This window comes from Bidens hawaiensis, unplaced genomic scaffold, assembly GCF_021521415.1.
Source record: "Bidens hawaiensis isolate Kalapana, Puna unplaced genomic scaffold, B.hawaiensis_p1.1 tig00013505_1, whole genome shotgun sequence".
Lineage (NCBI taxonomy): Eukaryota > Viridiplantae > Streptophyta > Magnoliopsida > Asterales > Asteraceae > Bidens > Bidens hawaiensis.
The window spans coordinates 69189-141277 of record NW_027492146.1 but is presented as its reverse complement, the minus strand read 5'-3'; the positions used below and the strand labels follow the sequence as shown (position 1 = coordinate 141277).

The 72089-nt window shown below is 36.6% G+C and overlaps 3 protein-coding genes across 3 annotated transcripts; all 3 read left to right on the top strand.

Annotated features, from left to right (window-relative positions):
• Positions 1-15848: 15848 nt before the first annotated feature.
• On the top strand, positions 15849-19405 carry LOC143544253 (uncharacterized). The gene is made up of 8 exons (XM_077036394.1): positions 15849-15950; positions 16063-16146; positions 17640-17720; positions 17848-17987; positions 18062-18149; positions 18241-18316; positions 19067-19129; positions 19221-19405. Exons 1-8 carry the CDS (start codon positions 15889-15891, stop codon positions 19299-19301), a joined length of 675 nt encoding a protein of 224 aa, XP_076892509.1. The 5' UTR covers positions 15849-15888; the 3' UTR covers positions 19302-19405.
• A 6235-nt stretch (positions 19406-25640) lies between these two features.
• LOC143544235 (uncharacterized) lies at positions 25641-26414 on the top strand. The gene has a single exon (XM_077036379.1). It carries the CDS (start codon positions 25641-25643, stop codon positions 26412-26414), a length of 774 nt encoding a protein of 257 aa, XP_076892494.1.
• A 37212-nt stretch (positions 26415-63626) lies between these two features.
• Positions 63627-65931, top strand: LOC143544282 (polygalacturonase 1 beta-like protein 2). Its single transcript, XM_077036418.1, has 2 exons — positions 63627-63816; positions 63917-65931. Exons 1-2 carry the CDS (start codon positions 63745-63747, stop codon positions 65750-65752), a joined length of 1908 nt encoding a protein of 635 aa, XP_076892533.1. The 5' UTR covers positions 63627-63744; the 3' UTR covers positions 65753-65931.
• The last annotated feature ends 6158 nt before the right edge of the window (positions 65932-72089 follow it).

Sequence of the window (72089 nt, the reverse complement as noted above, 5' to 3'; positions counted from 1 at the left end):
TTAAGAAACATACAAAAGACGCGTCTAATATGAAAACAAAATTGGAGAAGTGCAAAGAAATCAGAACGACTGATCAAGTCACAAAATGACCAGTTTATAGAGACCTTAGTTTGAGGGCAAAGTTTGTCTTTGTTTTAATTTTTTTTTTAGAAATGCGGATTCACACACCCAATAATTCTATACATGTGTTATCTGCTATAGAAATACCCCTCAAACTTATAGAAGTGACATCTTGTGATCACACATTAACACTGATAGACTATAATATAATGAATTGTATGAACTGTGTATTTTCTTTATTCACAATCATATGCATATATACAAGAATGACCATACATTAAATAAGGAAAACATATCAAAAGGAATTATCTATAAATATAAACATATCAAATGAAATTATCTATAAATATAGATTATGTTTGAATGTGAGAGCGGGAATGTTTGATATCTCTAATATGCCCCCGCAAGATGGACGATCTTGAAGTGAGACCAATCTTGGACAAGAGAAGATGATGGCGATGCTTGAGTAGAGGCTTTGTAAGGGCATCCGTGAGTTGATCATCACCCGCAATATGAGTAACTCGTAGAGATCCTTGCTGAACTTTTTCACGTACAAAGTGAAAGTCTAAAGCTAGATGTTTCATCCGAGAGTGAAATACCGGGTTGGCGGAATAATGTGTAGCACTTAGGTTATCACAGTAGATAGTGGGTGTGACGACTGATTGATAACCGAGTTCCGTCATTAGAGATATGATCCATTGTAGTTCAGCTGTGGTAGATGCAACTACACGAAATTCAGCTTCAGTGGATGATCGAGTCAAAGTAGGTTGTCTTTTTGAATTCCATGAGACCGGGTTTGAACCTAGGTATACAATATAACCGGAAGTGCTTCGGTACGTTTGTTTGTCACCCGCCCAGTCGGCGTCACTAAAAGCATGCAGGTGTAACGGTGAGTGACGTTTGATAAGTAACCCATGATGAATGGTGTCACACCCCGACCAATGAAGGCGCAAACGTCGAGGCGCGACATGATTGCTCATCGCACAATGACACTATAAAGTTACAATATTTAAACAACTCATTTAAATCCATATCATCATAAATAACATAACAATTGTTCATACAAAATGCCAAATAGATAGATAAACAAATAACTTGTTCTTTTATTTTCTAATATCCTAAAGCCAAGATAATAAGTTTCTTCAAGTAATCCAATCAAGCTAACATCAAACCTGTAACATTGCATAAAATAGAGTTTGTCAACACGAAGGTTGGTGAGCAATTTTCATAGTTTTGGACAATAAGTATATAGTATGAAATCCACAACTAGTATATGAAAACAATAAATAATAGCAACAATTTAGAGAATAAAACCGTCAATAAGAATACATTGACGACAATAATGAAATCGTCAATAAGAATACATTGACGACACCTTTCTATATGGGGATACCATATATACTCGGAATTAACGTATGATCATACTTTGATGAGGCTACCCGCCTTAGCATTCAAGAGGCTACCCGCCTTAGCATTCAAGAATTTGCACATAATCATGTAAAGCATATAACACCAAATCGAGCATTTATTTAAGTAAACATATACAATACGTGTTGTGGTTTAAGACTCAAGTATAAATCATTTGAATTTGAATAAGTATGCAATGCCACCCCCAAAACGAAAGATGGAAAACGGGGGATGAAAAAGTACTCACATTAACAAGTAACTTGAAAGATAGTGTCGTGAATAATCGGAGAGATCAGTTTAACGAGCAAGACCTGTATTAAACGGGTCTTGTGTTAGTAGGTAGTCTTGGAAGGGTTTAAAATAAAATACATGACAAATAAAGTAAATAAATAAAGTTTAGGATTTAAAATGTAAATATTTGAGAAATTAAAGAAACGAGTTTTGTAAAATAAGTTTACTCGAAACCGGGTCTCGGTATTCTATTCATTAGTTTTTTTCTTTTTTTTTACTCAACCTATGTTAAGTAATAATGTGGGTTAAAATGCGATATTGCAAAACCTTTGGTTATAAGAATACCAAAACGAGGTTTAAACGAGTGTTCGGGTTTGTCGGTTCGAGACTTGATAATTGACCAAGCTCACAGTTAACTTCCCAAAATAATAAATGTTATGAGATAGCTCAATAAAATCAAAATAGACTTAACCAAGTATGTAGTTCTATTGTGAAGAACCTTAACGTTCGTTAAGCGAGTATACGACCTTATTGGTTCGAACTTGTTATAAGAGCAAGTTGGTTACCGACATGCCAAGTATGTTTAGAAATTAACTAAAATTGATTTAAAATATAATCTTGAAGAAAAATATGAGTTTTGGTGGCTAAAAACACACTTGTGTGTTTTAAGCGAGTGAACTCGGTTTAGTTCGGTTTTTGGTTCGGTCCTTGACTCGGAATAAGACCGAGGATGGTTACCACATACCCAATTACCATGGAACTTGTAAAATAACTTATAAATAATAATACTCAAGTTTTACAATCAAAAAGTTAACAATAAAGCTTTTAAACAAAAGTTCGGTTTTTGGTTCGGTCCTTGACTCGGAATAAGACCCAGGATGGTTACCACATACCCAATTACCATGGAACTTGTAAAATAACTTATAAATAATAATACTCAAGTTTTACATTCAAAAAGTTAACAATAATGCTTTTAAACAAAAGTTCGGTTTTTGGTTCGGTTCTCAACTCGGGATGAAACCGAGGCTAGTCACCACATACCCAATACCATGGAACTTGACAAATATAAAAAATAAACTAAATATGTAGAATTTAAACAAGTATAACAAGTTATATGGTTAGATTTGTTAAATATATAAACAAGGACTACAAAGTCCTCCATGTAACCTTGCCTTACTAGTCCGACATTTCAACCGGCCGAGACCGGAGAAATGAAAGACCGAAGGTAAACAAGGAGTGTATATTATATATATGTTGTAACATCAAGCTTTAAGTATTGAGAAGTTAGTTAAAATGAAAGATTAGCTTATGAAGAACAACCTTAGAATTCAAGAATTTGAGAGAGAAATGAAGAAATGAGCAAGCACAAATGAAGAAGATGGGTGTATATATATAGGGTAAGTTGAATGGGTCTTTCATAAAGGGTGTTTCATGAAAATGGGTTGGTTATAGACCCAAGAAAGCACAAACTACAAATGGGTCCTTCAAGTCTCCATTTTGGTAGTTTTAGTCCCCGGAGTTCGTTTTGAGCGTTTTCGGGGAATTTTAAGAACCGAAAAGGGTGCTTTTTTACCCAACAACTATAAAACAAATATTTAACATACAATTCATCATTTTGATAATATCGAAAGGTTCGGGATACAAAACGGGTCGGGTTTACATTAAGAATACAAGTATAAATAACCCGAAATTGACAAATGTCACAAATGGTTCCATGTAAATACCTTAGTAAATGTTTAAGGGCAGTCCAATGATTAACGGTCGGGAAGTGCATAAACTGTGACAATTTATTGACTGTGAATGCAACATCTGGTCGGGTGAGAGAAAGGTATTGCAATGCTCCAACAACGGTACGATATTCTGTGGGTGTTGGTATAGGTGCACGGTCTCCATTGGCGAGCGGAACCGAGCAAGCCATTGGTGTGGTGGCTGGTTTACAATCAGCCATATTGGTTCGAGTTAGGAGATCTAGAATGTATTTAGCTTGAGAAAGAAATAGACCATGGGAGTGAGGTAAAACTTCAACTCCAAGAAAGTAGGATAGATTACCAAGATCCTTGAGAGAGAAATGAGAGGAAAGAGTTTGGATAAAGGCGTTAACAAGAGATGAGTTTTGACCGGTGATGATAATATCATCCACGTAGACAAGAACATATATAGGTGAACGGGTAGAACAATTAACAAAAAGGGATGCATCAGAAATTGTTGGTTTAAAATGGAGCGAAATAAGGTATGATTTAAGTTCCTCGTATGATGGCTGTTTTAACGCTTGTGTGATGGTGGAAGGTTCGGGAAATGGTTGAGTGATAGAATGATAAAGAACAAAATCATAATTGTGATACTTTGGATTGGGTTTGCGTTGAGTACGGGTCGATGGATGATTTGTATGAGGAAGAGATTCGGTAACAGGGTTGATAGGTTGGGAGCCTGGAATATTTTGATTTTCTGCTTCAATTTGTGGGTTTGGCTGAATGTTGAGTTCGGTTGGGGAAGGGGTAGGAGTGATTGGAGTGTTGGAGTTGGTGTGATAATTGGGTTGGATGTTTGGTTCGATGACAGAAGGTTGGGGGGTGGTAGAATTAGTATTTTGTGATGTCATAGAGGATGGTGGTGAATAAATAAAGTTTATGGTGAGGGGTAACCAAGAATCCGGATCTGGTGAAGGTGAAGTGGAGCTTTTAGTTAAATCTTCAAAGGGAAAGATATGTTCAACAAAGTGTACGTGTCTTGAAGTGTAAACTTTGTTGGTGAGGGGGTCAAGGAGGTGATATGCACTCTAAGTAGATGAGTAACCTATAAAAATGCATGCCTTGGAACGAGGTTGTAATTTATGGTTCGCGTAGGGACGAAGCCATGGGTAAGATAGACAACCAAAGCTACAAAGTTTTTCATAATTTGGTAGTTTATGAAATAGACGATAAAATGGGGATTCATTTTGAAGCGTGGGGGTGGGAAGGCGGTTAATCAAATATGCGGCGGTGGTAAAAGCAAATGGCCAAAACTTGAGTGGCAGCTTGGCATGAGAGAGAAGAGCAAGACCCGTTTCAACAATGTGCCGGTGACGGCGTTCGGCATAGCCATTGTGTTCGGGTGTGTGAGGTGGAGAAGTAAGGTGAGTGATGCCACAAGAAGCAAAGTGAGAAGCCAATTTTATGTATTCGTCACCATTGTCTGAAAACAATTGTTTGATTTTGGTTTGAAAATAATTTTCAACTAGTTTTTGAAACCGGATGAATGTGTTGAGTGAGTCGGATTTATTTTTAAGTGGGTAAATCCATATGTATTTAGTGAAATGGTCAACAAATATTATGTAATATTTAAATCCATCAAATGAGTGAACAGGAGAAGACCATACATCAGAAAATACTAGTTGTAATGGAGAAGTAGATGAAAGTGTAGACAAGTGAAAAGGAAGTTTATGACTTTTATTTATACAACAAGAATTACATGAATCATGGGAATTCTTAATTGATGAAATAAAAGTAGACAAATGATGCAAAACTTTAAAACAAGGGTGGCCAAGGCGATGGTGTCAAAGAAGAGCCTTATTTGATTGCATGGAAAGAACTTGAGGAGGCTTGATGGGACGGAGTTCATAGATGCCATGACTACTTGTTCCGTGGAGCAAGGGTAGATTGGTTTGGTAATCCTTGATGACAAAATGCATAAAAAAGAATTGCATTAGTACATTGTTTTCAAGACATAATTGGGATATAGAAATTATGTTCTGTGAAAGAGCAGGAACACAAAGAACATTATTTAATTTCAATGAAACCGTAGGAAAGTGTAAAGTAATGGAACCAATATGAGTAATAGTAAGAGACGAACCATTACCAATAACAAGTTCCTTGGTACCGTCATGTGGAGTGTTTAGGGACATTGCATTTAGATCATTTGTAATGTGGTGGGAAGCCCCACTGTCAAATAACCTTGGAGCATTTGAGGTGTTATTATTCACTCCCATCAAATATGCTTGTGGTTGCCCCTACGGAATATTTCTTTGAGAAACCGGTAGCATAACTTGTGGACATAACTTCTTGAAGACATTACAGGAAGTGATGGTGTGGCCTTTGGTGCCACAACATTGGCATTTTCCTAGAAATGGACGCGGCGAAGCAGTGGAATTAGGAGTTGGTAAAAGTTCGGCAATGGTGTTGTTTCGGGGTGGCCATTGTTTTGACGGGTTTTGGTTAGTTGAATGATTTCGAGTATGGGCTGCAAACGCGGTAGCGGGCTGATGTAAATTGACTGTGGGTGTGGTAGTGTCAGTTAGGGATAGTTCTTGAATGATCAATTTTTCATGAAGCTCATGAAAGGAGATGGGTGTATAACGGGCATGAGTAGAATCGATGACTGACTTGTAGGCGGTTGGATCTAGCCCGTCGAGGATAACGTCCATGACGTCCTCAGTGTTGGAATAAAAAGAAATTCAAAAGTATATTTAATATTATTAAATATAAACTTAATATATCTAAGTAATTTTAAAAACCATCATATGGTTTTTTTCTTGTTTACGGTTATTAAAAGAAAATACTTATTCTTTTTCTTTTTTATATATATTTGATTAACCCTAATCAAATTAGATCATCCCCAAAAACACTCTGATCATACGTTCTTCCAATCTTCATCATTGATTTCTTCTTGAGTACACAAGAATAATTCAATTCATCTCTGTGCTAACCTTAGAGAGCGATTGGCAACATCTATTTGTACCCCGGTAGTGCTCAAATCGCTTTTAAGGCAGTGTGATTACACACGACACAAGTTCAATTCTATTATTGCTTTCGTTTATTCAATAGTTTGGCAGATTCCTCCAACAATTTAAAAGCGATTAGTAGAGATTATGAATCTGTCAAAAATTATTCCTGATTTGTCGAAACTTGAACCCACGGAACCAATTACCGTCGTTGGTCTCAAAAGATGTTAATCTTTTTCAAGCATTTGGATATAGATTATGTTTTTCTTGAAGATCCATCCAAATATTATGTTCAATCAACCCCTATTCAGATTATTGCTTCATCTTCATCCATGCCTTCAACAGAAACTGTTAAAAAATATGAGAAGGATAACAAGGCTGTTCATGGTCATTTATTAAATCATATGACCAACAATATATTTGACTTGTTTATTGAATATAAATCTGCAAAGGATATTTGGGATACATTGAATAAAAGATACGGGTCTAATGATGCGGGAAGGAAAAAATATGTGGTAGGGAATTGGTTGCGGTTCCAAATTACTGATGATCGGTCAATAATGGATCAAGTGCACGATTATGAAAATCTTGTGGCTGCTATTTTATCTGAAGGAATGAAGATGTGTGAAGTCTTACAAGCAAATGTTCTGTTAGAGAAATTTCCTCCATCCTAGAGTGATTACAGAAATTATCTCAAACACAAGAAAAAAGACATGTCTTTGCAAGAACTAATTGGTCATATGCGAACTAAAGAGGCTAACCGACTCAAAGATAAGCTTTCCAACATTTCTTTAAATGCTTCTAGTGCTAATCTTATTGAATCCTCAGGAACTGAAAAGGTTAATAAGTATAAGGGTAAAAAGACAAGAAAAATAACAACTTTAAAAATTATGGGAAAGGAAAAGGGAAGCTTGGTGTTTCAAAAAATGATGGAAAGTTCAAGAAAAAACCGTCTCAGTGCTATGTATGTGGGAAAACTGGTCACAAAGCTATCAATGTCATGAAAGGAAAGATCAAGGTGCTCAACTAAATGTTGCTGAAAATGAAGAAATAATTGCTGCTGCGATTGAACTGAATATGGTGGAAAGCAAAACCGAATGGATCTTAGACTCTGGGGCTTCAAGGCACTATTGCAACAACAAGAGTTTAATGTCTGATTTTCAAGAAGTGGTCAATGGTGAACCGGTTTACATGGGAACAAGGGACACGACTGGAGTTCACGGCAAAGGGAAGGTTCTTTTAAAACTTACTTCTGGAAAAACTTTAGCTTTATCTGATGTTTTATATGTTCCTTCTCTTCGTAGGAATATAGTATCTGGGGTAGTTCTCAACAAAGTTGGCCTGAAACAAGTAACAGAATCTGATAAAATTATTATTTCAAAGAATGGCAACTTTGTTGGGAAGGCCTATCTTAGTGGTGGATTATTTGTGATGAACACTGTTAATGTTTCTGATAATGCATCTAGTTCTGCTTATATTGTTGAGTCTGCTGATATGTGGCATGCTAGATTAGGTCATGTTGGATTTTCATCTATTAAAAGACTTAAAAATGCGGGCACGATTCATGTTAGTAATATGCATGAAAAGGTTAAGTGTCATGTATGTGTAGAAGCCAAACATGCTAAAAAATCTTTTAAAAAGGTAACTAGCAGGAGTACTGATTTGCTAGAACTTATTCATTCAGATTTAGCTTATTTTAAAAATACAACTAGTAAAGGAGGTAAACATTATTATATGACGTTTATTGATGATTATTCAAGATATATTAAGTTTATCTCTTAAGGTCTAAAGATGAGGCCGACAAAACTTTTATGATTTATAAATCTGAAGTTGAAAACCAACTTGATAGAAAAATCAAAAGGTTAAGATCTGATAGAGGCGGTGAATATATTACTAACACTTTTAAAGAATTTTGTGAACAAAATGGTATTATACATGAGTTTAGTGCACCTTATGTTCCTGAACACAATGGTATAGCCGAACGAAAAAACAGAACCCTTAAAAATATGATGAATGCTATGCTTTTGAGTTCGGGGTTATCTGATAACATGTGGGGGGAAGCTGTTTTATCTGCTTGTCATGTAATTAATAGAGTTCCACATAAAGGAAAAGAAAAAACACCATATGAACTATGGAAAGGCTATGCTCCTAATTTAAAATTTATTAAAGTGTGGGGATGTTTGGCTAAAGTTGGATTGCCTGATTTTAAAAGAACCAATATTGGATCTAAAACTATAGATTCAGTATTTGTTGGTTATGCTCAAAATAGTGCTGCATATAAATTCATGTTATTAAGTGATAGAACAATTATTGAATCTAGAGATGCTGAATTTTTTGAAAATGAATTTCCCTTGAAAAGATGTAAAGATATTGTGTTATCTAATAGTATGTTGTCTGCTAATGAACCATCTTCTAGTTCAATTAATGAGATTATTGATAATATTGAGCCTAGAAGGAGTAAGAGATGTAGAACTCAGAATAGTTATGGGCCAGATTTTGTTACGACTTTTTTAACTGAAAACTTTCAGATTGATATGCTTAATGAGGAATTTGTTTCTGTATACTTGATTGAAAATGATCCTAAAACTTATCAAGAAGCTGTAACTTCTGTTGATGCTAGTTTGTGGAAAGAGGCAATTAAAGTGAACTAGATTCTATATTATTTAATAATACTTGGGAATTAACTGAATTGCCTAAAGGGACTAAGCCCATTACTAGTAAATGGATTTTTAAGAAAACACTAAGACCTGATGGAACTATTGATAAATACAAGGCTAGACTTGTAATTAGAGGGTTTACTCAAAAAGAAGGAATTGATTATTTTGACACATATTCTCCGGTAACTAAGATCACAACTATTAGGTCACTTATTGCTTTAGCATCTATACATGATCTAGTTGTTCATCAAATGGATGTTAAAACAACATTTTTAAATGGTGATTTAGATGAGGAGATCTATATGTTACAACCTGAGGGATTTATTATTTCAGGTCAAGAGAATAAAGTATGTAAACTTAAAAAATCTTTATACGGATTGAAACAAGCACCTAAAAAATGGTATGAAAAATTAGATAATACCTTAAAAATGGATGGTTATTTAGTGAATAATTCTGATTCGTGCGTATACTCTAAACAATTTGAATCAGGATATGTCATTATATGTTTATATGTGGATGATATGTTGATTTTTGGTGCTAATGTAAATGATGTCAATAAAACCAAATCTTTTTTATCATCTAAATTTGAGATGAAAGACATGGGTGAGGCTGATGTAATTCTAGGAATTAAAATAAAAAGAAATCAATATGGTACTTCTTTAAATCAATCACACTATATTGAACAAGTACTTAAAAAGTTTGGTTATTTTGATGTAAAACCCATAAGAACTCCGTATGATCCTAGTGTACACCTTAAAAAGAATAAAAGTGAAGGTGTATCACAACTTGAATATGCAAGGATCATAGGAAGTGTTATGTTTTTAATGAACCATACTCGACCAGACATAGCTTATACAGTTAGTAGACTCAGTTGTTATACACATAATCCTAGTAAGGAACATTGGGATGCGGTTCATCGATTATTAAGGTATCTTAAGGGTAATATGGACTTAAGTTTGCATTATAATAAATTTCCTGCCGTGTTAGAAGGATATTGTGATGATAATTGGGTCTCTGATAATGATGAAGTAAGTTCTACTAGTGGGTATGTGTTTATGTTAGGAGGTGGTGCAATTTCATGGAAATCTTCTAGACAACATGTATTGCACGCTCCATTATGGAGTCTGAATTTATTGCTCTTGAGTTAGCAGGGCAAGAAGTAGAATGGTTGAAAAGTTTATTAGGTGATATTCCACAGTGGAGAAGGGAGGTAACTCCTATTCCTATTCATTGTGATTCACAGACTGCTATAAGTGTCACCAAGAATGATGTGTATAATGGCAAGAAAAGACACATACGCCTAAGACATGGTTCGGTAAAACATATGTTGAAAGACGGTGTCATGGCTTTAGAATTTGTGAGATCTGAAAGAAATTTGGCAGATCCATTAACTAAAGCATTGACTAAAGCTTTGGTCTTATCAACGTCGAGGGGGATGGGGCTCAAGCCCAATAGTGAGGATCGTATGGTGGGCACCCACAGTGGTCAAACGAAACCATATGAATCCTAATTTACACTACATTCTCATCCCTATGGCGAAAGGTAGTGTTTTAAATAAAGGTTGAGAATCATCTCTTAATGAATTCATAGCCTAATGAGGTGGTTCTTTGAGACGAACTTGATGAATTCACCGAAAATGTGTAGAGGTTGAACATTCTTATGTTCTTAATGATTTCATAACCAAAGTGTAGGTTAGTCTATGTATGAGGTAGGCTTTTAATTGAAATCACCTATGTGAGTGTGAAGGTGAGGCCGCTTTCTATAAGAGATATGGGCTATCTCTTTAGATCATTCATGAATTCCAAGGTTTGTAAATGGCCACATAATTTGTTGTAGTACCGCAATGATTGAATAGAACACTGGGTTTGGTATGTGTTGTGGGGGTCTCATCTGAATTCATTAAGTTCAAGAGCTATTCACTTAATGAAATTCTAATGTTGCCTCACTCCACTACGTGTTAATTCAAATCGTAAGATATTAACACTTATGTACAAAACAAACTCAATATATGATCAGAATATTTTGAACGATTGTGACTATCTTTTTGTGGGGGATTGTTGGAATAAAAAGAAATTCAAAAGTATATTTAATATTATTAAATATAAACTTAATATATCTAATTAGTTTTAAAAACCATCATATGGTTTTTCTCTTGTTTACGGTTATTAAAAGAAAATACTTATTCTTTTTCTATTTTATATATATTTGATTAACCCTAATCAAATTAGATCATCCCCAAAAACACTCTGATCATACGTTCTTCCAATCTTTATCATTGATTTCTTCTTGAGTACACAAGAATAATTCAATTCATCTCTGTGCTAACCTTGGAGAGCGATTGGCAACATCTATTTGTACCCCGGTAGTGCTCAAATCGCTTTTAAGACAGTGTGATTACACACGACACAGGTTCAATTTTATTATTGCTTTCGTTTATTCAATAGTTTGGCAGATTCCTTCAACACTCAGTATCCATATGTTTACCAAGAATAGCAAGCTCATCACCGATGGTTTTAATTGTTTGCATATACTCGGTAATGGTTTGATCCGGTCGCTTGGAACATTGCTTCAATCGTTGCTGAAGTTGTTTTTTTGTGACCACGGGATGAGGAAGCATAGGTTTTGGAGAGAATTTGCCAAGCTTCAAGGGATGATGATGCATTGGTGACAAGAGAAACAATAGGCGCCGATAGAGTACCAACGAGTGCCCCGAAAAGTAGACGATCCTGACGAAACCATGCCGAATAAGCGGCGTGTAGAGTTTTGTCTCCAACTGCGGTAACTGTGTTGGTGGGAGCCGGATGAGATCCATCAATAAACTTGTAAAGATCAAGGCCATGGAGAAGGGCCTCAATCTGAGTTTTCCACCCAAGGTAATTGGTGGAGGTTAGTTTTAGGGTGGAAGGGAAGTTTACAAGTGTGAAGGAAGGTGTGGAAAGAGGTATAGTAGAAACAGAGGAGATGGAGCTTGAATGGCTGCTGTCAGTAGACATCGTTGGTAACGGAATTTTGATTTGGTTGGCGGCGGTAAAGCAAGAAGGATTTTTTTTTAGGGTTTAGTTAGGACCCCTGGATGATACCATATAATGAATTGTATGAACCGTGTATTTTCTTTATTCACAGTCATATGCATATATACAAGAATGACCATACATTAAATAAGGAAAACATATCAAAAGGAATTATCTATAAATATAAACATATCAAATGAAATTATCTATAAATATAGATTATGTTTTAATGTTTGAGCGGGAATGTTTGATATCTCTAATATCTAATAGAAAGCGAGCAACGTGAAAATGGAAACATATGGGCAAGATTGAAAGAATATTAACCATTAGATTTCTTAAAAAAGTGTGTTTATATAAATATCAAAATAACCATAAAATTAAATTTATTTTCATATAAAAACGAGTACGATCCTTCTACATGAGGTTCGGAGTCGATGTCCTTCCATTTCTCTTTGGGTGGATTTTTTATATGGGCAGTCGGCTAGGTTATATGTGGGTGATACTTTCATTAAATCCACCACTGGGGTTCAACAGGGGGACCCTCTTGGGCCTCTCCTTTTTGCCTTAGCTTTGCACCCACTTGTTCACCAAATCAGAGATCGGTGCAAGCTTCTCTTTCATGCTTGGTACTTGGATGATGGCACGATTATAGGGGATACTAGAGAGGTAGCCAAAGCATTAGATATTATCAGGTCTGAGGGGCCTCGTTTGGGTCTTGAATTAAACGTTAAGAAAACAGAGTTATTTTGGCCAACATGCAATGGGGTGAAGGCACAGGAGGGGTTGTTCCCTTGCAGGATTGGAAGGCCGGTGCTTGGCGTGAAACTCCTTGGTGGTGCTGTAAGCCAGGATGCGGGGTTTATTAGCAGTTTGGCTATGAAAAGGGCATCTAGCGCTGTGGAACTGATGAGCTGTCTCCCAAGACTTCGGGATCCTCAATGCGAGCTTCTTTTGCTTCGCTCATGTATGGGAGTCGCCAAGCTTTTGTTCGGTTTGAGAACATGCCAACCTATGTATGTGGGGGAAGCTGTTTCTATATTTGACAATGGTCTTCGGAGGGCGATTGAGGACATCGTGGTTTGTGGAGGTCCGTTCTTTGGGGATCTCCAATGGAGGTTGGCATCACTTCCGATCCGTTATGGGGGGTTGGGTCTCTGTTCGGCCGAGGATGTATCTACATATGCTTTTGTGGCTTCGAGAGCACAGTCGTGGTGTTTGCAAGACCATATTCTTCGGGGTTGTGATATTTATGGGTTGGACTCTGATTATGGGTGTGCGATGGATCGTTTACGTACTTCACTTCCAGATTTTGATCTTAGCGGGTTCTCTAATAAGGACACCGCCCCCCCTAAAGCCCAACATGTTGTGGCGAGTGCCTTATTTAGTGGAATCGTCAAGAGTTTAGAAGTGAAGTTTGATCTATCCCCTCGCCAAAAGGCGGTGTTTGAATGCCTTCGGGCTCCTCGGGCTCAGGATTTTCTAACGGCCATCCCCATTGAAGGATTAGGCCAACGTATGTCGGGTTAGGAGTATCGGGCTATCCTTAAGTACCGGTTAATGATCCCTATGTTCCCGACGGATGAACCTTGCCCAATTTGTCGTAAGGTCTGTTTGGATTCTTTTGGTGACCATGCGGTGCATTGCAAAGAATTGCCTGGCTTTAAATACAGACATGATCTGGTTAGGGATGTTCTGTGTGATGTTCTTAAACGGGCATGGATTTCTGCTAAAAAGGAGGCCCCTGTTAACTTTCTCACGGATCCTATTGAAGGGAGGTCTACTTTACGACCAGCTGATATTCTTGTGTTCGGGTGGGCAGGGGGGAAACACGCCTGTGTGGATCTTACAGGAGTGTCTCCTCTTGTTGGGCTCAGGGACCGTGGGTTTGTTGTGGGTCAGGCTGCGTTGAAGGCTGAATCGGGCAAAGTTGTTAAACACGAGAAAGCTTGTTTAGATAATCAACATGTCTTTCTACCATTTGCCTTTGATACATTTGATTTTCTGGCTCCAGAGGCTGTGAAATTTTTGAGTAGGGTTCAGCGCGTCGTACACGGAACCTCTTCAGCTTCTAGGTCCCAAAGCTTCGTTTTTAGCAGGATTGGCTTTGCTGTTCAAAAGGGGGTTGCGGCGCAGCTTATTGCCCGTTTGCCTGCCACTTTATTGTAATCGTTTTATAGTAAATTATATAAAACTTCGATTTAAAATTAAAAAAAAAAAAACAGACCAAATTCAAGCTTTAATGATGAATCGAGAGTAGCGTCTTCTAGTGACATGTATTTTGGAAGTATTATTTTGAATAAAAGTAGCATTTATTGTAACAATCCAAATATAATATGATTTTATAAATCTATTTGAAACTAACGTTAACTTTTTTTCTAATTAAATTTGTTGCATTTCATTTGTGATTTGACAGGTCGCTACGTGGTGACATTTTCGGTTTGGTAAGAACGAATATTTGGGTTTTTATTTTTATAATTACGATTTTTAATTAACTCTTGCATATATAAATTCGTATTCCGGCAATAGTATACCATCTGTCGATCTAACATAATTTGGTTTTCATTTATTGTAAGTCAATCAAATAAGAGTTTGTAAAATATACAAAATAAATCTAACTTGATTCGCTGATTTCACCGGTCTAAGCACCATTTTACCAATTCCAGTTCACAATACGATTAAGTTGCTCGTTCCGTTTTTATGATCGGTGATCACAATAGATGAATAAATAATGAAGCGTGTTATTATACATTAAGTCCTAAAACATGTGTGTGTAGTATATGCATAATAACGTATAAATGACGTACGTGAATGCTATCATAACTATTGATTGGGCGTTTTAAGTCTAAGTTTATAAAGTAGATGCACGTATCAACCTATACCGGAAGCTAAAAGTTTTCAACTAAAGTGAACCATACACTAGCCTCTTGTTTGGATTGATTTTAGACAAGAGTATAAACAAACTTGGAGCCAACTTCAGGTCTCAAGTAAAGCTCATTTATTAACCTTATAAGTGAAAATTGATTAGATTCACGAGAGTAAACGAGTACGTATAATTTTAAGAACTTAAGCTAGTAAACAAATATGTCTAGCCTAGTTCTATAAACGAAATGAACAAACACAGAAATAGGCATATTCGTGTTGGTCAATTTAACTTTAACTGAAGCACCAACATGAACATATAATGGAACAAATGTTTGTGTCATGTTCGTTCGTTTAAAACCTGAACCATTCACGAATGTAAATGAATAAAAACAAACTTAAACGAGTATAAACAAACAAATACAAATGAACATGAATAAAAATACATAAAATGAACGAACATAAACGGACGTTTATGTTAGTGGCGTGTAAAAAACTGAAAAAACCGAAAACTCCAAACCAAAACAAAAACCAACGGTTTGGTTTGATGCTTTTGTAAAACCCGAAAAAATCGAATCAAACCGAACCGAACCGAATTCCTATTTTTTTTTTAATTTTTAATTTTAACTAATTTATAAAATTTAAATAAATATGTAACTTAAAAATTTTTGATCAAACGGGTAATAGTCTGTCAGTTAACAATTAACAAAGTTATTTATACTTATATTAATTATTTTCGACCTAAAATTTTCAAGCAAAAAATAACAAATGTTGAAACCGAACTGAAACCAAAACGAAAACTAAAAATTAAAAAAACCGAAACCAAACTATTTTAAAAGTTCAAAAACCTAAGTTTTGGTTTTCAGTTATGTTTTAGTTTAAAACCGCACCAAAACAAACCAGCCACACCTAAGGGTTTCCAATTTGGGGGTTTTGATTGGTGACGAAATTGATTCAGTGGGAGAAAATGGCGCGTAACAAAGACGAGACACCTGCGGTACGTGTTTATACCGTTTGCGACGAATCAAAGTTCGTATACCAATCCATTTTCGTTTGTTTGATTGTGCTGAATATCTATCCAATTATGTTATGTTGTTGTATTTGTTATGTGAGCCCTAAATAACTACTCTCTTGTAATTAGGTATTTGATCGTGAGGAATGTTCCGGCTTTAGGTTGCGGTGATGAGTTACGGAAATTGTTCTGTGGATACGGTCAAATTGACGAGTAAGATTAGATGCTAATTCTTATTTTTATTTGATGACTTTAGTTTAATGATTTTGAGCTTAATTTACTGCTGGATAATATCATTTTGTGTTAGTAGTGCTCGTTCGAATTGTGATCTTGTTTAATTGATATGACTGTGCACCGTTCGCTTCGGTATTAGCCTAAACCGAAACAAGTAGGTTTTCGGTTAGTCAGTTCGGTTAATTTTGTTTAATAACCAAAACCAAACTTAGTGAAAGTTTTTCTTTAGAAATACATGAAATGTAGGTATAAAAGCTAGAATTATATGAAAATATGAATGGTTCGGTTCGGTTGATTTCGGTAAAACGAGGATACAAAAAAACTGATAACTAATTTTGGTTAGTGCTCTTGCTCGTTCGAATTGTGATGTTGTTTAACTGATATGACTGTTCATGGTTCGGTTTTGGTTATTAGCCTAAACCGAAACTGGAGTCATCACTTGATCTATTTTGTTAACCAGTAGGTTTTTGGTTAATCAGCTTGGTTTATTCGGTTAGTTTGTTGGTTTTCAGTTCGGTTAATTTTGTTTAATAACCAAAATCGAACTTGGGGTAAAGTTTTCGGTAAAAGCTAGAATTATATGAAAATATGAATAGTTTGGTTCGGTTAATTTCGGTTAAACGAGGGTACAAGAAAACCAATAACTGATTTTGGTTAGTGCTTGTGCTTGTTTGAATTGTGATGTTGTTTAACTGATATGACTGTTCACGGTTCGGTTTCGGTTATTAGCCTAAACCGAGACCGAAGTCATCACTTGATCTATTTTGTTAACCAGTAGGTTTTCGGTTAATCGGTTTGGTTTATTCGGTTAGTTTGTTGGTTTTCTGTTCGGTTAATTTTGTTTAATAACCAAAACCAAACTTGGGGAAAGTTTGTCCTTAGAAATACATCAAATGGAGGTATAAAAGCTAGATTGCTAGAATTATATGAAAATATGAATAGTTCGGTTCGGTTAATTTGGGTAAAACGAGGGTACAAAAAAACCGATAACTGATTTTGGTTAGTGCTCGTGCTCGTTCAAATTGTGATGTTGTTTAACTGATATGACTGTTCACTGTTCGGTTTTGGTTATTAGCCCAAACCGAAACCAAAGTCATCACGTGATCTATTTTGTTAACCAGTAGGTCTTCGGTTAATCGGTTTGGTCTATTCGGTTAGTTTGTTGGTTTTTGGTTTGGTTAATTTTGTTTAGTAGCCAAAACCGAACTTGGGGTAAAGTTTTCCCTTAGAAATACATGAAATGGAGGTATAAAAGCTAGAATTGTATGAAAATATGAATAGTTAGGTTCGGTTAAGCGAGTACAAATAAACGGATAACCGATTTTTGGTTAATTTGGATCGGTTTTGGTTAATGGTTTGGTTATTGCTCTCACCTATATGACTTATGTTTGCATAAGAGGGCTTTTTGAGCATGATACATTTTGTTTATTACTTTTGAGAGCTCGGTTTGATTTTATGTTTCTCTTTTGTAGATTTGTACCACTGGATGATGAAGATTGTGAACCATTCACTGATGTTTATTGGATCAAGTTTCATCACGTTCACAATGCCAGGTGGTTTAAACAAATCATTTGTCATATGGCAATAAAATATATATACATCGTAAATCACGAGTACTCTTATTAGTTGATTAAACTTATGTGCAATGCAAGAGTATTTTCTAAAGCTTCTTTAATGTAGATTTGCCAAAAGGAAGTTGGATGAATCGGTTTTTGTTGGAAATCGGCTTCAAGTTTCATACGCACCACAATACGAGAGCCTTGATGACACCAAGGAGAAGTTGGAAGGAAGAAGAAAAGAAGTTATTGCTAGACTTAATCGTAAGCGATTTAGAAAATAACATCATTCTATATATGTACTGAAAAAAATATGTTTTGCGTGTTTGTTGTTTCAGCTGGAAGATCCAAGGGCCCTTTTTCCAGTGCAGGTTCTATTCAATCCCACAAGAATTTCATATCTGAGCCATTAAATATTCAACAAAGGTCTATAATCTAATTTATATTATTTTATCCTGAGTATTTAAATATAATACTTTGTTATTTTGGAAAATCTGATTATATGTTATTGTTACAGCGCCCCATTAGAGACACAGGCCCAACATACTACTATTCACAGCCGAACTTTTATCTCAACAGTTTCTTCGAATCAGGTGCAACCCGTTATATTATATAACTGACATAGGGATCTATACGGAGCACTATATTTGAGAAGACGCATAACAAAATGAAACATTGAGTTTTTCATTTTTCAAAATCTTATATTTAAAAGAAAATGGCATAAACCTAATGTTTATTGTTTCTCATTCATATCTCATGAAACTCAAAAACAATATAAACAAACTTGTTTGATTGTTAGATAACCTACACATGTGTAGGTAAACGTTACAAAATTTTAAAAATATTTGAACAACTTAGTTTGATGGTTTTTTTATATACATAACCAAGGCATGTGTATAAAGAAGCACAAAATAATTTGGAGTAATGGTATATGAACTATGAGCAACCGATCAAAAACTTAACAATTCAGATTTGTTCTTTTTGTTCTCACAGTAATTTCGTGTTTTGTAATGATTCTTGCCTTACTGACATATCATCAGCAAATATGAAACTCTCAAGTCTCATCTTGAAATCTTTGAATGAACCGTGCCACGATGAATGTATAAGTGCCCCTTGGAATTCATTAAATTATTCTTAATAAATGAAGATGCATAGTATGACAGTATCTGAACCTTCTTACATAATGTCTGTTGTCTAGACCCTAGTCATAAGTGGGAGCCAAATATGCAATGCTAAGAGTTTCTTGAAATTACATTACTTTAAATTTAGTTTTTTTGTTTCTCTTGTATGGCCGGGTTTGTTTACGTGTGCTAACTCAAACATTTGTTTTATTATAATATCAGGATTATTTTCCAGTAGAGTCGATGAATCAGACGGTTCGACTGGTCAGGGAAAAACTCAATAAGGTGTGTGGCACTAATAAACCATTATCATTATCTCCTCTATTTATCAGTGGTTTTTTTATAATCTTTTAACGTTTTGTTTTGTATTTTCTAGATCGAGTCAGATGCAGACACTTTGAAATCAGGTCTAAGAGACCACGAAATGACAATAGACGAAGAATCTGACAGGCATTAGCTTGGTCTTTTAACATTCAAGATGCCAATATAAAGAAATTAGCTGCTTATATTTCTTTTTTATACCTTTTTTTAAAACTTGAATCTGGGCATGCTTTTGGTCAAACTGCATCTAAGCTTCATGTGCTTATGCAGAACATTTTTTTGTTGATAACAGAAAGGCCGTGTTTTTTTTCCTTTTTCAGTTTATTCGAATATCTAAATTCATAATTTGTCATGTTATAACTTATATGGACTTTATTCAAGGTGAAGTTAAAGGAAAAGCAAAGCGGATGCAAACGGGAGTCGGGACGCTCATAGAAAAACCAATTAGCCAATTTAAGTTAGTTGAGGTAAGCCTTTTAAAGTTTTATGGGCAGGTTGGGCTAGGTTTGGCACGGGTCAAATCGGTCCTGATGACTTAAAAATACTCTTTGTCCAAATTTTACGGTTAAACAAATTTCCATGAACCAAACTTTTTATACGTTTAGTTGATATCTTAGAATGCATCTTAATTTGTGAAATCACTTTTTTAGGAACTTCGTCATTAAGGATACCAAGACCGTCACATATGGGCATCAACGGTTTGACTAGCCGCCTCACGAACTATCTGAGTTCTTCTAAGATGGTCGTGATCAAGAAACTCCATCACGCGTATCATGTTAGTTTTTAATGATCTTTCCTTCTTTTTTATGCCTCCATGATTGATTAATCTAATAACCAACGCGTTATATATGTTCAGAAAAATAAGATTTCAAGGACGGCGTTCATAAGAAGCTTAAGGGCGGCGGCGGGGGACGAGGTTCTAAGGAACATAGTTCAAAGCTTGATGAAAAAGTAAGATTTAGTACAACATCTCAAAGGTGCTTGTTTGAATGGAGTTGAAGAACACTTTAGGATGGTAGGATCAAATGACAATGTAGGTTGTGACGGGAGATACGACTTGTGTAATTTTATGTTTTCTTCTTTTATTTATCGTGTATCCCTTGATCGAACGTTATTTGTTTTTAGTATACTGATAGTGAAATTGAATGAATTAGATTTTAGGATTTGAATTATATTTTTTTTGCAAAGTTGGTGTATTATTTGTGGTTACTTGATTACATATCCAAACAATTACATGAATAAAACTAAAACAAACCAAACCAAAATGGGTTGGGTCAAACGAAATTACAGTAAATAAACCACGTATAAAAATGCAAGCAATAAATTTCTCAAAACGCAATAAACAAAATACATATTACAATTAATAAAAACCTTTGCATAATTGTTACGGCACAAAGCTCTTATGTACAAATAAAAAAAATAAAGTTTAATAGTGTAGAATTATAAAAAAGAAATGATACTCTAAATAGTGAATACTATCATATTTTGGTCTAATTTTTTTAATGGCCCGATTAAACTGACAAAATATATCACAATATTAATAACTAATTGATGAAGTGGTTAGACAATTGAACAATCAAGCTTAATTGTTATTTTGTGAAAGAAAAATTAAACTTGTGTTTGAAAAGTTGGCTCGGAAAGTTGGGTTTGGGGCATCAAAAGAAACACGGATGGGGCACTTGGGGTCTTTGGACCTAATATATTAAAAGTTTATAGAAGAAAATACGAATTTGAGGGAATACCTACGCTACCCCTGACTTAATGCTGAATCCGCCCTTGCTTGAGTTCCAGCACTCAACAACACTTTAATTGTTGGTAACTTGATACCAGTACATGGTATCCACATGATGTCATACAAACCACATAACCATTCATTCTCATAACCATATTCTCTCTCTCTCTGGAATGAATATGCATTTATGTTATTTTGTAATGTAGAATTCTTTTCTTCTTAAAATATTTTTATCTATGTAGCGGAAACATGAGAAAGTGCCACATTTGTCTTGACGGGGCAAAAATAACAATAAAGTTTATAATGCTACAGCATCATCATGTATAGTAAGCAAAATCCTACGAAAAGAAAAGGGGGGATACGAAAAAACCATAGCAGATGCATCGGATGGACGCCAAGTGGTTGATATTATCCCTCCAGGGCGAGAACTTCTTGTTTCATAAGGCAAATCTATCAAATTGGATCAACCATCGACAATTAAATCCTAATGTGGGCAGATTTGGACAGGAGCCATAATTATTACGGGAACCCGCATGGCTCAACGATCTTTTATATATTTTTGGGTAGTAATTCTAGGTACTATTGCATAGGGGTGTTCAAGAAATCCGAAATCCGAACGGAAACCGAAACCCAAATAATCCGATCCAAATTCTTATTCGGATATTCAGATCGGATCGATCCGAATCCGGATTAGTTATTCGGATATTATTTTTATTAAAAGCCGGTTTTTAACCGGTTAACCGATCTTTTTAATTATTTATCAAAACCGGTTAGTACCCGACCCGATTAACCGGTTTAACTGGTTATTTTCCGTTAAAAAAAAACAGTTAGAAAATTAACCGGTTATTGGTAGAGGTGCACAAATCAGGTTTTTCAAATACCCGGGTTCGGGTATGACCGGGTATTGAAAATTTGGGTATTGGTAATACCCTGGTTGGGTTCGGGTCCAGGTATTGTCTCTAAAAACATACCCTATGCATTGGGTTCGGGTCGAGTATTGAAAAAACCCTATTTTTGGGTTTTTTGGGGTTTTTTCCGGGTATAGATTGAATTTTTTTAAGGGGTTACAATTTTTAGGGGTATTTTCGGGTATTTTTCAGATATTTTTCGGTTATTTGAAAAACCCGGTTTCGGGTATTGGAAAAACCCGGCTCTGGGTATGTAACCGGTTCCGGGTATTACCAGGTATAAATCGGGTCCAGTTCCGGGTACGGGTTTTGGTACTAAAATGCATACCCTATCCGTACCCTACGGGTAGGGTCGGGTACGGGTTCGGGTATTAAAAACCCGGGTATAAAAAAACCGGTTCCGGGTATTTTTTCGGGTCCGGTTTCGGGTTCGGGTTTTTTGTGCACCTCTAGTTAGAGGTGCACAAATCGGGTTTTTCAAATATCCGGGTTCGGGTCCGAGTATTGTCTCTGAAAACCATACCCTATGCATCGGGTTCGTGTCGGGTATAGAACCGGGTATTCTAAAACCGGGTATTTAAATACCCTATTTCCAGGTATTGAATAAACCCTATTTTCAGGTTTTTTTCGGGTTTTTTCGGGCTTTTTTTTGGGTATTTTTCGGGTATATATTGGATTTTTTAAGAGGTTGCACTTTTTAGGGGTATTTTTGGGTAATTTCGGATATAAATCGGGTATTTTAAAAACCCAGTTTCGGGTACTGGAGAAACCCGGTTCCGGGTATGGAACCGGTACCGGTTTTCGGGTATTACCGGGTATAAATCGGGTCCGGTTCCGGGTACGGGTTTTGGTACTGAAATGCATACCCTATCCGTACCCTACGGGTAGGGTCGGGTACGGGTTCGGGTATCAAAAACCCGGGTATTAAAAAATCGGTTCCGGGTATTTTTTCGGATCCGGTTCCGGGTTCGGGTTTTTTTTGCACCTCTACCTCTAATTATTGGTTAACTGGAATACTGGATAACCTATTTATGCACCTCTAGATCCAAAAGCTGGTCAGGTTCAGGACCACTACGAAGTGGGCCAAGGCCCAATATGATAAGAAAGAATGGCTTACTTTAGTTTGGATAAACGATCCCCAGTCTGGTGCGAAGTTTCGGAAAACATTATTTGGGACTTGAGAGCCAAGTCACCTAGACACAACTAAAGATTTTTTTTTTAATAATTAAAAAGATGTCTAGTCGGTATTTTGTTACGAATTTAAATTTATATTTTCAAACGGTTTCTAAAAATTAAAAAAAATAAATTTTCAGTTTTGAATCTTCTGAGACCAAAATCGACCCTGACAAAATCGTACAGCTAATGGCAGTAGATGTTTCGATAGAGTCGTTGATTGAGTTTTTTGTTTAAAAAGTCGACTTGCGGGTGAGGTTGGTTAATAAAAATGCCGCAAACTCATTTTTCTATAAGCTTAATTTTTTAATTGTTTAAATTGAGCGAGTTAGTTAATGGTGTCGTGGGTTAATTGCTAAAAATGGTTATTGTTTATTTGGATTTCATACCTAGTGAGTTCAGTTAAATATGCGATTATGTTTATTTGTTTAATTGTATAAAATGGGCTCAACTGCTTTGTATTTGGTACTTATTAGATCATATTATGTTTAAATAATTATATTTGTATAATTTTGGATATTAGGTAAATTATTTTCGAGAGTCGGTGTCTATATTTTAGGTCAGTTTCAAAATTACATGTGGTCCATATTAAGATTGGAATTAAAAGAAAATTGTCTTCTTGACCTAGATTCGTCACCGTTCATAATGATATAACTGTTTTCCAAAAAACTTGAATAGGAAATAAATTCCTAGCCTCATACGTGCATCAAGGCTCAAGCTGTCACCAAGGATGATATTGAAGGTGAATGAATGTACGTGGTTTAAAGAGACATGAACATGTGTGTTCTACTAAAGTTTGGAATATCACGTTAGTAATGTGAAATTTCCAACCAACATTGTTGGCCCTTAGTGACAATGTATGGAACAAGACATGTACTGCTGACATCAATTATTATTGTTCATGAGTTGTTGCAACCTTATACTATTAAACAATATAACAATATTATAAGATTGAATCATTGCTATGTATATTTGATTGTTTTATATCATGGCATTATAAACACCAACCGTATTTTTTATTTGAGTCGACTGTAACACCAAACACTTTGCTTTTATGAAAATTTACATTGGATGAAACTCAACACTTTGCTTTTATGAAAATTTACATTGGATGAAATCTAAAGCTATGTGATTTTATATGCGGGGCCTATTTTTTATACTTGTACAAGGCCCTTATGGTCCTCCGCATTCTCAGAGGGCCCTGCTTGATCCTTGATGGGTATACTACACGACATAAAGACCCTAAACAATGGTCATATTTAGTTTGAATGCAGGATGCCTATCGACTAAACTAGTCGAGAGTATTAGCAGAATTGTGTGTATAATTTATTATGTGTTAGGAAGTCGAATTTTATTTTTAAACCCCTGAAATTATTGGGTCTTGTGTGATATATCCTAGCTCGTATATGCTCTGGGCTGGCCCTGCCATCAAACACGCTATTAACCACTTTCAACACCTCCATGACATTATGAAGTGAAATAGAGCCAAATGGTTGTCTTGTAAGACCTTTGTGTGCTTGGAAAAGCACCTTTGAAACCGAATAAAAAACTCAAAAAGAATGCCATTCATAGTTTTAAGTTAACGTAGCTTTAACTTTAGAATTTTTTTAGCCAAACATGTGTAATCATGCCAAAATAAGAAAGTATAATATTAATGGTGATTGTGTATTATTTATTTTAGAATTACAAATTATAAATAGCTGGGATCAATAAAGAAAGAATAAATTGCTTGTCAAACCTACCAGATGATGAGAAATGAAAGGTAAACAAATATATTTTTTTCTTAGATAAGATAGGAAGACCTACCGGAACATATTGGTTACACGTGTGACTTGTTTCCAACCACAATCCCCTTTTATTTGTAAGCCACAAGTCACGACTTCTTACACGTGTGTTTCATGGCCAACAACCTCTCGCCTTTGTCTGCAGGCATGACTTTTGACATCGTCAAACTTTCTCATATAATCAAATTCACCCCTTTAAACAAAATCATTGGTTTATCCTTTTAAAACGTCTTAATAGCTTTTATTAAACGTGTGAGTCACTTGTGATTAAAATAATACTAAGGTGAAATTAGGGTATTACAGCCGAGACAATCCATATATGACGGTTTGCCATATGTTATGGTTCAGACATAAGGTTACCTATCTTTAATAAGCTATGAATTAATAAAATGTAGCCTCTTAACGACTATTAAAATGCTAACAAACAGCCCGTTACACCATCTAGTTCAAACTTTAAACCGTCTTAAGAGGTTCCCTAAATCGCAGGGAATAGTAAAGACGAGTAGATGACCAATGGACCATTCCATCTTTCTTCTAGAACACGCAATATGATCTCTATATTACACTCTTAACCCCTATACTTTAAACATTTACCCAACAACACCCTAGAGATTTTGTTTCCATAAAAAAAGAATTACACCAACAGCAAAGTCAAGTCAATTCAAATATGTGTGCCACGACGTAATGAAAAGAACCCAAATTAGACTACCAAAAGCCTTCTATATAATATTACAATTTTCAATCTTACATCATTTCTCAAACATTTTGTACATCTCAACTTCTCTAACAAACTCTTAACAACTTCAAACAGATTTTGCATCTCGCAGCTGAAACTTTAAACTGAATCAACTAATTTCCAGATCTAGATCTAGACGATTATGGATCAATCAGTTGATTCGATTAGCGTTGGATTCAACACGAAACTTGACCTAAATTCCAACGGTGATGAGTCTACTTCACAGTTATTGCCAGATCTGAAAGCTCATCATGAACATGAACATGAAGATGATGATGATGATTTTACATTTATGTTGATCGGAGACGATGACGCACCGATTCACGAAGATAAACTGCTTCCGTTATTTGACCAGAAGCTGTTACTAGACGACGGTGAGTATGAGCTTGAAGAGATAGATCGGTTGCCGAATATGCCGCCAGTGGATAAGATATTCATCGAATCGCCACGTGGACTTCCGTCGTCGGAATCTGAACAGAACGACGACGATGAGGATATCACCGCCGGAGCGTACTGCTCGTGGTCCGGTGACTCAGCCGCCGCCACGGCGGAGCTTAGTGAGAAGAGCAACTCCACCGGATTCTCGAAGCTATGGAGATTAAAGGAGAAAGTCGGCCGGAGTTACAGCGACGGCCGTGACGCCTTTGTGTTTCTTAAATGTTCTGATAAGTCAGCTGCGGCAACAGCAAACCCGTCTAGTGACGGAACGTTTGTTAAAGTGACCGGAGGAAAGGCTAGAGTGGTTAAGCCAAGTACGAAAGGAAAAAAGGCAACGGGATACGAGGCCTACTTGAGGAGTAGAGGAGAATACACGGAAGAAGAACGCAGACGGTCGTACCTGCCTTACCGGCCCGAAATGTTGGGGTTGTTCACCAATGTGCATGGTGGCTTAACCAAGAATGTTCATCCTTATTAATTGAATTATTATTGAGTTTGTAAAAATATGTGTATTGTTTCATTATTTACCAATGTTTTTGTCATGACGAGTGTATATTAGCATAATATGATTGGGACTCTTATGTGATTTTTTTATAAGTTGGAATTTATTTTGGTTTTAAGCTCTGACCAGTGACCACCTTCTCCAATCCGTTATAGAATACTTGGACCGATTAAATAACCGCAAGAAAGTTATCTCTAATATCATCTACCACTTTGTAGATCGAACTGGCCTTCCCCTAAAAAAGTTTGTCGTTTCTAAAAACCCAAATCCTCCAAAACGTATCGAAACTCTCACCAAATTTGCTTATTTCTTTTCTGGTGTAGAAGACCAATTTAGAGAGGCTTTCAACCAATTTAGAAACCCAGATCCTCCAAATAGCAGTTTTTTTTTTCTGGTAATTCGGGTTAATATTGGAAATTTGAGATATTCTATTTTAACTTAGTAATTATATTATATATTTTTAAGGTGAAATTATTTAGCTTAGACAGATTATTTATGATTTCATTTTGTTTTAAAAAGCGGTATAAGTTGAGTGAGATTATGAGTTGCAAAAACGTATTTATGTGGTTAGACTTGCATATGTTGGTTAACTTGTAATACAAGGATAATAAAGTTGTTTTTGTCGATTTGATTTTAATTTTAGCTAAAATAGCGAATCTAGGGTATCCTATGTTTCAATTAATTTTATAATAAACCACGAAAAGTTGTATGGGACAAGCCATATTGGACAATTTTTATATACTTTTAACTAAATTTAATTACTCAAAAATAGGAGTGGGATTAAACTAATAAAAATACGAATAAATAAAGCAACTATTATGACTTTACCGTTTTGAACTAAACTAGAGAAATCGCGTTCTATCCATCGTTTTTGGTGAGTTGGATTTTTATAATGTAGGGAGTAGTTTAGAATGATATAAGTGGAGAAGATAAAAAAATATAATGATATTTATGTATATTTGAATAGTCACAGTTCACACCCTATAAATTTTTAATATTTTTTTAAAATATATAAAAGAGAAAAGATAATGATAAAGATTTAAAAAAATATTATTTAATTAAAATATAAGAGGAAAAATATAGTGATTTTTACTTTAATTTTAGGTTTAGAGATATAAGTTTAAACTAATATTCCATAATTACTATAGTTATTTGTATGTTTATCACGTTAAAAGTTGTTCGTATTTTATTCAACACTCTCCAAAAATACTTTGTTTAGAGTAAGATATATTTACATTCAAATAAACCGATAACTTTTTTATATAATCAGTTTGGAGTGTCAATGCATTTCGTTGGTTTTTGTTATAAATTTAAATTCATAAAAAAACAAAAAGCGATTTTTGGTTCTTGGTTCATTTTGATTGAAAACCGTTCACACCCCTACAACCGACAACAATATGTGTCTCAACAAAATCGTCAATTGATTTTTTTTTTAAATCAATTGGTGTTGGTTTGGCCCATTTTGGCTTAGTAGCATTTGGGCTACCATATCTCTTCATCAGGAAAATAAATAAACGCTAATGAAGATTAGACACCGTTATACACAGTATCAGACACATATCTATGCATTCTTTAAAAAAAATGTATTTATGTATTATCTGTTATTTTCAAACCAATTGAACATGTTACAAGACGAATCGTATGATATTTAACCGGTTTCATCCTAACATGTACATGAGAGGATCATAAAAAGTAGTTTCAAATCCGAACCGTTTGAATGGGCAACTCTATGAAGTGATTTGATCTTAACAAAAGCAAATTACATAGATACGCAACTTGATTCTGTTGATTACCGCTTATCCATTGAGGGTTCAGCTTGTTGGACTATTTAATTCGGCTAAATGGATGTGCTGCATGATTGGGCTGGTTGAGTTGGGTCCAGTTCATAACACTCTATTTAAGGACAGACGGACTGACGGACTTACTGGGCCTAAATTCAACGCTTCATAGGCTCATATGTAACCATGAAATTTACGCATCCATCATGGGAGGCCCAGGTATCATCAATCCTCAAATAGATAACAATAAAATAATGAGCAATTTTCTATTAAAAATAATAAAATCAAAATTACTTTATTGGATTTATTGAGATAAAAATGGTTAAACTATCTTCTGAACAACAAACGCACAATCATGCTATTATACAAAACAAAAATTACAAAGTACACATCTGTTTGTTAAGGTTATGACAAATTTATATGGGGAAGGTTGTTCCTCTTAACCATCTTGCACTACTACTAATGTCATTTATACTATTTTCACACAACAACAACAAAAAGAAAAAAAAAGAAAGAAAAGAAAAGGAGAAACCTATACCATATGTAACACTCATCTCAACTAGCCTAAAATCTTTTCTTTAAAATAGTAATTAAGAAGATGACGAATGATTGGTTGAGGCCTTAAGGGCCCACTTGCAAAGTCAAACATCCATTAGGCTGAGGGGTGTGGGGGGCTCCAACGGGGGCGCGAGTGGGGGCTCCAGCCAATAATATTGTGACGTGTGGCAGAGAGAGATACTGGATAAGGTGGGTGTTGGAGCCCCCGCTGGAGCCCCTGGCCCTGGTGTGGAGGGGCTCCAGCGGATTTTTTTTTTATTTTTCTATAAATATATTCAAAAAACGTATTATTAAAAAAACTCATAAATTATTAAAAAAAACACACATTAAAAAAAAACACATTAATATCTAAAAATAAAAAAAAAATTAAAGTACTAAAAAAACATTATTCTTATTCTTCGGCTTGGTCTTCTTCGATCAACCTCTTTCGGATACGTTCCTTTTGCTTTTCCATCAGCATTTGATCGACCGGATTTAGGTTACTGAAGTCTCTTGTAAGGAAGTCCAAATCTCTCATTCGACTTTTTTCCTTTTTGTCATTAGAGACCACCTCCATGGTTTTGTTGAATTTATTGAGGGATTCAACAAGATCGACGATGTTTACGGCTCCCCCCTCAGCCGGTTTTTTCCCCTTGGCGTCCCGTCCCAATGGCCGCCTCCTCGGCGGTGAAGACGTTTCCTCCCCCGCAATGTTTAGGTCGAATCCAACGCGGCAATCCGACGCGGCAGAAGTGCTATACGCTCCAGACGAACTAGTTTTAGTCCGTTTCGGCCCTACTTCCGCATCATGGTCCGGCGCCACCAGCTCAACCCACTTGGAACACCTTTTCAACCTCTCCCACAACTTTACATCGTCCCACGTCTTCACCGTCCCATACCTCCGCAAACACTCCTGCTTCCACTCTTCGACAGTGAAATTGTAAACCGCCAAATCATCACTGCCACTTGGTCTCATACGACCGGCGTTCCTGTTGAAAAGATTAGTAAACAAGCCGACAAATTTTCTGATTTCGGACCACCGACCCGAAATCATATCGGCGTTTCGCTCTGTACTCCCAACGAGCGTATAGAACGTCTCCCTAACCTTTGTCCAAAAAACCTTGCTTTTTTGGTAGTCGGCTGCAAAATGAATAATTAAATTAGATTTCCGGTTAACTTTTTTATTTAACTTTTTTATTAAAAATCATTTTTAAAAACGTTAAAACAATTACCGCAACGCCGATCCTCAGAAATGACTATCCAAGCCCGACACAAGGCTTCCTTCTCATCCGATGACCACGGAGTGGTTTTCCGTTTCATCCTCGGAGTCGAAGCCGGTCCCGGCCCGTCCGTTGCAAGTTGTTTTTTCCGGTGGACGCGTCTCCTTGCTCCCGTAGCATCACCGTGTGATTCTTGTGTCTCCGGAACAACAAAGTTAGGAGACGGTTGTATGTTGGATGGTTGAAAGCCGGATGTTTCTTGCGACCCCGAAAAAAACATCGATTGGTCTGGTGACGACCATAAATCGTCGTAACTATAACCTGAATCTAGGTTTGGGTACCAATTTCCAGCCATGTTTTTAAAAAAAGGTTTGGAAGATGGGTTGATTTTGGGTTTTTTTTGAAGTTGTGGTAATTGTTTTATGTGATTTTGGGTGTGGTATGTGATTTTGGGTGTGGTAATTGGTTTAGGTTTATATATAGTAAAAACAGATTTTTTTTTAATAAATTAAAGAGCCCAACGGCTCATTTCTCATCCCAACGGCTCTTTCACGCATTCCCATGTCCCTTTACGCCTCTTCCTTCACGCGAACAGGCTTGCGCCTGCTTTGAAAGCCGTGCTCGCGCCCCTCTCGCGCCTCGGTGGTGTGGTGCTCGCGCCTGGGGGTGCGAGCGGAGGGGCTCTCGCGCCCCCGCTGAAGCCCCACACCCATCAGCCTTACTTGTTACAATTAAAGCTACCCCAAATTACTACCCCAGCAGGTTCGTAGGGGTGCTCCTGCTATTGATAGTTGGGCATCGGTCAAATCACCTAACATCTTGTTGGCTTCGAGAACCATGTTTCCTTGCCCAAGGTGTTGGCGGCGGTGTGCCTAATGAAACCGAGCGCCCCGGATACCCTAATACTTTATTACTTTATTATTATATTTGCCTCTTTATATTGTTTGGAGTACAGCAGTATGCCAGTGTATACTATGTAGTGTTCTGCTGCCTTGTTATCTCAGTGGGCTTATAACCCTTAATGTTTTTCTGTATCGGTAGGCCGTTGTCACATTTTGTATCTCCATGTGGTAATCTTATTCCAATCCGTAAAATCAAAAACACTTTTTAATAATTAAGTCACTTTCTTGATAAATTATATATTTTGAAGCAGTTGATTAGTTGAGCTTGAGGTTTATATAAAGTGATATTTATTAACACGTATGACATAAAAGCTTTGAAATTTATATGTTTGTATTTTATCATGATCTCTATCTTTTTACATCCCTTTCACGTTGTATTCACCAAATGTTGGATAGCCGGCAGCCCTCTAGCCATCATCATCCACCATATCCTATGGGTGATGACTTTGTTCTTCAACTAGCTCTTGCATTGTTTTGTTTTGAGGGCATTGTGTTTGTGTCTTGTGAAAGACGCGGGCTGGCCATGTGGTAGCGATAAGTTTCATATATATGAACCTTTTTAACAAGTATGCTTAAACTAATTATCAAAAACTAGTTTAATTTCACATTAAGAACCCAAAGCTTGGTCCACAATATATATATACAATGTCAAAAGGAATATTTACACTTTGGCATCATAATACTTTCTCACTTTTCACTTTATATTTTAATTATAAGAAATAAGTTTTACAATTAAATATGCAGATAATCAAAATTTTTAAAGGTGTACATCTATCTATCTATATATCTATATCTTAGGATTCCTCGAGGTTTTCATCTTAATAATGAGTTTGAGATTGATTTTTCCATTATGTCGTGATGCAAATGCAATGAATGATGTATTGATGTTATAATTTGTTAGATTCGAAAGTATAAAAATGAATTATCAAAACTTAAATAATGATGTCACATATGCGTATAAATTCTCATAATGACGAAAATCTTTCGTTAGGCCCCACGAGATACTTGGCCCAACTAACATAGTGGACCGTTTGGTGAACTCCATTTACCTAATCTTGTGATTTGCTATGGAGTTTGTACTGCCTGGCATGAAGTGGTCAAAGGTTTTTGAAATGGAGGTTATGAAACTACTTAGCTGTGTTCAACGGATAATGAATAGTAAAGTTATGATCCTAAAATTATGAACGCAACTTTTTAAACGCCTTAGTTTTGCTATATATAAAGGGCTAGCGGTGTATATTGTTGCCCCTTTGTCTTTCATTTGATGTAAACACCACTTTTTAATGAATGGTAGTATAAACAATGACAAAAGAGCTTCCATAGTGGTATTAGTGAGCTACAGACATGGTTGTCGCATCTGAAGGACGGGTTCCCCATAGACAACTCATTGTGCGGCCTCGATTCTGAGATGTTTTTGATGGTTGTGTATGTGGCTACGTAGCACGTACAAGTTGTGTTTGCAAGTTTTTCCTTTTTTTCCTTTTTAATAATGGTAGTGATTCGAAAATTGCAAGGATACTAAGAGGGATGGATATGTAGGATGACTTTGCATGTTTGTGGACGTCAACTCACATATATTCTAAACCTACTTCTAAATTTACACTAATGCCTATCATGAGACTAGAACTCTCAAAATTTTTAGAAGAAACATTTTGATTAGGCATTGAGACAGCAAGAGCTCTTTGGTGGTTTAATATGATAATTTAATTGGTGAATTCGGTTAACATATACATATATAACAATAACTTAACCATAAAAGTTGGTTGTTAAATCATTACTGAACCAATGGTTGCTCAATTGGTGTGATTGTTTATGTTATAATTTCGATTATTCGATTTTATTAATCTTTCATCTAATTAAAGTGTGTTGGTACCTTAGGTTATACATACATACATACACATACACATACACACATATATGTGTGTGCTTGTGTTTCGAACGGCCAACTTTTATTAAGCATTGTGACTAGTAAGTCACTAATCAACAATAATAAGATACACCAAGTTTATGCCTGGATACAAAATCAACACCAAATTACATTAAGATTATTCAAACGGTAAAGGGGCACCACCTCTCCCAATCCAAACCGACCTTTTTTTTACCCATACGAACGAAAGTCGCCTCATGTCTTCTTTGACTATGTTGATCGACACCTTGAGCCATTGAACATAGTTTCATTCCTCGCATTCCATAAACACAAACATGCCGTAAGTATGACTGACAGGATATCAACTACAATTTAAGCTCTCATAATTAGCCGTGATTATGATTGATTAGGTTGGTTATGCATAGTCAACTATAACTTAAGCTCTCATAATTAGACATTTAATATCACTTGAAGATGGTGAGTTCAAAACGAAAACGTCGGTGAGAGTGCCAGCTTGGGAGTGATAGTGCTGCTCGAGTCACGATTATATCACTCATGGTGTTGGATGTTGAGGTGGATAAGTCAAATAAAAAATTATGACAATTTTTTAAGAAAGAAAAGGCAAGAGATAATAAACATATGATTCATGTATAAATAGTAGTTGGTATATATGGTGGGGTTTTGATATCACTACTAAATGTTTAAAACTAATGTGTGTGTTTTTTTAATACGTACTTGATATATAAACTGTATTAATAAATGATCTCAAATACTTTGACATTTTAAGAAGTTAATTTGCAACGATAAAAGTATGTTTTGGCATTGACAAAAAATAATTTGAACATAAAGATAGCCTCTTTTATTTAAGAAAGCAATGCTTATAAGTGCATAGCGGAAAAACGTGTAACCCAAAAACATCTTTAACCCATTTATCTTAACGTGTTAAAATGGCTGGCAGTTAACTAGTAATTAAGCCATGAGTGTGATAATCCGGTTGTTGGGTTATAATAACTGAGCTACTTTTTTAAACGCCTTAGTTTTGCTATTTATAAAGGTTTAGCGGTGTAGATTGTTTTCCCTTTGTCTTTTGTTTTGATGTGAGCACTACTTTTTAATGAATGACGCTATAAACAAAGACAATAGAGATTCCGTAGTGGTATCAGTGAGCTACAGACGTGGCTGTCGCATCTGAAGTATAGGTTCCCCATAAGCAGCCCATTATGCGGCCTCGCTTGTGAGATGTTTTTGATGGTTGTGTAGGTGGCTACGTAGTACGTACAACTTGGGTTGGTAAGTTTTCGCCCCTTTGGTTGTTCTTGTTGTGAATATTGGTGATGTTTTTGAAAATTGCTAAGGATATTTGGTGGATGGATTTGTAAGATGACTTCACATGTTTGTGGGTATTATATTTGCAGTAGAACGATAACTCACATATATTCTAAACGTACTTCCAAATTTACACTAATATCTATGAGACCGGCTGTTTGGTAGTCTCTTAACAGTTATTAAGAGGCTACCTCTTAATGGCTCATAATCTCTTAATAGTTAAAAGGTAAACCATTAAGAGGTAACCTCTTAACCATTTAGACTTAAGGCTACATCTTAACCATTAAGAGGTTATAAGTCATTAAGAGGTAGCCTCTTAATGACTGTTAAGAGGCAACCAAAAACTCTCTCAACTTATTTTAAAATAAGCATTTTTATTACACACATTGAGACTGCAAGAGCACTTTGGATGTTTAATATGATGATTCTAATAGGTGAATTCGGTTATTTTATACATATATAATAATAACTTAACCATAAAAGTTGGCTGTTAAATCATCACCGAACCAATGGTTTCTCAGTTGGACTAATTGTTTTATTTATACTTCGATTACTCTCTCTCTCTCTCCTTTAATTAAATGTGTTGGTACCTTAGGTTATACATATACACATGTATGTGTGTGTTTCGAACAACCAAATTTTATTAAGCATTGAGACTAGTAAGTCACTATTCAACAATAAGATACACCAAGTTTACGTTCGGATACAACATCAACACCAAATTACATCAAGATTCTTCAAAAGGTAAAGGGGCACCACCTCTCCCAATCCAACCCGACAACTTTTTCTGTATTCTTTACCCAAAAGAACCAAGGTTGTAAAAGTCGCTAGGCGGATCCAAGGCGGTCGAATGGGGAGTTGGGTGTACTTGGGAAATGGTAAATATAAAAAAAATAATTTTTGGATATTATATATATGTCAATTATCATTATTTTACTAATATTTATAACAAAATATGTACATATCAATATAAATAGAAGAATAGAAAATAAATTATTCTAATCATTAATTAAAAAAAATGATATTTGTTCTATAATATTTTATAGAAAAAAGAATTATGTGTTAATTTTTAACTCAAAATCGGCTCAAGTCCGCCAACTAAATGTATTTCTGCCGAGGTTGACCTATCTTTGATCGATTCTTAGTAACTAGCTAGGCATAGTTAAGGAAACTCCCTTCGGCGACGTACCTTGTAGCGAGTACTCGGGGAAACCTCGGCCTTGTAAACCTACTTTTACAAAACTGATAAGAACGAATGTCGTCCCATGCCTTCTTGATTATGTTGATCGACACCTTAAGCTGTTGAGCATTGTTTCATTCCGAGCATGGTTTCATTCCTCGCATTCCATAGATACAAACATGCTGTGAGTATAATCGACTGGATATCAGCTATAATTATTACTATATATATTTTGAAACTTTGGTGCCGCAAGACCTTGTTAGGCCACCTTGCGGCACCTTAGCGGTGGAAAAGATTTTGTGTTTTTGTTTTGAGTTTTTTTGTTATTGTTTTGTTTAAGTTCCAGTACCGTAACGAAAACCAACCGAATGTCGATTTTCTTTGTTTTAGTTTCGGTATTGTAAATAACGTGAGGGAAACCGTCCGAATTTACATAGACTGATTGCCTTAACGGTCGGGTTTTACCAACGCTTGGGTTTTACTAACCAACACTGCCTCATTGGTCCACTTTAATTTTTATAACTTTTGTTTTATTTTTGGTTTTTATACCGACACAAAAACGCGCGTAACCAAAACCGACTGAATTCGCATTGACTTACCACCTCAATGCTTAGGGTTTACCACCGCCCGATTTCTACCTACCTCCCGGCGCAACGCGCCGGGTAGAAAACTAGTTTAACTATTGCGCCGGGTGGAAAACTAGTTTAACTATAATTTAAGTTCTCATAATTAGCCATGAGTATGATTGATTAGGTTATACGTAGTCAACTATAATTTAAGTTCTCATTATTAGCCGTGAGTATGATTGATTAGGTTATACGTACATAGTCAACCATAACTTAAGCTCTCATATATAATTATAAGATATTTATTATCACTTGAAGATAGTGAGTTCAAAACGAAATTGTCGGTAACAGTGCCAGCTTGGGAGTGATAGTGCTGCTTGAGTCACGATTATATCACTCATGGTGTTGAATTAAAGGCAAGAGATAACAAGCATATGATTCATTTAATAATATTAATTGGTGTGGTGGGATTTAGATACCACTATTAAATGTTTAAAACTCATGTTTTTTTTAATACATACTTGATATATAAACCGTATTAATAAATAATCTCAAATACTTTGACGTTAATAAAGATTAAGAAGTTAATTTGTACACGATAATGTTTTGACGATGAAAGAAAATAATTTGAATATAAAGATAACCTCTTTAATTTAAGAAAGCAATGCTTATAAGCGCATAGTGAAAAATCGTGTAACCCAAAACCAGCACATTTAACTCATTTATCTAAACATGTCAAACTGGTTGGCAGTTAGTAGTTAAGTCATGAATGTGTTAATCCGGTTGATGGGTTATAATAAATGAGTTAACTAAACTTGATTTTCTTTTTTACGTGTCATGTTTGTATTAGATTTTTGGTCTTGTTGAAAATTACCCCATTTATTTCATTATAGATTTTCAGTTTTCACTTTATAATTTAGCACCCTAATCTCATTATGCATTATAATTAAGGCAACTCTTAGGATTCGTCAAGGTTTTCATCTTGATAATGAGTTACAAACTAATTTTTTATGTCGTAATGCTATGATATTAAACATCTCTGTGTGGGCATCCTTTTGTTGAAAGTTGAAACTTAAAACCCGAAGTATACATATAAGAATGAAATGCACATGTAAACACAAAGAATGATGTCATATAGACGTGTCAACTTAAAGTATTAAAAACAGTTATAAACAAAGTGAATTTTTTAAAGTTTTTTAATACTCTGAATTATTTTATAAACGTTAAGCTCTAATCTATTAAATTAAGTGACCGAATGTTAAAGTTCTTTCTAATGTGAAACTTCTCAATATTAACCTGAAATAAATGGCCGGTAATTAAGAAGAAAACAAAATAATAAATATAATCAAGTTTCATAATTATTATATTTAAGTCAACTTGAACAAAATAAACACTAAACAGTATTAAATTTCATTCATATTCTATGTATTGCTTTAAATTTAAAACTTATGAATATAATAAAAGAATATTTGCAATAACAGACCAAATACAACAAAATAAAACTTGAGTGACTATTATGATTAGAAAATGCGTGTGAATTTATCGGGACATTATTAAAGTTAGAATATATTTCATAATTATGTATAAGTTTTTTTGTAACTTTGTAACATACTAACATACACAATTAATACACGTGTATAAAAGTGTTAATTGTTACTCTCAAAAGAACGGCGAACGAATTGCATACTTTTTAACACTTTTTAAAAATTGGATTACGAATTCTCTTTTTAAAAGAAAAAAACAAGAAGAAGAAGAACAATAGTAATGGAGGTTTACACTTTGCACCCTTTCACTTTTGATTTGATTCTTTCATTGATGTGTATGTTTTGCATGCTTTTTAACACTTTTTAAAAATTGGATTACGAATTCTCTTTTTAAAAGAAAAAAACAAGAAGAAGAAGAACAATAGTAATGGAGGTTTACACTTTGCACCCTTTCACTTTTGATTTGATTCTTTCATTGATGTGTATGTTTTGCCATCAAGTTAGGCAAATATGAGTCATGAATTATATTGATCTGTTATGTGTTTGATGTGATATGTTATATAGTTTGTAATATGATTTTGACATCTCACCTAAAAATCTTGAATGTACTTCTAATATTTGCATTTCTTAAATGCTCCAATTTTGCTTTCGTTAATTTTGTTTTCGATATTGCTTATTTGATCTATATGTAACTAGAAAACATTTGTTTTCAGCAAATAGTAAAATAATGGTATGTACATTCTCTTTATTTGTTTTATTAACCTTCTTTTCTTTGGAATACATATAACTTGACCTCTTTATAAAAGGGTGCTGATTGTACACTGTGTTCTAGGTGTGCAATAAATTTTAGATATTTAATTATACTATATTGTTAGTTAATCGTCTAAATTAAAGAAAGATAGTTCGTTAGAGATCCAAACGGATCTATTTTGGCGGTTTTCACCTTTTCCGATCAATGATTAAGTCAAGCGGCCGAAAACTTTATCAAAATTGATTAAGACGAACCGTAAACGCCCTGCTACACTGTTGAATACTTTGTTTAATGGGTTTTTTTTTTTTTAAATCAAAGTTACAATACTTTTAAAACTTGTTTATACACTCATTCACGTTAAATTTTTGTTGAAGGCTATTGAGTGGGATTGGAGAAATTGGAGGCTACTTTTTGAGAGTTTAAGAAGTAGGGTATGTACAGGAGTCCAATTTGGTCAAGTGGTCTATCATCTTCAATGTTACATTAATTAAGAACCAAATAATGATGTAAAATGTAGATACACATAGTGTTTTAAAAACGGGTACGTATCGGTCGGTTGTATCGACCAGTTCAACAAGTTATACAAGATTTTTGTGAAGCAACCGGTATTTATAACCTGGTATTTTTAGGCGGTTTACTAAAACATCATGCTGTCGTTTTGTTAAAAATACCAGTTTAAACCGGTATTAAACCAAGATATTTTTGATATTTTTATATTTTAAAAAAATGACTTTTAACCTAACGGTAAGATTGAAGCGGGCAATCATAGTAAATGACGAGTCACTAATAAACAAATTTTGAATCCTGCAAATCTAAGGTTGATTTCTTTACATCTTTTTTAATGGATTAAGTTTTTATTTGATTTATCATTGTCCATGTTTGAGGTTTGATTCATGTTTGAGTTTATTAATGTATTTTTAAGTTATTTTTCTAGTTAAAGTTGTATTTATATTGAATTGCAGTGTAAACTATTCAACCTGGTTGAATCTTCCGGTACATCTCGGTTCAACCGGTTATACCATTTCTAAACCAAATCTGGTACTGGTAAATACCTGTTTTTAAAGCATTGGGTACACCTCTTAGAGCATTCTCAACATATCTTTATCCCTCTCTCTATAATTACACTAAAATGCACTATATTTTTCTTGCATGTTCAATTAAATATCTTTTTATTTTTTTATCATTACAGTTTTGTCTTTAATATACTCACAACTAATTCAACAAATATCAAAAAATAGGGGACAAACAAAGTTTCCCAAAATTTACAAAAATAAATAAAAAAAAATCATTACCTTTTCTTTCTCCACTCTATAATTCACATTCACAACCACTCACAACCCCACCATATAATTTGCAAACTCTTCTCACATAATTTTAGAGGATAGGATGAGAATGCTCTTAGACTTTGTTGTGGTTGAACCCCTCTCAAGATTCATCTTTTAATATCGTTGTGTTTGACGTTAACTAGATGCTAATTGTGCACTGAATAAAGCTCATATTGAAACCATCTGGGCATGTTGTGGTTTAGGTGAGCGGGGCTTCACGAATTTCTTTTTATTTTACTTTTTTTTTGTTTCGAAATTGTAATATAACAGTATAAATAAAAAATAAATTTTATAATAAGAAAATTATATACTAGTTTTATATAAAAAATACTCTATATAAATTATATAAAAAAATCCAAATTTTTATACTAGTTTTTATAAAACAACCCAAACAATACAAATTATAATAAACATAAATATATGAAAAAACATTAAATAGAGGGAAAACACACTAATTAATAAAGCCCAAACCTTAAGTCCACTATTCTAAGCCTTCGTAAAAAAAAAAAAAAAAAAAACCCTACCAAACACTTCCTTCTTCTCCACAATCCATCCGAGTTCTTGTTGTTCGAAATTTTTTTTTTTTTGATGCATGGCACAAGATACAGGTACATCCCCAATCCAATGGTCACTCACTGCCGTTAGCCCCCTCGCGCGTCATCGATAGCACCCCGCTAGCTAACACATGTTGCGGTGTACGTGACCAGCATAGCAAGGGCTGACCACCACCCCCCCGGCTGGGTCGCAATACGTAGTCTTATTAAACCGTTAAATTTAACCAAATAGTTATTTCTATTTATGATTGAAATTTACTAATTTAGTGCTATATAATTTTTCTCATTACGTACAATAATTGACATGCTTTAAACAAGAAAGAAACAAAGTCTACTGGGAGTCAGTGAGCAGTTTCTTAATATCGGGCACCCACATACCCACTCACGCACCTAGCCAACCTGGACAGACTGTTTAAAAAACAAGCCCGAATTGGTTCGATGGTCCTTTTAAAAAGTGGTGCACCCACGATTCAAGCCACATGATAATGTTCACAATAATAATCATCACACATTAAGCCATCATCATGATGGTCACATGACATCTGGTGTGGGCTTATCTTTATAACCCGAAAACCCATATTTGGGTCCATAAAAAAACATGCTTTGTTCTCGTGCTTAAAGAACATGTGCTGCTTAGAGATGATAAAAAACTAGTTCCTGGAACCGAACCGGTTCCTACCCGTTTTTTGTAGGAACCGGACCCTATCTGATTCAACCCGATGATCCGTGACCGGTTCTTGCATTTCTGAGTGGGGGCGGGTAGGAACCGGAACCGGTTCCTAACCGTTTTTTTTGGCCGTTTTTTGACCGTTGGGGTCAAAAATAGCCGTTTTTTGACCGGTTACGGTACAGGAACCGGGTTAGGAACCGGTAAAAACCGGTTAGATAGGTTAGGGGTCCGAGGGTGGGAGAACCGGTTCGGTTCCCTAACCGGTTCGAGCCTGGAACCGGTTTAAAAGGTGGTTTTGAATATAGAAACCGGTTAGGAACCGGTTTCGGTTCCTAGTCCCAAACCGTTTTGAACATCTCTAGTGCTGCTTGCACATGTCTCATGATTTTTTAAAAGAAAAAAAGACTAGAAAACCTTGGTATAAAGTAAAATATGAAAGGTGTACAAAACATAACAACGGTTAAATTTTTAGTATTTAATTATTTAAAAGTAGTAAAAAAACAGTTGTAAATTAAATGTCACATATTTTTATATGCATTGATCACATGGGAATCATGGTAACAGAAATAATATGTTGTACAAGAGTGATTAAATAAGATTAATGACAAGCTTTAAGGAGGGTATGGCTTTATGTTTTTATAATATATTTATAAGATGGATGTTTGATTGAGAAAATCACTTGTAAAGTACAGAAGTATGAAATACATTGTACAATTATCTACATTATATGCAATGACACATCTCAAGGTATTTATGTAGGACCTGTGGTTTACTACCTAGCGTTAACAATACATTGTACAGATTTCTATTTTTGTAAGATGTATATAACAATATTATTAAGGAAATGCCCATATCTTGTAGAAAATACTTTTGATATATTGGCTATAAGTTGCCTAAACTACATGTATCGTCTCATTAGTCAGTGACTTTGGACCGTGGAGTGATTGGAAAAAAGAGAATGACAGTAAGCCAACGAGACAGAAGGCGCGCCTTTGCCTAGGGGCGTATCCTTAGAAACTCTCTCTGTGAGAGAGATAGGAGAGACGGTATCTGACGCTTGTGACTTGTGATACAGAGGGTTGACGGGCTTGGTGGCAGGTGATGTGGCAGCAAACATAATAGAAATAATAGAAAGGCAGTCTAAATTAACATTTGCGTCATTATTAATACAGCTGTATTTATTATGTTTGTTTTAAGTACAAGTTTAAGTCAGAAAATATCTTGGTTAGATCTATTCATTAATTGAATGAAGCACAAAGAAAAAAACCATTAAACTATAGAGAGAACATGAGTGATGATCATGTGGTGGGTGAACACTGTACAACATGGAATCATCAAGAAAAACATTTATTTATATAAGTAATTTGTAGTAGAAAGTCCATGCCACATGGAAAATGATTATATACTGTAAAATTTAACAAGTGATATAACTTAAAAAATTGATTTTTATATGTACAAAACTTAATTAAACATCTTAAATTGCAAATTACCTATTGAAAGCAATTGATGCAAAAGATCTCATACATGCTGCATGCATTAATTGACTCAAAACATATTTGATGGATAGAACATATATTTGGTGTATAGTAAGACTATGGACGTGATTTTCAATCTTCACTAATTTTACACTGTTGTATAAACGTCACATTATTTTCTGTTAATCTTATTTTTTAGTCTTCTCATGATCTCTTCTTTATATATAATAAAGTTGTGATGTGAAAAAACTTTAATTATAAAAACTAGTATAAATTATCACATGTGAAAAAACGTTAATTATAAAAACAATTATTATTTCTTTTTTTCTCTAATCACATGTACTTCAATTCAATCATACATGCAAATTTTTTGTTGAGTGCATTTTCTCAAATGTTTGGCATAATTGAAAAATGGCCCAAAAGTACATAAAATAAATTATTAAATATATTTGTTACATGTGACGCGTATATTAAAATAAAATCGTTGAGGAATGAATACAACGTACAAAAATAAAGACGCGCGATGGGAACACACATTAATTGTCCATGAGCCATGTTTCACCTCACATGTTAGGTATATGTATATAAGCACTAGCAAATGCTAGAAATAAGTATCATAAAGCAGTACTATAAGTATTTGGGTAGTAAAGGACGGTATTATTGGAACTTAAGATGAAACATCCGAAATATGTTAGGTAAAAAATGAGGCTACGTGACTATCCCGCTTAACTGGAAAAAAAAAACTAAAATGTGTGTCGTCAAAATATCTCTAAGCATATGGGTTTGTTTCTTTTTTTCTTTTTGTCATTTTCTTAGTTTCACCAATTTATTTGTTTTGTTTAATTTAGTGTATGTTTTCTTATTTCAAAGTCTTTTTATTATTAGGATTCTTTTACATCGTTCTTGACTTCATTCAGTTCAACAAACTCATACTATTAAATGGATTCATGTTTTATAAATTCATAGCATGTGTATACTATGCTCCACAGTCCACACCAAGACCATTAATCCAAATTCACAACCAATATTGGAAACAATGTGAAACACACACAAACCGAAACATAGAAATATAGAACCAAGAACCATAACAAACATAGTTGATATTAGTTTGGGGATTTAGGTGTTGATTATGTCTATAAACATAAAATAAACAAGTGCATAACCCTAATCATGTAAAAACAATCATGGACATGAAATTAGATATCAAATTAGTGATACTTGTAGGAATTGAAACATGATTTGATGAAGAATGATGCCATAATCAATTGATAATGGATCCCGTTATGATTTCTTAATCAATTGAACAATCAAATGAGAGTGTTATAGTGGTGTTAGCGTTTTATCCATCAATCTCAAATCCAGACATCTAAAGGGAACCAGTTATCACTTTGAATACTTTAAATTATATTACATCATATAATAATTTGAAAAGTTAAGGGGCCTTTTATAGCATTTAACGGCAAACATGTACCGATTTTGTTTTATCATAACATACAAACTAGTTTCATTAAGCAAACATTTTATGGCATATCGTGTAGAATAAGATAAATTGGATCGCATTTAAAATTTTTTCTAATTAGATCAACTAATTTTATCATTCTATGCCGAGTTTCTAAAAAAATTAGAAGCTCACTCCAATCGTATCATGGCTTTCACATTGAAAGTAAAATTCTATATCATGTGTTGTTTAGAAAAGAAGTAGTTATAGTATTATCAATAGTGGCGAAGGATAATTGTGGCCACGGCCCCCCTTTTTTTGCTTAGCAATGCAAATTTGCATGTTTTGTTCGAAAATTTTTATACATATTGGAAATTTACCCGTTTTCATTCGAAAATTAAATGCCGGTGTTTTTGTGCAAGCTTCGTCACTAAGGTTGTGTTCCCGAGTTCCATTTAATGAAAGAAAGGGATGGGAAGAAAGAGAAATGTGTGTTCCCCTAGTTTTATTTTGCAAAGAAAGGAAAGGAAAGATAAAACCTTGTGTTCCCAAGTTTCATTTAAGGGAAGAAAGAAAAAAAAATGAAGAGAGAATATGATATTTTAAAGGGTTAATGCTTTCCTTTCAATTTGAAAAATATAAGATGGAAAGGAAAGGTAATTAAATTAAATGAAAGAAATGGAAAGGAGAAGAAAGTTTTCTTTTCCTTTTTTTTCTTTCATTAAGTGAACTCTTGAAACACAACGTAACTATTACAACATGCATTGTAAAGTAAAATTTTCACGGGGTGTTTTGAAGTGAATGGAGACAAAAGGGCAACATCCCACTCAATGCAAACTGACAAACTAATTAACGCGTAACCTTATGTTTATAGAAATATATGTCAACTTGGCTTTCATTTTAGTTAAGTGCCTACAAGACAATGTGATTGATTCTAATATGTTTCACCAACTTCTTATATATCACTTATAAAATAGCGTATAAGGTAACAGGAAATGTAGCATGAGCCTCATTATTTTGGCTTTCCATGTTAATCCTCCACTTTAATGCTTAGTATTATTCAATACTAAGATTAATAATGTACTTAACATATGGAATTAATGTCTGTTAGTGGAATAAGTCAAAACATGCAGCCAATTTAAAACAATTTTTTCTTCTTTTTTCTTGGATATTTCTTAGTTTAAGTACAATTTCTAAAAATTGGTATGTTTAAATAACGAAAAGTCTAATTTACTATGCACTTAGAAACACTTAAAGCGTGTGTTCGAAAAGTTTGTAAAAGGGTTTCAATAACGATCAGTTTGGTATGGGGTAATGGATTAGAGAGAGAGAAAGAGACGAGAAAATTGAGAATGAATAAGTGAATAAAATGATTTATTGCAGTTCTTTTGTCTTGTTTAATTAACTTATAAGAAAAAAATGGAATATTACTTTATATTGTTTTGTAAATTAAAAAAAGCGACAAATGATTATAAATGACAAAAATACCCTACCTTAAAACAAAGAAAATTTACCAACATACAAAAATGGTAATGGTGGCGGTGGTGGTGCGTCTGTGGTGGTAGCGATGGGGTGGTCAAGTGCAGGCGGTGGTGGTGGTGTCGACGATCGTGACGGAGTTGAAGGCGATCAGTTGGTGGTGGCAGCGGCAATGGAAGTGGTGGCAACAACAACGGTGGTGTTGAGAAAATAAAGTGAAAGTGGTGGTGTCGACGATCGTGACGGAGTTGAAGGCGATCAACTGGTGGTGGCGGCGGCGATAGAAGTGTTGACGACAACAACGGTGGTGTCGAAAAAATAAAGTGAAAGAGAAATGAATTGAAAAAAGAAGCGAAAAAATAAAATAAAAAAAAGTAGAAGAGGGTTACGAAATAGTTTTGATAGAATGAAATTCGTTTTGTAATGGTTGATTGTATTTTATTAATCAATCAATCGCCTGTATTTTCATTCAATTCCATCTCTCATCTTACGTACCAAATGGTACGCAATTGGGGAGCTGACTAAACTTGAACCATTTGCTATAGTTAAAATCGACACATTCAATACTACGTAAGTACGTAGTACATATAATCTTGTGTATCAAACGTTACCTAACTATTTGAGTTGACTAAACTTGAAACATTGACAATAAGTTTAAATCGACACATTCAATACTACGTATGCGTATATTTAAATAAAAATCATGACTTCAATGTCATGTTCCTTTCAGAATTCCTCCGTATAACAAATATGTTGATAACATTAATAGTTGGAGGTTCGAAGTTTTGCTCATAAATTTTAGGCTACATAGCCTTTATTGTCGTTTATGACTTTTCAGGACTCTACATTTAATTGTTTTCAAGCTGTTTCTAGTTTATATATTTTTATTTATTCCAGGTTCAAGTTTCACAAAATGATGGGAAGTTTGTATTAGTAGTTAAAAGAAATGAGTTCATAATGAAGTTTATTTGCTATAATATTATTAAATTAATATAAAATATAAACAAATTTAAATAGTTGTATTTTAATATTGAAAACTTCTCCTAGTGAGGGCCACTTCTCGTTTAGGCTAGCCGTCTAGTTCGTTAAGTAATTGTTTTTATTAGTAACACTTAAAAAGACTATTGCCAACGTATTAGGTTGGACTCACCAAATTTAATTTATAGAGTATTTAAAGTGAATGTAAAAAGGTATTTATTGTGATTCCTATATAATGTTGATTATGATAGAATATTATTGTTTTCTTATTGGTTTATACTTAAAATCTCAATCTGTATAGGTTTGAAGCACATAATAAGCCTTATGCGGAATCAACAAATGTAGAAGGTGATGAGCAAGGCTGCATTTCTTGAAAGCTAAGATGCGTCGAAAACCTAAAAACTAGGAACTAGTTTTGATTTTCATTTTGCGAATCGTTAAGGAATGTTTATGTTCATATGTATATATGCACCTATAGAATGTTTGGTTATGTAACTGAAAATTATTGGTTTTTTATTTATTTATACTTCAACTTTAAATAGTATAGGTTTGAAGCGCGTATATGGAGGCTCATGGGATTAAGAGGTGTGGAAGCTAACGAAAGGTTGCATTTATCGGAAGCTAGGATGGTTCGGATTCTCGAAAGCTAGAAGTTGAAGTTTTGATTTCCAATCTACGAATCGTTAGTGGATGTTTATATACATGTGCATATCAGTATATGTGTTTGTATGAGTTTTGTGTTAAACGCCCTAAAACCCAAAAAAAGAACAAGAAAAATGCAATCATATAAATTTCTCTTGGGAAGTTTTTAGAAGAATTGTCCCACATATTATTCCCTATATTTTTATTTTAAATAAATCTTCTTAAAAAATACTAAATAATGAATTTATGTATAAATGTTGTGTGGTTCTACTGTTCTAATCTTTATTTATGAGTGATTATTTATTAGGATGTGGAAGCAGATAAAAACCTCCATTTGGATTTTGGAGAGAGTAGTGACGACAAAGCCCCGTGACCATACCATATCTCTAAATGTTCTTCCATATGCCTACGTTTTCACATAAAATAATACCCAAAATAGCTCTAACTTAATACTACTTCTATAACTTTTGTTACATGTTTTCGTGACTTATAATTATATTTTTGTTACATGTTTACTTGTATTTATTTATCGATATAATATAGATTTCAATGGTAGGTCGTAATTGAAGACTGTGTATCATTTAAGAGTTAAAAATTAAGAAAACGACAACGTTATATTAGTATGTTGGATGTTTGGAGGATTAGCACATGACTCGTGACCGCCTTGCAGTTCGTTGAAGTATTTACCTATGGTAAAAGTGAAATTATAAAAGTAGCGAATGGATAAAGGGAGAAAGAAAGGCTCCAAATTAACAGGGGGGTAAAACTTTGGAAACAAAAACAAAAAGGAGGGATAAGACATGGTGTTTGGTTGCTTTTGGGTTCACATGCATTGTTTTGTGGTTCGTCTTGTGGTTGTGATTTTATGCTTATTATTCCCTCACATTTTCTTTGTCTCAACTCTAAACCTATCCCGATTAATCTTTTATTTCTTATTTATATCGTTTAAATGTATAATAACTTTTAATATGTTACATGACTTTCTACAATGACTTAAACCTTAAAGAGTAGAGAATATAGCATTGGTCCTACCTAAGTGATGTGGATACAACCAACATTCGTATGGGGTCTTAGACATCACAAGACACAGACTATAGGGATTTGGATGCGGTTATGTGCATATTGTATAGATGGAACTCCAATTTATCGAACTATGAATTAAACTGGATTGACAAGTTTGGTTTGATATGGTTTCCAACTTTTGTTTGCATGAAATAAACCGTAAAACTGATTGTTTGGTTTAACATATGAATGTAAGTTCAAATAGATGTTTGATTTAATGTATTTACAAATAAGCTTGTGGTTTCACTTTTCACTATTCATATCAAAGAGATACGACTCCATATCGGTCCATTAGTACCACTTTGGATCATTAATAGGACAACCATCTTATAATAACCGGATAAAAGAGAGAGATGAATAAAATAGAGATTATGTGACTTTACTAATTACATGCAACACATTACAAACCAATTCCATGTCACCAACGAAAGAGGGGATTTCGAATTGAAGTAAAGAGTCATTTGACATAGCTAGCGAAAGGAGGTCGACGGGACATTTTCTACGATGTGTTGTCTACTCCCCTCGTTCCCTCAAAGGGTCTACCATAAAAGAGCTCAACATGCATATATATGATATTTAATGCATTCAATTACTTCACATTAGATAAACTCTCAACCGAAAGATAGTTATCTCATTCCATAGCTTAGTCCCTCTAAATAATCTCATTTCTTCTTTCACAAGTCTTACGATTGTTGCATTGTCATCTTAGATTGGAGACATCCATTCTTCGTTTTATTAGTTCACCTTAATAGATGTAACAACAATCAACTTATACCCTCGTACATGCATTAAACCTTATGATGTTGTAAATTAACAACAATCAACTCATACATGCGTTATTTCTTATGAAGTTGTTTATTGATTTGTAAGAATACCACATGGCTATACGCATAGCACGCATTTGTATGTTTATAGGTGTGTATATGTATACATGAATTATATACGCGATTGCATGCATACGCGATATTAAAGTTTATCAGTAGAACTTTTAGAAATTTTACATCTTTTTCCTTAAATTAATTTGGTCTCTTAGAAACTTTGCAACATCTTTTTCCTAAATTTGAGATAACTGTCGAAAATACATCATTAAAATTAAAGTGAATGTTGTCCTTAAAAATGTTAGTTTCATACAGATACGTATGCAAAAGATTGTCATATCATTAAATATTAGTTATAAATTCATGTGATTGTCCTTTTAATAGAACCAAAATAATATTATTGTTAATTTAGGAAAATGGAAAAAACGCGCTTTCTATTCAACTTGCAACACAATATGTGTGACATTGACCTTGGTTTTAAACGAGAGTTACGCGGATTCTGAAAATTACAGTCGCCAACGAATCGCCTCCTGTGTGCAGGTTTATGTGGGGCCCACATGGTAACTATTTATAAAACTCTTTACAAGTTATCTATATTTGTAGGTAGTATACATACTCTTCTGTTACTATTTATTATGTAGTTTTCTTAAAAGACAATATATAAACTGCATTATCACAAGAATACGTGAAAATCTTATATGTTCATGAATCAGCATACCATAAATAATATTAAATTTCTAACAGCCTTTGCACTATTTAAATATATTATATATTTATTTATTTTTTTTAGGAAAATGACAAGTAACATTTGGTCCATTTATGTTATGGTTACAAAGTTGAAACTTTTATAAATAAATGTATGGCAAGTTATATAATAATATTTATGGCCAAGTTATTTTATAAATTGAGACAAAAATAAGAAGGATGAGAATGATTTATAATAAAAAAAATCATAAGTCAAAATTTCATAAAAAAAACAAAAAAAATAAAAACACAAAAATGTTTCCACCGTCTTTCTCATTTTAAAAAAATAAAACAATGTTGAAGAAAAAAATCATTATGTCTTTTTGTTTATCATGTGTTTATTTTTATCATTGAGTGTGTTTTTTTTCTTAACATTGTGTTTTCTTTTCTTGATATTGTGTTTTATTACTTAAAATTGTGTTTTATTTTTTCGATATTGTGCTATATTTTGCAATCTATTGTGTCTTTTTTTTAATAGCTGCGTCTTTTATTCATTTTCGTTATTGTGCCTTTGACCTCAGCATTGTGTCTTGTTTTTTTCTTTCTTTTTTTGGAACAAGAATTACAGAGGAAAAATTTGAGTTTTTAAAAACTTTTTCTTTTTTTATTTATATTTTGATTATTTTTATTGAGTGATTTTTAATGTGATCATAAATCTTTCTTACACTTCTCACTTTTGTCTTCCTTTATATTAACATTTTCATAATATTTAAACTATGTGATTAACCAATAATAAACTGTATTATTAAATTAAATACTTTCAATATTAATTTTCGCTTTCGTTTACATGGTCAATTTCACTATAGATGCAATAAATAATTTGTTTGCCCTCACTTTAAGTTATTTTGTTTCAAAATCATTTACAACGTTTTGATTAAGATAAAATTGACTTATCTTTGACGGACGAAGTTACTTGTCCGATAGCATAGAATCGGTGTTAGCAACAAAAATACATGTGGCTAGTATCATTAGTCAAATTTGTTGTATTGATTATATCGGTGAGTTATAGTTTAAATTATTAAAATTTAGTTTATCTGAATTTATTATGATTAGAACTGGTATATATCTTTTTTCCTTATTTTAAAAATTCAACTAAAAATTCATTAATAAAATATAAATTCTCAAGAACATAATAAGTGCGTTTTCACAATAAGATCACTAATTGAAAATGGAGCCGATATTTTATTTCTTCTGGAGCCCATGTATCACTTACATCGGAAAGCATTTTGGTGTTAATTTAAAAAAAAATATTATAAAAAAGAAGTAAAAGATTCCTACTTGAAGAAATACTTGTAGAAAGTCTCAAAACAAGACTATAAAAAGATGAGACCGTTTTGCTAGACAATCACGTTGACTACCTCCTTAACTTTAAAAACTATCACTAATTAACTCATTAAAATTACCTTATCCACTCTTGTTTCGGAGTCATCTCAAGAGATACACACCCGCGATGAGAAAAATTAATAATAATTCATGTCGTTGAGTCATTCCAACCTCCGGACATGGGTCCTTCACACATTTGGCACTATAACGACTTGATAGTCACAGACAACTAGTGTTGTACGAGTTCACTCACTTTTTTATCAATTTATAACGGTTGTTGAAAAGGAAATTAAATAAGCAAACTATGGTAGTTCCTCCAATTCGAATTCATATGATGTTGGTATGCGACTTGACAAAATTGATATAGCATATGTTTAAGAGTAAATATACTTTCTTATAAACAAATGGATAAGAAAACTAGAAAGCATATATGTCGCACCAACCACAAGGATATAACAAAACATTTATTTTGGCCAAAATTAATACCAGCTCATCATTATACAAACATTGAGTGCCCTTTAAAATGAAAATGACATGCAATGATAGTGAAATGAAATAAAATAATAGTCCAAAATATTAACTTAAAAGAAAACCCATATTTAATTAACAAATACTCACATCTTTTGATGACCATTGTCTAGAAGGTGGAACTATAATGCTAAAGAGATGATAGTTTGTGATTATTGTATGTGTTTGCATTGCTATCCCGTCAATTTTAACCGTTATGTTACCTAACGGAATTTGATCATTATTTAGGTTATACATAAGCCAACAGCCCTATACTTCATTGGTTAGCTTATAAAATAAGAGTAATTGAAATGTTGATTAGTGTTTGATGTTTACACTCAACAATTTCAAATATGATTATCCAAGAAGCACTAGTTAGTGTTAGATGTTTTCTTTAGTTTGCGCAACACACAAGGATGAAAAGTGTATAATTTCATCAAATAACGGTTTTTTTATTATGACGGTTCTTCTAAAAGCCAAGTTGTTTCTGAATCTTCAAATAAACCTTCAAATGACAAAAAAAATCAACTTGATTAAATCTTTCTTAATTATGAGATTGACCTCTCAACATATCTCATTTAAGACATCATATCAACCACTTCTATCATAGTATCATACTAGTTACCCAATGATGCTTCAGTCAAACTAATTCACATTTAATTTTGTATCTTAATCAAGTACCTTTATGAGAGTGTTGAATATATGATCGTTTATAATTATTGTGTTTGAATTTAGTTTATGCAAACACCAGTCTTTGTAAATGGGACCCGTATATTTAATGTTTTCAATGTACACGTTAGAAACACTTCCACCTGCAATTAAGAACATTTAAAATCAATCTTTCATCCATTCTTTACTTTTCCGGTTAATCAAGTACATATTAAGTCGTCGTTCAAAAAAAAGGGCATATTAAGTCATTCCCAGTTTAATGGGATTGTAAGGTGGTTAAGGTATAAAATAAGAGGTTATGAATTCAAACCCTGCATAACGCAAAAGATTTAATTGTTATCGTTGAAATAAAAATCAAGTACTTATTATGACCAATTTATATATATTAATAAACTATCTGGTTACTCTTACTTATATAACAAAATTATATATATGTACAAGTGTATATATAAGTATATACATATCCTAAAGTTTTATTAAAATGCAATGAATAGAACTACAACTTTATTGTTATTAAATAAAAAACTTAGTTTATAAAAGTTTTATATAATTACAAATATATACCTAAGTATATGAAGTTTTTTTTCTTAAATACAGAAAATAATTAAAGGGACCAAAATTTGACTGTTTGTGAGCTTATCCGTCACCAAGGATTTCCGCTCATTGTTCACACACGGAATGACCCCCGGATTGCAGCTTTCATGGCTTCATCGCCCGTTTCACCAAGGTGGCATCTTTAGTTATTTATAGCCCTTCATAGCATGTGTTTTGGCAGTTACCACCTATGTAGAGTTGTTCATGAGGCAGCTCAAGACGAGTAAATACTAACTCAAACTCGAATATAAAGTTGGATTGACTCAAATTCCTATATCAAGCTAAAAAAAACTCATTTACAAGTTGAGCCAAGTATTGGCTTAATAAATCGACTCATTTATAGATTAGCGATAATAATAGGAGATTATTCGGAGATCAAGTTCTTTCTAGTGATTCATATATGAAGGCTATAGGTCGGTTTCATTCTAGAATTCTAGTGCTATGAGTGTGGAGAGTTAAGAGCTCAATGAACCCATGTGGTTAGGAAGGGGCTTAATATTGGGCTAACATAGCATTTGAGGAACATCTACTTGAAACTATTAAAAAAAAGAAAAAAAGCAAACCCAAACAAAGTTGCCTGCTAAATATTCACATAAAATAGGAATCTCTACTTTTATCTCACTAGACTTTATATTACACCGACCGATTTCGAGCAGCTTCAAGTCACATGAACAACCATAAACTAATGCATGTGAAGAGGTAGGTCCCAGCAAAGCCCAGTTGGACCCGCAAGACTCACCTTGAACAGGGACGTCTGCGCAACAATCAACTGCTCCAGCAGGACCCACCATGCTCAGAGAACCTTACGCGCAGTACGCCAGCTGTACCCGCAGGGAAAGCCTCCCAATGGTGAAGTACCCCGCATGTTCCCGCAGCTGCGGATACAAGCCATCAGGGAAGGCTACCCGCACTAACAGCAAGGCTACACGCACAAGGCATTGGCTACTTCAGTAGTCACATGAAGGAATGAGCAAGGCAGGAATACTCCCGCCTAAATGAGCCAGTCCGTATGCTTCTGGAAGATCTTTCGTACTATACCTACTAAGGTATGGGCAGAACAGACAATTTGACCAGAACAGCCCATGAACCAATCACAGGGTGACAGCTCACCGACAACAATACGAGGAGGAGCACCCTCTAGTACTGTTTGTCACTATTAGCCGCTGCCTACTCACCAACCCTTACGATGGGACGTGCGCAGCCTACAGTTGGTGGAACAGTGCGTAGCCGGCAGTCAAGGAACAGTGTACAGCCGACCTTGTTACTGTTGGCCGTAGCCTATCCACCAACCAGCATGGCCTGTGCGTAGTCCACTGTTGGTGGAACAGGAATACTATTCAGCCGGCTGTACCTTCTAGGAAACCTACCTTCGGCTATAAATACTCCAACACCTTGGAATGGTAAGGACATCATCGGATATCTCTCTTATCTAGCAATCTCTTGATATACACTTATATTCAGAGCAATCTAGTCTGATTCTCACGCCGGAGGGTGGTCACAAGGAGGAACCCCCCCTTCTCAGTGACGAGCTTACGGTGTCTGTTTTGCAGGTCCCCTGAAGAACAACCTTCTCAGCTGGACCTCATCCTCGTGGGAAACATTACTTAACCCCCAGATTATCTATAATCTGCCCAGGGTTCACTTAGTGTTTCTTCATTGGCGCCATCCGTGCATAAAAGCTAGAACTAATTCTTAGTTTTTTCAAAATTTCTGAAGAAATGGTTAACGTTACTCCGGTCCCAAGGCCAGTAAGTGACCAAGAAACCCCGGTGACCACAACCCCAGTAACTGGGAACACCGGCGGTTATACAAATCTTACGAACACTACCCCGGCTACCCAAGCCGGGGCAAGTGCAGTAAATATTCCACTGGGGTTCACTGATGCCCAGTTGGAGAAACGAACGAGGGTCCCTCGCCAAACACTAGATCAAGTTAAGGCGTGGGCCGAAGCACGTCAGAAAGAGTTCCAGGCTGAGTTGGATGAACGCTTGCGTTCAGTTCAACAGGCTGACGAATTCGGCAGTACTCGCCAACATCTCAATATGAACAGTGAGTACGAGTACTCAGACGATGAGCGGGAAGAATCCGATACCGACGCAAACCCTCGCCATAAGGCAAAAGGGAAGCGTAAGGAAACGGACTTCCAGCCGACAAGGAATTTTGGGGAAGCCTTTAAACCAACAAATGCGGAGAGAAACCCGCGCGACTTCTCCAAAACCTTTAGACCAACTGCTGCAAATGCAGGAAAGTCTAAGTTCGCAAGGGACATTGCGGAAGCAATCGCCCCGAGAAGTGCCAAACAAATGTCCAACATCGGCACTTATGATGGTCTATCCGACCCAGACGACCACTTGAACAGGTTCATTGCGGGGGCAACCGTCAGTAACTGGACGGAACCCACGTGGTGTTATATGTTCCAGATGACTCTGGTTGGAGCGGCCAGGGCATGGTTCGATCGTTTACCGGTCCACCACATTTATGATTGGGCGGACTTTCAGAACAAGTTCAGCCAGCACTTCAGCCAGCAGAGGAAATATACTGAAGAACAGTGGATGATCCTCAACTGCGTTAGAGAGGAGGATGAATCTTTACTAGACTTCATCACTCGCTTCAACTCCAAAAAGCTAAGTCTCGGCAACATAAGTGAAGATCTTGTTCGCGCCGCTTTCATCCAGGGCGCCGAATACCCAGAGCTTATCCGCACACTGACGGGTAAGGATGACATGCCATCAACATGGGATGCCATCATGACGGCGGCCAAGCGCTTTGCCGAGACGGAGAAGCAACTGGGAAGGGATCTTCCCCAGAGTACACACCTCTACACGCAGAGGACTAGAGAAAACAATGTTCGGATCGCCCGGCAGAACAAAAAGAGGAAGCTAGGTATCTGGCAGTCAAGGGTAAACTTTGACACCTCATCCAGCTCTCACCCTCTTGTTGGCGGAAGAAATCACACACACCCTTCAAGCCAAAAACACCGGTGGACGCCACTCACCAAAAGCGTCACGGAGATATTTGCCACTGAAAAGCTACCATGGCCAAAAGCTCCAATGATCCGGCAGCGACCTAATGTGGATCAGAGTAAATCCTGTGACTTCCATGGGACAAAAGGTCATAGTACGGAAGAGTGTACATCCTTGAAGGATATTGTTGAAGCATTCGTCAAGGATGGAAGACTGGCACACCTGGTGGCATCAATCAAGAAGGGAGGAAGGAACGACAACCGGTACCGAAGCAACGGACGAAAGCCCGTTGACATCAGCATCAACATGGTTCATGGTAAGATCAGAGGAAGGAAAAGGCGAACAACAGAACCATGCGCGTGGAAGGAAGCTGAGGTGCGCTTCCCGCGAGTGCCAGGAGGACCCAGCAAAGAAGGCCCTATCGTCATCAAAAGCCAGCTGGGGCACTACATCACTTCTCGCACTCTTGCTGACAACGGCGCCTCGTCAACGGTGATGTACAGGCAGTTCTTCGACAAGCTAGATGACGAAGAAAAAGAGCGCCTGGAAACGATCTGCGCCTCGATGGAAGGGTTCGATGGCAGCACAAACACCCCCTGGGCATCCTATCTTTCCCCGTCACTCTTACGGACGGGAATCACTCACGCACAGAAGACGTGGATTTTGTCGTAATGAGGAAGCCACACCACACATACGACATTCTCTTCGGAAGAGACGGGATGGCAAGATTCAACGCCGTGGTATCCTCAGTCCACGGCATGATGGGATGGCCAACAGCTGAGGGTGTAGCGATGATCACCGGCATTCCCAGGTATGCATCGCATCTGTCTCATCTAAACCCAAACCAAAGATGGCTAAACCAACCATCACCGAGACAGAAAGATGGGCCTTCAACGGCAAGTACCCTGACCAGGCCGTTTCCATTGGCCCAACAGTTGTTGATCCCACACGCACCTTACTCAAGCGCTTATTACAGAAAAACGCTGACATCTTCGCGTGGACACCAGCTGACATGACTGGTGTACCCCGAAGTAAGGCAGAGCATAAGCTCAAATGCGATCCAGCTGTTACGCCAATCGTACAAAAGCGCAGAGTAATGGGGCCAGAACAAACTAACGCGTGTAGAACCCAAGTCAAGGAACTCCTTGACGCAGGCATCGTACGCGTTAGTAGATATCAAACTTGGGTTGCAAATCCCGTTATGGTACCGAAGAATAACAAACAATGGCGCATGTGCATAGATTTCAAGGACTTGAACAAAGCATGCCCCAAAGATTGTTATCCGTTACCCGAAATTGATCTTAAGGTGGATTCGTTGGCACCGTTCCGCCTTAAATGCTTCCTGGACGCGTATAAGGGGTACCACCAAATCCACATGGCCGTTGATGATCAGGACAAAACCGCTTTTCGGACGCCCGATGGCACATTTTGTTACCAAATGATGCCATTCGGACTTAAGAATGCCGGGTCCACATACCAACGCCTGATGGACAACCAGTTTCATGCCCAAATCAGGAGAAACTTGGAAGTCTACATGGATGACTTGGTCATCAAAAGCCCTGACCCAGAAGCGATGTTGAAAGACATCGAAGAAACTTTCAACACGCTCAGGAAGATAAACATGAAGCTCAACCCGAGCAAATGTGCCTTTGGAATGGAAGAAGGGAAGTTCTTGGGGGTCATCGTCACTAAAGATGGCTTCAGAGCGAACCCTGAAAAGGTCGAAGCCATTATCAAAATGGAATCACCTACGACCATCAAACAGGCTCAGACACTGAATGGACGACTAGTAGCACTTAACCGCTTTTTGGCAAACCACGCGGATAAGTCGTTTCCCTTCGTGTCAACGTTGAGAAACTGTTTAAAGAAAACGCACTTCCGCTGGACACCAGAAGCGGAAGCAGCTTTTCAGGAGATTCGGTCACGCTTGATCGAACTCTCAACGCTCACAGCACCAAAAGCAGGAGAGGAGCTAATCCTATACATTTCCGCAACAGATAGAGCAACCGGGGCAGTCCTGCTAGTAGAGCGAAAAGGCATCCAGATGCCAATCTATTATGTCAGCCGTATCCTAACAGACGTAGAAACCCGGTACTCTACCCTCGAAAAATTAGTCTTAGCACTTATACACGCTTCACGCAGGTTAAGACGATATTTCCAGGGTCACCCAATCACCATTCTCTCCAACTTCAAACTCGCAAACGTTCTAGGCAAACCCGAGTTATCGGGACGCCTAGCCAAATGGGCAATTGAGTTGGGGGAGTACGCGATAAAGTATAAGCCAAGACCAGCCATAAAAGGCCAGGTTGTGGCCGACTTTATTGCGGAAGTACCTGCATCGCGGGAAAAAGCGTGACAGGAAGAGGCTCAACCCTCTCCAGCACAAGACATCAATGATGTCTGGCGACTCTACACTGATGGAGCAGCCAGTAACGAGGGTTCAGGCGCAGGGCTGAAACTAACCAACCCAGCAGGCCAAGAATACACTTACGCTATTCGACTGGACTTTCCAAGTACGAATAACGAAGCCGAGTATGAGGCATTCTTGGCTGGGCTGAGAATTGCGCGTAAGATGGGAGTGAAAAACTTGGAAGCCCACGTGGATTCCATGTTAATAGCCAATCAAATCAACGGGACGTACACGGCCGTGAACGACACAATGGCCCTGTACCTCGCACAAGCAAAATCCCTTATGCGCGATTTCAACGACTGCAAAGTCATACACGTCAAGCGAAGTGAAAACAAATCTGCGGATGCGTTAAGCAAGCTTGCATCATTAGCCTTCACCCATTTAGGAAAGGATATCCGCGTTGAACTCCTCGAGAAACCTTCGGTCCCTCACAAGGAAATTTGTGTCATCCAAACCGGCACGGAAACATGGATGACACCAATAATAAAATACCTTGCGGCAGGTACACTACCAGAGTCAAAAGCACAGGCAAGAAAACTACGCTGTAAAGCACTGAATTATCAACTCATCGATGACATCCTTTACAGACGTAACTTTCTTGGCCCACTCTTGAGATGCGTGGACAACCAAGATGCTGACTACCTCCTAAGGGAAGTACACGAAGGCATATGTGGAATACACGCAGGTCCCCGCGCTGTTGTAGCTAAGCTAAACAACGCGGGATACTTTTGGCCGGGGATGCATACGGATGCGCTGGCATACATCAGAAAATGCAGGTCTTGCCAGCTCTACGCACCCAACACGCACCGCCCGAAGAATGAACTTGTTCCAGTCACCTCTTCATGGCCATTTCAGAAGTGGGCCATCAATGTGACAGGCCCATTTCCTACAGCAGCAGGAAATGTTCAGTTCTTAGTGGTAGCCATCGACTACTTCACCAAGTAGATAGAAGCAAAACCCTTAGCCCAAACAACCGCGAAACAGATCAAAAAATTTATTTGGGAATTTATTATTTGTCGTTTTGGACTTCCACAGAATTTGGTGAGCGATAACGGCACCAACTTTGCTGACAAGAAGCTACAACAGTGGCTAAAAGAACTTCAAATCACCCACACTTTTACCTCAGTGGCACACCCGCAAGGTAATGGTGAGGTGGAAAGAGCAAATAAGAGCATCGTGTAAGGCATAAAGAAAAGACTCTTGGAACACAGATCCGGCTGGGTGGACGAGCTTCCGCACGTCCTTTGGGCAAACAGAACGCTGAAGAAGGCCAGTACGGGAGAAACCCCGTTCAGTCTCACTTATGGCACTGAAGCCATGGTCCCGGTCGAAATTGGCTTACCCTCACCAAGGGTCTTGATTCAGCCAGAAGACAATGATGCGGAAAGACGGTTGGACCTTATGCTAACCGAGGAACGCAGAGACTTAGCCGCAGTACGTGAAGAGAACTACAAGCGACAAATGCAAAAGTACTACAACACGCGGGTAAAACTCTGCAACTTCAATGTAGGAGACTACATACTGCGTAACAACGAGGCTTCGAACCAAGAACGCCCAGGAAAGCTGGCCCCGGTCTGGGAAGGGCCATACATTATCAAAGAAGTCCTGGGAAAGGGCGCATACCGGCTCGAAAGGCTCGATGGCACTCCCATCCCAAGAACATGGAATGAAGCTCAATTACGCAAATGTTATATGTAGATCAATTCCAAACTTGTAAAGAAAAGGCCTAGAGCCACTTCTAATGGAAATGATTCTCCTTTCACAATGTGTTGATAGCCTTACCTTTATACTTATGAACTTCCCACGCTGATGTGCCGGTATTCACCGCATAAATGGGGGAAGAAGTAAGTCGTTACGTGTGGAAGGCGGCAAAACCCGCATAAACACAACGCTAAAAATCTCAAGTTTTAAGGAAAACCTGCACGCAGGTCAGATGTAAGTAAAGTTTAGCCATCCTTGTAAGTGCAAGTGACGGTCTTACCCGCACAATCACGAACAAGGAAGCAAAACTTCAACCTATCATCAACCGCGTCCAAAGGTTAACTTATTCTGAAAACTTAGAAAATTTCAAAGGAAAAGATGAGGAAAACTTCCACGCAGGTCAGATATAAGTAAAGTTAAGCCATCCTACTAAGTGTAAGTGACGGTCATACCCGCACAATCATGAAAGAGGAAGCGAAACAAACTTATAATTTACCACGTTAAAAAGTTAACTTATCTAAGTACTAAAGAAGTTGCTAAGTTAGATCAAAACATGCGTAAAATAAACAAGGCAAAGTACTAACACAATCTTTATTCCATCAAATTCAAATATTACAAAGATAGCTATACAAAAGCAAGAATCTACGCTAATGGTGGAAAGGGATCTTCAGAATCAAGCTTCAGGACCACTTCCACTTGGACCCGCTCCGTCAGTAGAGCGTGGTGGTTCAAGGAAAGCTTTAAGGATAGCTAGCCCATCATCAGCAGCAGCGACTTCGTTCACCTTCTCCACCACCGGATGCGGGAAGGCGGCATACTGGTTCACTGCTTGGTCATAACAGCTTCAGTATCCACATCATACAAAAGGAAGTTGGAAGGCGGGATGCCTTTCTCAACGAACCCTAGACCAAGCAGGAAGCCGGCCTTTTCCCCATCCTCATGAGAAGCGTTGAGGGCTGCGCTCATAGCATCGTCATAAGACGTCTCTGAGAAGACCCGATGCACAACCTACAAAAAAAAAATACAAGTATCAAAACCTTTTCTATTTACAAAGAAAAGCGTAAAAACATGAAAAGCTTACCTGAGACAACGCTTTTCGAAGAAGCCATTCCTTGGCAACCAGAGCTTCTTGGAGGGCGGCTTGAGCTTGGGTACAGGCGCGTTCAGCTTCATTTTTATTCAGGTTGGCAAGCAACACTTCCTTTGCAGCAGCCTCTTCGACGCCCTTTAGCTTCCGCTCAGTGTGGTCAAGCACGCCCCTCTGGTCCTGGATCTCTTGGAGCTTCTTCGCGTCCTCCATCGCCAAGGCATCATGAGCCTGTTGGAGCGCCTCTAATTTAGCTTTAAGTTCCTCATTCTCGAGGCGTAGAGGCTCAGCAACAGCTTCAGCCTTGGTGGCCCTCTCAGTTGCGTTCCTAGCAGTTTCCTTAGCCAGCCGAAGCTGTTCGTTAACAGCTTGGGCAACCTTGGAACGGGCCTCGAGACGGGCCTGAACCTCAACTTCAAGGGCCTTGAACGCCTTCTCCTTCTCTGCAGCCGCGGCGGAGAGCCTCCTATTCTCCTCCCGGACAGCCCGCGCCTGAGCCACTTCTTGAATGCGAGCTGCTTTTAACTTGTCGTTTTCACGACAAAGCAGCTCGACGCGCGGCTGCATCCGGGCTAGGAGAACCCGAAGCTCATTGGTTAGCCTACCCTCCTAGTAGCTAGCCATGGCTTCCCCCAACGCACCACTGGGAGCTGCGTGACGAGCCCAATCCACGCACTCCACAGGGATGCGAAGGGTTGTTCCTCGGCGGATGTTCCATCGTGGAACATACACTTCATTGGAATCCGACACTGCAAAAAACAAAAAGCAGTTAGGAAAAGATGATATAAAAAAAAATAATAATAATAGGCCAAGAGAACCCTACGCACCTGTAGGGTCAATAACAGGCCGATAGCCGCCAAACCCGTCACCTGAACCCAAGGGAAATCCGTCCAAGAGGTCAGGTAGACGGGAAGGAGGCAGAGGTTGGCGAGAATCCCCATGCATACCTGAAGGATCGGCCGTCGATGCCGATGACGGAGGAGGCATGATGAAGTCCGCCGCGGTCGCCGTTGCAGAGTCCGCAGCAAAAGTAACCGCCGGCTCAGTGAAAGATGCTGTAAAAATGGCACTCACAGCCGGCGGTGACGTCATCACAGCTGGAACAGTTGGCTCAATGGAATGAGCAACTGAACCAGCGGAAGCAGGCGCAACCGCCTGGGTCGTCGCCTCAGGAAGGCTGACCAGGCCTACCGTCATTGGCGGGGGAGTACTCTTCCCTACTCCACCCTGGAATGCGTCAACATCCACGCCTGCACAAAGAAAAGTATTAAAGATGGAAAACTATGAAGTTAAAAATAAAGTTTGTACTCACGGGTTTTCTTGAGCCTGAAAGTACGGACAGGCGGAGATGAACCCGATGGAGCCGGCCTCTTTGCGCCGCTCACCGTCGTCATCCGGGGCTCTCCGGAGGTGACAGTCGTCACAGCCTCCGGAACGGTGGTCTTCTCACCACCGGGGTTCTCCGCCACCTCTTCGCTCTCGGCCTCTGAGTCAGACCGAGGCACTGGATCGGCAGTGGAGGCCACCTTCTCCTTCCCCTTCCCGCCGGCAGCTTTCTTCTTCCGCACCAACGGAGGACCATCTGCGGATTCCTCATCAGAACATACGATTAGAGGAATTCCAGCAGAGGTTTCAACATTGAGGGGTCGAGGGTTGAATAGCGCCTTACCTGGCCGCCTGGCGCTCAGGATCTCGTGGCCGAGCGGGTAGACCTCCACAAACCGATCCCTCGTTTGCTCCAAGATGGGCAACTCGTTCTCATCAAGAGCACGAGTACCCATCCGAGCGGGACCATCACTCTCCCGCGGCTGCAGGAGAGACTGCAAGTCGTTCCCCTCTGAAATAAACAGGAAAGAAGTTAGAAGAAATTCTAAATTAACAAAAAGAAACAGAGCATACCGTAAGGAACAGAGTTCGAACCGTATTCAAGGACGATTGGGATTTTATGCGCATCCGCATCCTTCCACACCCGGCTCATCCCCAGCATCACCATCCCGGACTCCGCAAACCGGTAAACCGGAGATTGGACTCGGGATATCTTCGCAAACCATTCCGCCTCCTGGTAGTTGGAGGCGTGAAGGCTGGGAAGTGCTTGCCCATTCTTGAATTTCATGGCAAGGGGGATGGCGCGAGCGGAGATGTAGAAGAACTCCCGCTTCCACGAGCGAAGACTGCGCTCGGTTGCGCAAATCTTCAAACCCTTAATCCGGGTTATCAACGTGTACCACCCCTGGATGCACCTCCAGGAGTAGAAGGTCATCAGGCGGTCGACGAAGGGCTCAATGCCCAGTATCCGGCACACCCACTCGAAGTGGCGAACCTTGGCAATCGCCATCGGATGCACCTCGGTCAGGTGCACACCGTGCCTCTCAAGGACATGGTAAACAAACTTTGTCAATGGGAACCTAAGATTCCCATAGACAAAGAATGCAGCATAAACCCCGATCTTGCCTCTGGGGGCATCGTACACCGTCTGATGGGGTTCAGGAAACTCAGGCTCGAGAGACTCGAGCATGAACTTCCTGACGACGTACTGATACAGATCGACGGGCAGAGCACACTGGCACTCGCCAGCAGTACTCTTGTCATCGGCTGTAGATTCGAGATCATGAGAAGACATCTTACAAGATGAAAGAAGAAAACGATTTCAAGAGAATGCTTGCCTGAAAAGGTGAGTATTCGCCGGAAATCGTTTAGAAGATGAAGAGAAAAGTGAAAAGTGTGGATTACAAAGACATGCACAAATCTATTTCTTTTTTGTATTTTCTTGTATCACCGTATAGATTAAAAAGCTTATCAAATGCCGGCACTTGTTACTCCATATTTACCTTTGTATCATAAGATATAAAGATAAACACAAATCTCTTTCTTTTCTATATTTTGTTTACCATGGCATAGATTAAAAAGCTTATCAAATATCAGCACTAGTTACCTCATTGTTACATTTATATCATAAGATACTAACATAAACACAAATCTCTTTCCTTTTTATATTTTTTTACCACCATGTAGATTAAGAAAAGCTTATCAAATGCTTGACCCTTATTATTTTAAAAATATAACGAAACAAACTTATGACATCTAAAATTGTAATACGATAAATCTAGGTTATGGAAATTAATGAAAATTGTACGAGGGAAGTGTGTATTTATGGAAACATTTCTCAAAAATAAAAGAAATTTGATTCAAAAGTTGCACTATAAAACTCCCCACCTCCAACCAAAAAAAAAACATCATCCTCACTCACCCTTGCAAAATGCACAAATTAAAAAACAACTTCCTATTCACTCCTATCTTGATTCTCATCTTCATCTTCTCATCAATCAATGTAAGTTCATTCAAATCCAAATCCAATCAAAACCCACATTGCATTTATGTTCAATTTCATTACCCACTTTTCAATTTTTCAAATTTTTGATGTTTTACAGGTTCTCGTTTTCGCCGGAGCAACAGAAGACCCGTTTACCCCGAAGGCTTCGTTAATCCGATACTGGAACAAACAGATCTCGAATGGGTTGCCGAAACCCTCGTTCTTAATCGAGAAAGCGTCGCCGCTCACCGCCGTCCAGTCGGCGGCGTTCTCCCAACTCGCCGGAAACCAGAAAGCACTCGCCGGAAAGCTACCGGAGTTTTGCTCCGCGGCGAATCTGTTGTGTTTCCCTGACGTGGGGCCCAGTCTCGAGAAGCATTCCGGCGATGTGAACTTTAAAGAGTACGCGGAGAAGAACTTTACGAATTGCGGGTCGGGTCATCTGGGAGGATTCGATTCGTTTAAAAACTATTCGGATGATGGAAACTCGGCACTTAACTCTTTCCGACGGTATTCACGTGACTCGGTGGGCCATGGGGATAAGTTTGCCACGTATGCAAGGAACACTAACGTCCCTGACCAGAGTTTTAACACCTACGGCACTAAAGCTACCGGAGGTAACGGAGACTTTAACGGATATGCTCAAGACGTTAATGTACCGAATATGAGATTCACTTCCTATTCGGATAACGTTAACGGCCGTGAACAGACGTTTGCTTCTTACTCCCAGGACGCTAACGCCGGTGATCAGAGGTTTACTAGTTACGGCAAAAATGGTAACGGCGCCGTTAACGGGTTCAAATCGTACGGAAACAATTCGAATGTGATTGGCTCGTCGTTCTCCGGCTACGGCGAGAACGGTAACGGCGCTAACGATTCGTTTACTTCCTACGGAGAGAACGGAAACGTGCCGCAAAATAACTTCAAGAGTTACGACGATAACGGTAACGCCGCCGTTAATTCGTTTGCTAATTACAGAGATCAGTCGAATGTTGGTGACGATACGTTCAAATCGTACGCGAAGAGTTCGAACGGTGCGATTGAGAAGTTTAATAATTACGGCAATTCGTTCAACGAAGGCACCGATACGTTTACCGGCTACGGCGGCGGAACGGTTAGTAATCAGAAATTTGGATTTAAAGGCTACGGCGTGAACAATACGTTTAAGGATTACGCCGATAAGAAGAGAGCTTCGTTTGCTAAGTACGCGACGAGAGCAACGGCGGCGGAGATGGCGGCAATGAAGACGAAGGCGGCGGCGAGTGGCAAACCGGTAAATAAGTGGATAGAGCCGGGTAAATTCTTTAGGGAGAGTTTGTTACAAACCGGGACGATAATGCCCATGCCTGATATTCGTGATAAGATGCCTAAAAGGTCCTTTTTGCCCAGGGTGATTTTGTCGAAATTACCCTTTTCTTCCTCTAAGATCGCGGACTTACAAAAGATATTCCACGCGGAGGATAGTAACTCGAGTATGTATCGTTTTATCGCGGACTCGTTGAGCGAGTGTGAGCGGAAACCGAGTGTGGGCGAGTCGAAGCGGTGTGTCGGATCGGTTGAGGACATGATTGATTTCGCCACGTTTGTGCTGGGCCGAGACGTTGTGGTTAGGACAACTGAAAACACCAACGGGTCGGGTAAGACTGTTAAAGTTGGGTCCGTTAAAAAGATTAACGGCGGTAAAATAACAAAGTCGGTTTCGTGTCATCAGAGCTTGTTTCCTTATTTGCTTTATTATTGCCACTCGGTTCCTAAGGTTCGGGTCTATGAGGCGGATCTACTTGGCCCGAGTACTGGTTCAAAGATTAACCATGGGGTTGCGATATGTCACATTGACACATCGGCCTGGAGCCCGACCCATGGAGCTTTTCTCTCGCTCGGGTCGGGCCCCGGGAAAATTGAAGTTTGTCATTGGATCTTTGAGAATGATATGACTTGGGCCGTTGCTGATTAAAAAGCTTGTTGGGCTTAAAACCCTGTTTGGGCCGAGTCGGGTGCAAAAATGAACCGCTTGTTCGAAACAGTAGAAATCTGGATTCTATTCGCTTATATCATTTTCATTTTTTTTGTTTTAATATTGTAATGACTGGTTTGTTTTTTTAAGTTAAGAAATTCGAATCAAAATGATTAAAATACATAAAAGGCGTGTAATTTATTGAGATCGATAAAAGACAGTGTTTTAGAAACCGAACTGTGATCAGGGGCGGACCCACATAGGTCCGATCGGGGTCCCGGGACACCGATGTTTTTTAAAAATTACTTAGAGACGGTATATTAAATTTTGTAAGGACCCCATAAAAATTAATACTTGGAACGCATACTATTAACATTGAACTGGTACAGTGGAAAGTCCCTTGTTTTACTTGTGAGATGTTGTAGGTTCAAGCCCCATCATACTCCTCTTTTGTTGTTTTTTAATATCCTAGTCTTAGTTATTCAGTTAGGGTATTTGTGTTTTTTGTTAATTTCTCTCATATAGTCATTATCACCATGCAACATATATAATGTTAACATGGATTTTGCATATTCTTTTATTATTTACCTTGTGTATGTATATTATAATTAATCATTTATTTGTGTTAGAGTTATTTTTCAAGTTTTGGTCAATTATGTAAGACCATATATATAGATTATGTTCATGTTTTTCGGGTATGAATTAAAAGTGTATGTTTCATCTAGTTTGTAATTTAGATTCTTTCTACTTACTCGTTTCCAATGACACCATAGTTCCGTGTTTTATTATGTTCCTCGCCTCGACCCGACCCGAATAACGACCGACCAGAAAAATTTTGTAAACCGAAAAAATTGGGACCCCATTGACAAAAAATCCTGGGTCCACCACTGACTGTGATCTCTTAATACTGAAACCAAGGGATTCAGTTGCAAGCTAAAACTGGTGGAAAGCCGTGGAACCAACAAAACTGTTAAAAGGCGTCGGCTCAATTACAATTCTTTGATGCAATATTATTAGCGTCGGTTATTAGGAGTGGTTAACTATAAATCTGGTTTCAAACAATGCAGGTTAGAAGACTAATGGTCAAAACTTATTTGTATATTTACGATTGAGATAATTATTTAAATGACGTCCTGTGAGTGAACAGAAAAAATATAATAATAAAGTTTTGGTGAAAACTAAATCCATCCGACTATTGTAGCAAGAGTTATATGCTTGTCGTCTTGTAATTTGATCATTGATTTTTGTTCGCTTTATAATTTAATTATTTTTCCTGTAACTTAAATTGACACCTTACCAAAAGCTAAATCACTCCTCATCATTATAAGATGTTTATAACTGTTATTTTATTAGACTAAAAATCAAACCTATCTATTTGTGTATTTTACTAGCATCAACTGTTAATAATATATCTAGTCTTAGTTATTAGAAAACCTCTATGTTCTTAGATGTTCCCAATTTTAGATTGTGAATTTAATTCGTGTTGCTTGTTAAAGTTTTGAGGTTAAAACATCTCTTTCAATATACTATTAAGATGTTTAACTTGTAACTTTTAGGAAACTTTAACATATAAAGTTTGAAAAGAAAAATACCTACGATTAGAAAAACCTTGATTTGCTGACCACTTTGCATTGAATTCTAGAACAACACTACAAAACAAGCTACTCAATTATGGAACACTTAATTAGTTGTCAGATATATTGTTGAATTGATGGCTTCAATGGTTTACCAAATATTGTTAGTAAGCTGTAATTCGTTAAAATATAAGTTAAAACTGGTTTTTCACTAGAATAAAGATCAAAATGTTAACCATTCATGAGTTTGCCACTAAACTACAATAATTTGAAACATTTCGATAGGTCATTCCATTTACCTAACCAATAAATAAAAGTAACTAATAAAAGCTTAAATTGTCCATCGTCGTGTTTTTACCTTACATGCTAGCTAGTCAACTCAAGTGTCATATTTACAATTTTGTCAATTCTGATGTTTTATTGTGAAATTAAGCAAATATATATTATTTTCTTATTCAGAAAAGTTCAAATATTATATTCTAAAACTCCAAATTCACGAACAATTCGACTGTCACATGACACAAAACAATAAAAAGGAGTGCCAACCAAATTATAATACTTCACATGAGGAGAAACATGAGCAATATAAAAATAAAAGAAAACTAAATTCGAAATAAAAACAAATTTATTTAGTTAATAACGGGCACATGGTACCAAAGTAACATGTATTTGATTTTTGTTTTTCTGTTTTATTTTAAATGTGTGTGTTTAACACCAAACTCTTTTGTGGAATTCCACTACGTTCAAATTATTTCAAACCAACTCCTCTTCCTCTCAATCAATAATAACTAGTACTTTAATAATTGTTTTTGTTTTGTAACTACTTTTTATTCATAATTATATAAATAGATATCAAAGATTTGGAAAATAAATAAAAGGCAAAATAATGATAAGGATAATACATTTAATGAGAACATGATTATATTTTTTAATGACGCATCTGCAACATACAAATAAGTAAGATGTCTTGTAGCTTGTATTAGCCCAGTGACATAAATAGTCTGCTAAACATTCAAAGGTTTTGGGTCAAATTCATGGAGTACAAAGACATCAGTCTTGAAAAAACATATTAAATGATTCTAGTAGGGTTGTTTCAAACCCGATTAACTGAATTGAAATTGTGCCGTGATATGCTGTTTACGCTACGAGTCTTGTAATTAATAAAATCTATATATAGCTATATATACACACACGCACGTATACTTGATACTCATTTGGATCCGGCCTAACGTCCATTCTCGTGTAGATTCAGAACTTTTATTTAGCTATATGGTTTGTAAATCAAACTACTTTTATATATATTTTTTATAAATGTGGGTTATAAATAAATCAATACTATCAAAGTATTAATTAAGATGTTTTCAATTCGTGTAGTGGGTTTTATATGAAAGCCATGTGTAAATGACTAGAATTTAAAATATGTATTAATTAACATAATAAATATCGTTAAACAGATGTGGACTATTAAGTTCCACTGGTCCAAAAGCGATAAAGCATAATTGAGGCCCATATGTGGGTTACGAGGAAAAGTTGTGCTAGGCTGTTAACTGTACTGAAATACTGATGTTTACTACGGAATTTCTTTGGGCCTCATTCCTCATTTGAAAACAGAGATTTGTTATTGGGCTTCACGAGTACACAAGAATGGACATTCTTATGGGCTAGTAGGCTTAAAAAATGAAACTTTTGGATTTATGGACTGATTTCAGTTCGTTGTTATGATACTAGTTTCTTTTAAAGTTTTGTCATTGTATTTATTGGCGGGAAAAAACCCGGTTCCACGACCGAACCAGTGCACCCAATCCGTGGGAAAAAACCTTGTTTCAGTTTCTCATAAACAATCATACTTAGACCCAGAATTGAACCGATCCCACAGGAACCGGTTCAACCTCAACCTGGCCAAAACATAGACTCAACCTGACCAAAACCCGATAAAAACCTGGCAAAACAGGTCAAAACCTGACCACACTGGGAACCGGTTCCTATCCGACCCGCCAAGTTATTGATTTTGTTGATCATACCTAGACCGGTTATTGAAAAAACCCGGCTTACCTCTACTTGTAGTTTTGATTCGTATATGTCCGTATTTTTTATAGTATAAATAACGCTCAATATGACAGCAGTAGTAGTTGTTAGTAGCTTAATACTTACTTAGGGACATGCCTCAAGAAGCATCGTTAAGTTATCTTTCTTTTTTCTTGTGAAGTTGTATTTGCGTTATAACTTTATAAAACGTTTAGCCATTATTTTGTCCCCTTTACCAAGAAAAAAAAGGAAGAAAAATGTCTAAAAGTGATCCTTTTAGCTTTTAATGTTTGTCTATGCTTATTGTTTAGTGTTGACGAAATAAACTTAAACAAGGGATTCACTTAGAGAAGGAATACCTTGTAAGTTCCATGATTCGAAGCAAAAAAATATGCAAGCATTAGCCTAGATTGCACCTTTCGTCCTTTCTTTTCAAAAAATAATCTAGTTGCGAAGGCAACATGTAGAACTTCGAATCGCACTTGATGAACCAACTTATAGTAGAATAATTTGGAAAATACTAAATACTTTTGGTTCAATTCAGTTTTTCCAATCTTGTGGAATATACAACCAAAACCAAATCGAAAGATTTAGTTATGCCAAAACCAAAAATCAAGCAATTTATTATGCATTTAGTTTGATTTTATCATTTAAATTGACTGCAATTCGATTAGATGCTTAATTTGCTAATCATTGCATGTTTTTTGTAATTTTTTTATTGTATCTAAGTATTTAATCCAAATTCCTCAATATTTATATTAGGATGTTCTATTTATAATTTGTGATATAAGAAAAAAAGATATTTTTTGACAGATTAACATAAATATAGAAATGTACTCGACAACATGTCCAATTTAGAAACAAACATAAGTTTTGTATGATTTCGAACTTACTCAATTGGGACATTGGTGGCTGACCGACCTTTGAAAATATTTCAGTAATCCCCAAAAACCGAAAAATAATGACACCTGTAAAAAGAAACTGGTCCCACCTTGACCACGTGTATCATCCATGTAATAAGTTCAAAAAATAATCAAAAGAACAGCAATGCTTGCATCATAACTTGTACATTACGAATATAAATTTGTACCTCAACTTTTAGAACCCTGAAATGCAAGGGTGTGCTCTCTGTCTCCTTATAGCTTCGAAAGGACTCTTTTGCCCCCAATTCATCTTACAATTAACTGTTTCTTTGTTCAATTAAACGCCAAATGAAGTACCAAAACGAAAACGATCGTCATAAACCCTTGCTGATCGTCAACGATAACGGTTACGGTAACGGTAACGTTAACGCCGTCGCCGGAGACGAGTTACTCAATCCGACGGAGGCGATAACTTCGATTCTGAAGTCGTGGCTCAACGGCCACTGGCTACGTTACGTGCTTCTAATTATATTTTCTCCGTTACTAATCCCTATCGTATGCGTGATTTCGCCGTTCCTTTGCGCCGCCGAGGTCTGTTTCTGCTTCTGCCGTCGCCGTCGTCGGTGCCGGTTGAAGTCCGATCCTCCGCAGCCGCCGCCGGTGATACCGACGCCGCCGCCGCTTCCGCGGCGTCTGAATGATGTGAATCCGAAGGTGAGTTTGTTAGATAGGTATCTGGATGATCAATTAGAGCTTGCGCTTGAGATTTTAGATGAATGTGGCGGTGATTTAGGTTATTGTTATGATTATATGGATGATTTTGATTGTAATCGGAGTAACGATTTGTGTTAGACTGAGCAGGTGTTGTATAAGCAAGGATCTGATTGTATGTATATAACTAATTTCAGTAATACCTAGAATTTGATCAAATTGTGCTATCAAACAAAATATTCTGGATTTCTGATTATAGCTTTATTATTATTATTATTATTATTTTTATTTTCTGTATCCATAAAAAATAATCACACCACAAAGGCACAAATCTATATAAATAATACATAACAAGTAAACCTCAAATCCAAATGCCAAATATGTCCATATTATGCCAAATGCTTCTATGCTGTTTTAGTTGATTGCAAGATATTGTCGGGTCAGCTAAGTTTTCTTACTTTTTTCTTTAACGGTGTTCGGTGAGTTTTCCGGTAATAGTTTCTCCTTATTGAAAATTATAATTAGAAAGATCAATTATGTGTTGTCATGTGATGTTGTGAGGGGTGACACCTTACCCCACATGAGGCCTAAACTAAAGTGTGTGTATGTTGCGTTCAATAAAATTGAAACATTTATAGTTGATTGGGATCTTACAATTAGAATATCAAGGGAATAAGGGGTTTTCATAAACGGATCATGTAGTACCCCCTCATGTCTTAGTCACAAAGATTAGGGTGGAAGAGCATATCATTTGAACACAAAACTACCCAAAACCGGTGTGGCACCATCTTATGAATCCAAAACTGTTTTGGTTTGACACATTAGTGCAACGACACTTGATTTCCTCTGCCTCATCTCCGGGTTATTAAAATCAACGGTCCTACCCGTTCCACTTGCGTCATTGTTCCTGCCCAACCAAAAACTACTCGAGCTATGCCCAACCACCATTATGTCATTCCCAAAAACGACTTCTTGATTCTCTCCTAAAGATTAAAATCGACAATCACACATGATCATTGTTTGCTAATGTGAATACCAGAATTGCTGTACTAAAAGAGGCACAATTATAAAGCCTGTTATATGTTTAGTTTATTTAAACACCAAGTAAATTATAAGTTCAGTTCATTATATTAAAAAAAGAAAAAAAAAGCACTTAGTCTGCTA

Excerpts from the sequence above, each read along its gene's own strand:
- LOC143544253 (XM_077036394.1), top strand. The coding sequence starts at position 15,889 with ATGGCGCGTAACAAAGACGAGACACCTGCGGTACGTGTTTATACCGTT. Across the intron at positions 15,951-16,062 it reads ACCGTTTGCGACGAATCAAA|GTATTTGATCGTGAGGAATG; the intron begins GTTCGTATACCA and ends TCTTGTAATTAG. Across the intron at positions 18,317-19,066 it reads CAACAGTTTCTTCGAATCAG|GATTATTTTCCAGTAGAGTC; the intron begins GTGCAACCCGTT and ends TTATAATATCAG.
- LOC143544235 (XM_077036379.1), top strand. The coding sequence starts at position 25,641 with ATGGATCAATCAGTTGATTCGATTAGCGTTGGATTCAACACGAAACTT.
- LOC143544282 (XM_077036418.1), top strand. The coding sequence starts at position 63,745 with ATGCACAAATTAAAAAACAACTTCCTATTCACTCCTATCTTGATTCTC. Across the intron at positions 63,817-63,916 it reads TCATCTTCTCATCAATCAAT|GTTCTCGTTTTCGCCGGAGC; the intron begins GTAAGTTCATTC and ends GATGTTTTACAG.